Genomic DNA, 72,089 nt, shown 5'->3' with positions numbered 1-72,089 from the left:
CCATTGAAATGGAAACCATTGGAATATTTAAAATATATTCCCCCATGGTTAGCTTCATATTATGCCACTTTCCAGAGAAATGTATAGTTCCTCATTTTCAACCATCACTTGACACTCTGGTGCTGGATATAGGAAGAAATTCAATTCCTTAGCTATCGTATAATGAATAAAATTATGGATACTACCTGAATCAATAAACACTATTATATTTTTCTTCTTTATATATCCTTCTATATTGAGAGTTTGATTCCTTCTATGCATTACAAGATATGGTTGGATTCATTTCTTCTTTCGATGGGTTGGTTCGTGGTTTATATCCTCCTCTTTTGATGTTTCTTGTTCCTTTTCTTCCTCCTCTTCACAATCTATGTAGAATAATTTATTCTCAACACACTTATGATCTTTAGTGTGTTTTCTATCACAATTGTAATAAGTCTCTTTTGATATTTGTTGCTCAAATTGTTATGGTGTCAACCTTGTAGGTTGTGGAAGACTAGGAGCAACACAACTTCTATCTCTATAGTTGTAAGTGGTAGACTTCCTTGTTGCCATAATCTTTCTTTCAACTTTTCTTGCCACCCTGAATGCCTTCTCTAATGAATCAAGTTCCAAATGGCAAACCTCATGTTGGATGTTATCTTTTAAAGTCCCTATGAATACATATCTCCTATGCTCCTCTCGAATATCCATTACCCTAATATTCAATTTTTGGAAGTCTTCAATGTGCTCTACCATTGAACCCTTTTGTTTTAGATTTTAAAATTGGCTACAGAAGTTGCTTCTTCTTGTATCTTCATAATGTGCTATCATTTCCTTCATAAAAATTGACCAAGTGACAAGTTTTTTATGATAATAAAAACATCCATATCATACAAAATGATTGGGTTATAAATATAAAGATGCAATATGTACCTTTTGTGAGGGGTGCATATCCCGTAGATCAAAATATTGCTCCATTTGCAGTATCCATGTTACTAGATCCTTGCCATCAAACTTCTTCATTTTTATATTTGGAATGTGGTGGTTCTTAAACCCCACATTGGAGTCTCTGAAATCATAATTCATATTCATTTTTTCCTCATCATGATTTTCATGGATGACCTTGTCACCATTGGGAAGCCTTTCTTCTAACAACTTTTCTAAGCCTTCCTTCAACCCCTCTATCTTGACATTCATCATTGTTTCCATGTCTACTTTTATACTATCATTCAAACCTCCCATGTCCCTTTTTATACCATCTATATTGACATTCATCATGACTTCCAATTAATTTTTTGTTACTTTTTGCAAGAGAGAAATTTTTTGCACTTGGTTTTGTAAATTTGATATATCACGTTTCATTTCTTCCTCTTCTTCATGCATCATAGAAGTGCTTTCTAGTTTCTTACTAGGTGTGTCGTTTTGAGGCATTTTGGAATCAAAGAATTATATTTATACTTCAATATACCCCTTGAATCACTTCAAACTAATTTTTCTAACAAAAGTTATGCAATATTTTAAAAACAAAAAACACATTTTTCTTTCTTTTATAAGCTCAATATTTAAACGATAACTCTATAATTTAATATCTCCAAAGTCTTAAATTCCTTTCTATGGTATCCCTGTGAGTCTTATTTCCAATGCCACAAGTCATACCATAATTGGATTCTTCGAGATAATGTTATGTCAAATATCCCACAATGACCTGATTAGGGACTAGTTCGGTAGAGTGAACTTGTACGTAATGCCATGTGTCACTTTTTCAGTTGTTCACCCTGAAATTGATACAAGATAAAATACGTTTTGTTTTGTTTCTTCCACTTTTTACTAAATTCAAATCTGATGCTTGAAGAGAACACTATGATGATTTTCCCTCGATCACTTGTTTGAGACTAAATTCTAGATCATGAAAAAACCCTAATTTTTCAGACCATGTCTCAGAAAATATAGAAAACAAAGATCTACAATTATGATACGAATTCACCAATATTTCGGCTCCACGTGGTTGCAATTTTAGCCTCTGAATATTTGTAGAAAAAAAATTATAGTGAAAATTACACGATGACCTGTTTGAAGCAGCGAAACCTTAGAATCCAAACCTCCTAAACCAAATGTTATGAAGCCAACTCACAAAGAGAGATCAATGACTTAAAAAGTATCCTCTTTGAGGGGGAAACCTCCTTTACATTACATAAATGAACAATTCTTGGATGATACAAATGACAAGACTTCCTTTGTATATATAGGAGTATAAGGGGTCACAATATAATCAGAGCCTACATAACAATAATAATGGAAGGGCACAATAATAACAATAGTGGGCTTCTATGGGACTCAACAATAACAATATGGAGGTTACATGGGTGCAAAAATAACAATAATGGGGGTAAACTAGTATTATAGGGACCTAACATTAGAATATTTTCATTACATCACCATCTGCTACCTCATTCCATATAGATTTTATTTAAGGGAAACGGGTCCCATAATTCCAATTGGAGCCACTATTCCAAACAGAAAAGGGTCTAATTGGGACCTTGAATGGGTGGTTTTCCCCATGTTGATGAAGACATTTCAGATCATCAACATTTTTGGTGCTAGAAGGAGGGCCTACAAACTATGAATGGAAAGAATATCTCACTCTAAATCAAGAGACCATTCTAAGAGTCAATCCCCCTCAAAGTCATCTCCAACTTCTAGATCACATTATTAAGTCACCTAAATCTCGATTTGAATTTGTTGAGACATATTCTAAAGCTCTTAGCCTTGTTAAAAGATCAACTAGTGAACCATCTATAAACACATCTCTTTCATATCAGTTGACCAAAGCTCCCAAACTTCAGACTCTTATATAGAAATTGGAAGGAATTTCCATTTTTGGTGAACAACCTTCTTAACATGAGCCTTCTAAAGGGATCATTACATCCTTTTTATGATCTACAGGATTCCTTACAAATTCACAAAGTGAAAATCTTGGAGTTAAACCATTTGAATTCCCACTACCAACTCACAGGAAAAACAAGCATAATTCTAGTGGTGATTCATCGGCTAGTGAGAATGTTATATCTTCTCCACCACACACCCATATACTTCTTACCTATTGTGATATTCCTTCTCATACTCCTTTACCATCCTATTATTATCCTATGATGCTTTCATCCTTTCATAATTCGTCTTATCCATCAACTAGTATTATTGTTGTCAGTAATTCTGTTGGAGTGACTATATCAATTGTTAATACTCCTACTGTCCCTCCATCAAGTTCATATATTTCTGGATCAACTAGTCATATTATAAATCGCATAATGATTGACAGACCATGGAACAGTCTAGAAGCAATTGTAATGAACCCTCTATTGCATCCTCTCCTAAACATCTACTGAGATGGTTTCCTAAATATAATCCATATGATGGGCTTCCTACAGAAGAAAACTTACACAATTTTATGTTATCAATTAATCTTAATGGACTTTTGGAGGAGGACGTAGTTTGTATATTATTTCCTTATACATTTGAAGGATTAGTGAGCTCATTGTATTTCTCTTTACCTATTGGATCAATCACTAATTGGGATATACTCGAAGAATATTTCCTTAAAAAAAATTGGGATGACAAAACCATAGTGACATTAATTAATGAATTATCAAACCTCAAGGCTTCACCTAATGAGAAAGTGAAAGACTTTAATTCAAGGTTTAATAAACTTTTGAATAAAATCCCACTACATATAGACCTAGAATTGATGTTCATATTGAATGGTATATCAGTGCCCTACCTTCAAATATTTCTATGCTTGTTGACAAAGCTCAAAAGATAGTACTTAGTGACAATATCAAAGAAGTTCTCATTGTTGAAAAAGAGTAATATCTTTTGAGAAGAAATTTGTTGTTGAAGAGAGAAAATCAACTAAAAAAAGTACTTTTAAGGAAGAATATAAAAAGAATAATTCCAAGGATCCTTATGATCTTGAAGGTCTACAAAAAGTCCTAAAACCTATTTCTAATGAGATGGTTAAATTGAAAAAGTAGGTAGTTGAAACTTCAACAAAGAGATATCAAACACCTCCTCAGATATCCACTACATATTCAGATAAAGAAGAGGAAGAAGATGGTATAGTGTTAGCAAAAGAAACAGAAGAAGAAGAGGTAAGTGAAGTGAATGGCTTATGGGATTTTATCCTCACTACATCAAAAAATTATGAAGAAGAAGAAGGGGATCTTCCTGTTACTACTCAAAGTAAAGGACCCATAGATACAACATAGAAGAATAAAAAATCTCCAAATAGTTCATCAAATGACAAAGGTACGTCCAAAAATTCTTCTAATAAACCATTAGGGTCCACATCAAATACTCGTAAAAATCCTCCTTCTACTTCTTCTACATCAAAAAATATATTGGTTTCAGATTCTATCGAATATAATATAGCCGAGGATATGAAAAGGACCAAAGCAAGAATTTCGTTATATGAGGTCAATAAGTGAAAGAAACAACATAAGTTATTGCTTATCGAATTAAATGTTGTTCCCGCTTCTCCATTACCTTCAACTGTTGTGACTACCAAAGTCTCTATAGGAAAGAAAAACCCTCCTCGTGTATCTTCTGATAATCTTAATCCGTTTGATGCAATTTTTATAGGTGAAACATCTAATTCACATAAACCTCCTTTCTTTTTAATTTTTGAACTTTTCAACAGAAACGTTCATAATTTTCTGGAAGATTTGGGTGCTTCTTCCAATATCATGCCTTATTCGGTATGCTTGAAATTGAATGTTAAACCCCATAAATATGTTGTGTTAATAGGTCAACTTGATAGAACAAAAGTTAAGGTTCTAGGAGAAATGAATGAAGTACTAATTAGACTATCATTGAATTCAAAATTTTTTCATATTATAGATATTTCAGTCATAGATATTCCTAAATTCTATGGTCTTGTTCTAAGTAGGGATTGGTCTGAAAAGTTACATGGTTATTTTTTCTACAAATTGGTCTCATCTTTGTCTCCCTTATAATGGAAAACCTAATCAGATTAATGTGACTGATCTAAATGAAGAAAATGAACCAGTAGATTTCATGAATAATTTTTTGGGAAATTATTCTTCTGAATCTTTCTTCAACAATTTTCTTGCTCAAACTTCTCCTTTCCCTATTGATTCTGTTATATCACAAATTGAAAAATTTTCACAAACAAACTCATCTAGGTATGTAAATATTGTATATTTATCTGTAAATAATTATGCTAATTAGTAAAACCAAATGGAGAAAAAAATATGCTTTCCTACAGGTTGGAGTTTTAATGTACCAACAATGTGGCTTAATATGAAGTACTAGTTCAAAGATTACAACAGGCTATTAGTCTTGATGTGAAGTTTCTTAAAGTGTTCAGTGATTATGAAATTGTTGTTAAATAGGTAAGAAATAATATTGATTGTGTTTCAAATCACTTAAAGAATTATCAAATCCTGATCCAAGATTTAACCTCACATTTTTTGGAATTCAATATATCTCCTATCCTAGAATTCAAAATGCCAGTGCAGATTTATTAGCCAGTGTTGCCTCTAAGATCATCCCTTCGGAGGATTTTAGTCCAGATAGGTTTTCCATTAAATTTATTTTTAGACCTTCTACCCCGAAAACATTACTAATTGGAGAGTGTTTAATGATGATGTTGAGATTCTGAGTTTTCTTACTTCAGAAGGAAGATACACAAATCAAATTATCGATGAGGATGAACATGATAAAAATATTAATAGGTCCTCAGAAGCAAATTCATTACCAAAACATGTGGTGAATTTAAAATATTTGTATGAATTGAAGGATATATTTAAAACACCAACCAATTGCAAACTCCAAATCAGTTCCTTGAAATTTGAACTCATAAACTTAGGGTCTGAAGAGAAACCATAAAATATAAATCTAGGACTCAAACTATTTTCTAATGAAAGACTTTATTTTATTCATTTATTAAGGAAATACAAAGAGGTGTTTTCTTGGAGTTATGATGAGTTAAAAACCTATGATACTGCTATCATACAACATACAATACCCATGCTACCAAATGTTAAAGTAATGCAACAAAAGATCAAAAACAAAAACACTCACACAAAAGCAAAAACAAAAACAAAGAAAACAAAAAACAAACAACAACAAAAAAACAAAAAACAAAAAAAAACAAAACAAAGCAAAAAAACAAAAGAAAAAAACAAAAAGCAAAAAAAAAAACCTTAAGTCACAGATTAAAATTGAACTAAATAAGTTTCTCAAGGAAAAAATTATATTTCCTATTAGACATTCCAAATGGGTATAAAATATTGTTCATGATACAAAAAAGAATGGGGATATTAGAATTTGTATATATTTTCAAAATTTGAATAAAGCTTCTGAGAAATACAACTTCCCTTTTCCTCCTATGGAACAAATCTTATAGTTAGTGGCAGGCTCTGAATTGATGTCTTTCTTAGATATTTTTTCTGGTTATAACCAAGTTCTCGTCCATCCTATAGACAGGTTGAAGACCACTTTCAAAAGAAAATGGGGAACTTATGCATATCAAAAAATTTCCTTTGGTCCGATAAATGTAGGAGAAACATTTCAAAGAGCCATGGACATAGCTTTCAGAGGTTTGATTAATAAAATCGGTAGTTGTTTACTTAGATGATATTACAATTTATTCCAAACAAATAAAAAATCATCCTCATGACCTATAGTAGATATTTGAAAGGTGTAGGAAGTTTGGAATATCGCTTAATCTTAATAAATCATTCTTTTCCTTAACCGAAGGTAATATTTTAGGATTTATTGTTTCAAAATATGGAATTACTATAGATCCTAGAAGAGTTGAAGCCATTTCAAAAATTCCTTTGCCCCATAATAAAAATTCAATGCAATCATTCCTAGGGAAATTAATTTCGTTAAACGTTTTTTTCCTTACTTTTCACAAATTGTTATGTCTCTCCAGAATAGGATAAAAAAGAAAACAATTTGTAAATGGGGACAAGTTGAGAAAACATCATTTGAATCCATTAAACACACTATTATTGACGCTCCTTCATTATCTTCTCCTGATTATTCTAGAGAATTTATTTTGTATAGTTTTTCCTCAGATCACTCATATGCAACAGTGCTGACTCAAAATAATCAAGAACAAGCAAAAGCTTTTGTTTCCTTTTATAGTTCAACATTGCAGGGAGTAGAATTAAATTACTCAGAAGTTGAAAAGCAAGCATTTGCAGTTTTCAAATCAATAAAGAATTTTAGGCATTTTCTCTTAAAATAACATACAAAATTAGTTGCACCTTTCCTAGTTGTTAGACAACTACTGATTCAAATAGAATTAGGTGAAAAGAGAGCCAATTGGGTCACATCCTTACAAGAATATGACCTTGAAATCAAACCTACTAAAATTGTTAGAGGACAAGGCTTTTGCAAATTGGTAGAAGGTGCATCCGAAAATCCATCCGAAGTTGATTAAGGTGAAAATATTGAAATTTCATAGTTAAGTCTTGTTAATATTGAATCCCAATATGTAGATCTTATTTTCTATTTATAATAGCTACGCACCAATGGAACTTGATTCTAAAAAGAAAAGAGCATTAAGATTGAAAGAAAATCAATATCAAATTTTGAATGGAATTTTTTTTAAAAGGAATTATGATTCTGTTATGCTTAGATGTCTCGAAAAATATTAAGCTGAAAAGGTGTTGCAGGAATTGCATGATGGACTGGCTAGTGGCCATTATAGTGGAAATACCACTGCTCATAAAATTCTCCATGTTGGATATTATTGGCCAAAATTATTCAAGGATGCACGTGCATATGTTGGAAAATACAAAATCTGTTAGACCGCTTTAGGAAAAGAAAAGAAAGCAGTCTTACCTTTAAAACCAGTTAATATTGAAAAACCATTTGAGCAATGGGGTTTAGACATCATAGGTGATATTTTTCTGCACTTATCTAACAAGCATAAATATATTCTTATTTCTACTGATTATTTTACTAAGTGGGTTGAGGTAGCTCCTTTAAAGGTGGTCGACTCTAAGGTTGTGATTGAATTCATTGTTCAACATATTATTACTAGGTTTCGCCTTCCAATGCTCTGAGATTTGACAATGCATATTATTTCTCTATTGTTGGCTTATTGGGGCCTGACCCAGATTCAGAGTTTAATTAGCCAAACAAATCCCTATACTACTATCCCTTTCGGCAATAGTCTGTGGAGTGAAGACTGAGGTCTCACCCGACGCAGTATGGGGGGATGTTGGAATCAGGCTTCCACACCCTTGAGATGTCTGAGGTGTTGATTTAGTCCAACTATGACTACCTTCACGCAGGTTACTTTGTGCACTTCCCTGACCTGCAAGGCCTTCATGCCCTGTTATATTTTCCTTTATGCAACCCTAACTAGGGGCTGTGGGGCTTTCGCGCTGTTGGAGCAGCGATCTGCGCTATCTCCCCAAGTCACACCGTGGATCTTACTTCTCTTCTTATAATAGTTAGTTATCTTTGCATAAATAGATACCTTATATTATCTTCACTTAATCAGCATATTTATATAAGTTCGCACAGTAAATAAACAATAACTTTTGCAATTCATACCCAATATACTTCAATGCATAAAATAGGAAAAGATACACAGAAATATTGTAAAAATTTTCTTTATTTAATGCTTCCAATGGTTACAGACTCAACTCGACATGCGCACTCAGCTGCATGGGTCCGTGCACTCAGTTGTGGACTAATATGCCTCTACGCACTCAACTATAGAGCCTTCTCCTACTCTACAACCCAAAACTAGATTTTACACTTCAGATACTTTATTATGCTTCTATTCCATGATCCTCAATTGATGTAATTTTACACTTAGAGCCTCACTCTATTTATACAATCCCATGGTCCACGGACCATGGGTATATCTCTCAAACCAACACTACATTTACAAAAGTAAGGGCGGACAACCCTATGACTCTATTGAAACTTCGCGCTCTACACCCACAAATTGCGGAGTCTTTATAACGGACTTAGTAAAAACTTGGGCTTTAAGCCCCAAAACTTGCCTTGGGGGGGATCCCATGCCCAATAGGCCCCCAAAACAAACATCGTGACTCACCCTCGAGTCACTCTGTTGATGCGGAGATCTTCACGTAGAGACCTCCCAACTTTGTGCAGACTGCTGCAAGGTTGGTAGTGCACTGAGCGGCTACCTACTGAATCTCTTGTACTCATTATTCTAAGACTGGGGTGTCGGAACTACTCCCTTGCATTTGTTCCTCCGTCCCATGCATCTACTCCTGCGTACCATGCATCTGCTCCTGCGTCCCCTGCATCTGTGCGAGCTTACCTTCAATTGTTGCTATGATTACAAAGGCCTCATCAATCCAAGGCTGAACATGCACCTTCAAAATTTCTTCTTTATGTCATGCGGTGTTTACTTGCTCTTTAAGCGCTTTGGCCTGTTGCATTCGTGCGAGCCTTTGAGTGAGGGACATCATCTGCGTGGTCCCTTTGACATTGTTGTATTGTTGCTATAGCTCACGCACCTCTATTTCTAAGCACTGTTATGTTCGAGTCCTCCTGTAGATTTGTGAGGACCTCGAAAGATTCTTCCAACATTCTGGTGCAGTCCCTCACTGTAATGGGAATCTCCTCTAGCCCTGATGTAATGGCATTGGCGCGCTATTCCCTTACCTCTGGAGGATTTGAAGGTTACACCTTCAACTGCAACTCTGTGATCTGAAGGTTTAGCTCCATCTAAACCTTAGCCATTTATTCTCGCACCCCGTGCACCCTTGCTGCTAATCTCTAGATGCGCGCCTCTACTGGTGCTTCCATTAGGATGGCCATCTCAGGGACCATTTGGCAGGCTTCTTCAAGTACCTGCAACATTTGCCTATTTTGAGACATGACCTCATCGTGTTGCAAGCTCAACTACTCCATGTTGATCTTCTGCTCACTCAGCACCTGCAACGCGCAACTCTCCCTATCCCACAGTTCTACAGTAATCACATCCTGGAGAACATAGAGCATCTCCCGCGGGAGCACATCCATGTTGATCCCTATATCTTTCAATGTACTGACCATAGGCCTCTCAGCCTTCTTTGTTGTAACCAGTGCCCCTTCTGGCAGCACTATTGTGTTGGTCGTACGAGCACACAACATTTCGTCAGTTGTGGCTATCCCTACTGCGAGGCTAGTCGAGAGAGTACCAGCCTAAGGAGTGTGCACCTACAACTCCTTACTCTGTGCTCGAAGGGCCCCAACACAATCTGATTCTCTTGCACAAAGTTCTGGAGGGACTCTGTGGTGACGTCGTGCACCATCTCCCCTATATAATGCAGATCCCCCTCAATAAGGGTGATCAGGTTGATAGACAGCTTCGATGCTTTTACCTTCTTGTGTGACCCCATCCACCTGCTTGGGCGCTGGTGCTTTAATAGTGTCAATGCTGTATGTGGGTCCATGCCGCCCTCCTCTACCTCTATTTCCATCTCTTGCTCCTGCTCTAGCAAAGGTGACTTTTGGCCCTCACGTGCCTTCTTTGCTACCTTCTGTGCTACTGCTGCGACCTTTTGTTGTTTTGCTGTTGTCTGTGCAGTGTCCTGTGCCTCCTACACCTTTGCTGTTGTTGCTTCTTTCCTCCTATTTTTTTCCAACTGCGCCACACACAATTTTTCCTCCTCCTTTTTCTACGCAACAGAATTTTCGAGCGCAGAGATGTCTAGAGCATGCCACTCCGATGGCCATGTCTCAATTATGATGAAGATCACATTAGATGTGGCTATATAAGGTAGTTTGTTCCACTTCTTTGCAAGGTCCTTGCGTGCCCTGAGGTAGATGTGATGAAAGTCTTCTTTAAACTTTGCGAAACTTTGCAGGCTGTTGTAGATAGTGGGTGATAACCGCGGCTTGTGTTTAATCCCCATTCTGATGTTCATCTCCATGAACACCCAAAATATTTTACTATCATGTATCCGGTTCGCGTCCTTAGTGGCCCACATTGAAGCGTACTTCGCGGCCTCTGGGAGATCCCTTGCAATTGTGGGGAATTCGTTGTCCTCCAGCAATTCCCCAGCCACCAGCACTACGGACAGTAGAAGCCATGCATAGTGGAAAGTATTTCCTTTTTATTGTGCCTCACGAAAATTCTCCAAGAACTCCTTACACAAGAATTCGAACCAGTTAAACTGGACCCCTTATGTGCATTGTTTAGCAAGTGCCACCACTAGCGCAGGTACCTCATCCACGTGGCACTTTCGCATCACCTTTCCCTCCAGTATCTGATTTGCCACTCTAACTACTTTGTTGTTCATACTGGAGATCACGTAGCCCCTCTTTTTCTTCTCCAGCTTGTATTTATTTTTCATGGCCTCCGCGATGGCAAAATCACTGCTTTTCCCCTCTGAAATGTCTGTGGGGTCTTCGCCTTTACATGGGATTCGGGTAACTCGGTGGATTAGGTGGTCTGTGATGGGGATGGGCTCCTCTAGCCACAAACACCCACCATGCAGTAGACAAAGTAGCTACCTGATGATGAATATAGTCACTGGGATGCGATGGTAATGCGGCACCCAGAGCAGGTTCAACAACCCTGCCATTTCAACTCCGCTTAACCACTTGTGCGGCTCCAGCTCTATGACTCTCGTCATTGTGTGTTTCTTTGGCTTCATGAGGTGTGTGGTCACCAAGTGAGGGAATATCTCATGGTTAGTGAGATCCCAGTCTTCAAATTTTAAGCTTGTCACCCTTCCCAAGTGCGTTCCCTCAAAGATGATATCGTCTGGGAGGAGTGGAGTCTGTAGAGAGCTCTTTCTCTCATCGAGCTCCTTGGGCACCTTTGCCTTCCCCTTTTGCGAAGGGACATACGTGAGCAAATTAGTTAGAGGGACCGCACCCTCAGTTTCTTCCTGCATACCCTTGTCCTCATCCTCTTCAATTATGATGTCCTCAAGGTGTTCTTCCTCCTCATTGGTTTCTAGGTTAACCGCTTTCCCTTTTTCCTCCATAGTTAATCTGGTTCGCAGTGGGTTTTGGGGGGACACATGCATGGGAATCATTGGCTGCATGTCTTTCTTCGGTCTTGGTGTGCACGGTGATTTAGGGATTTCCTCAACAATCCGGCGCTCTCAGGGGAATCTTCTATGGTCATGGCCTGCGCGGCTTCTTCGGTGGTCATCTCTGCAATTTCCCTGGTTTCTTCAGATGCTTCCATATTTTTTGTCCAGAAATCTCTCAACCATTCAAATTCTCTCCATAGGACAAAAATGTCTCGGTTCGGAATACTTGGGGTGCACAACAACTTAATTCGCAAATGACCAAGTGTTGTTTGATGGGCAATGCTTTGTATTTTATAGCACCTTTTGAATTTGAATTCTATTGTTCCCTCGAAATTTGGTCCATTAATGCACCCTTGGCAGTGGATTTTCCCAAATCTTTCCCATAAAGCTCATCTTAAATGCCTACCACCCGCTCCATTTGGTCTCAATTCAAGCATCACATCATGAATAGTGACTACAACAGCCACTTTCCCGCCAACCCGAGCGGCAATGTAACCCCCCTTGCACAGTGGCGGACCTTGTGACACTTTACTTCTACATGCACCCCCGACATCGCACAGCTCTCAGGCAGAGTAGTTTATAGTCCCGTGCCTCCTTTCAATTGCCGAGAGCACTAATACTATACTTCGCATGGCTAGTCAGATGGCTGCACCACCTGTATAGGGTTCCAACTAGTCATCCGTCACTTTTCCTGGATAAAATCCGCCTTTTATTTTTACTGTCCACATCGCGCACTTTACCCTCTACATCACACCATCATGGGTGACCCTTCTATTAATATACGATCTAATCCAAGGCATTAAACTAATCAAATCTCGGTGGTAGTCCCCAAATTCGTCAACGTAATCGTGCGCACCCTGTTTTATCACCCTGGTTTTCATATCAAGAAAATCCTTCTTTATTTCTTTCTAAAGCTTCTTGACTTTCACTTCTATCAGAGTGCTTTTCTCCCTTAATCAAACCCTTTATTTCATGAGTTCTTGGTGCCTAAGATCACCATGTCATATTTCTTCCTCAGGTCCCAAGCGTTCTACTTCGGCTAGGTGCACAATCCCTTCTTCCAAGGCTCCGCGAATAGTCATATCTACCGGTGTTGTTATGCGCGAACTAGGCATATTGTGCTCTATTGGAACTATAGTGTTTGCTTCATAAGCCAACGTAGAAGGTATCTACCCTATTAGTTTCTTGCACATTTTCCTATAAGCCCACAGAACTACTAGTACGCAGAGGTCCAAATCACTCCACTGCGCATTATATACCCTATTCATTGCTTCACATACTTTGTTAAAGGCTTCTGCATGGGTAACCTTTTGAACACGCATTCTTTCCAGACTTTATCATCCCAATAGGAGGGACCATTCGTGCAATTTCCTCACCAACACCTGCTTATTGACCATGTCCCCTAACACGAAGTCCGCGTGCATCCACACAAGTTGTTTAACATATGCCTGTACCCACTAGGTAGATGCATGCGCAAATCATCTCATCCATCATTCTTGTTTTCCAGTCACATTTGAGGCTTCCCAAAATGCATGTGCATCATTCTCTTGCATTCTCGCCAGTCCTCAAAGCTTCCTTGGTGTGTACCCCACCACCTCGCGGGCATAGCATGTAGTACCCATTCCAAAGCCTCGAAACATTGTTTTTCTAGCACCTCTATTTCAAATCTATTCAGGAACGCATTTAACTCACTTAACCCATCATAAGTAGGTAGATCCCTTACTTCCATTGATACGCAGTGCAATGATCTTGTCATCATGTTGTAGTTTAGCGTGGTTACCTCATGTAACCAGTTCTGCCATCACTCTATCTCTTCATCTGAATCCGACGTACAGGAGCTTTCACGCTCCCATGGGGTTCATCCATCCGTAGTGGGATTTACCCAGTCTTGCTCACATGCACTAGCTCCATGTAGTGCGATCCTTCTGCAGGGTCCAAAGGTATGACTACGCGCAGAGACTTTTTCTCAAAAATCATCTTGTGCTTCTTCAGATTTATCACCCCATTCATGTCAGTGGCCCAATATATTCCTAATAGCGCAGGGTAGGGATTACTGTCATCAACAATCTCTATCACTTCAAAGTCTGCTAGCACGCTTGCCCCTTCAATATCCACGGTGATTCCCTGCAATCTCCCCATAGGTATGATCCTTTTCTAGTTCATCATTCATAGCTAGATAGGAGACCATTGTATCATAGGCCTTCGCATGCGCTGCCATGTCTACTTCACTAGAACATTTGCATCTGATCCTAAATTCAAAATCACTTGGTCCATCTCATATTCTCTAATTTACATGATCAATCTCATTTCTCTTCTCATCCTCATCGCATGCTTTCCAATCTTCTGGACTACATGGGGTTCTCTTGGTGCAGTCCCATCACATCTATTTACGAGTTCCTACAATCCCTTTACAACCTTACTGTCACGTAGTAGCTTCATGCATGTTTCTAGGAATTTCATGAGAATTGATGGGTCCATTTCTGGCTCTAGACTATCTTTGCTTCCTGAAGTGGAGGCATTAGCAAAGCTCTTCCTAGCTTCCATGAAGGTTTCCATAGCGCGCTCCAAATCAAACTCTGGTTCTTTCGTCGAAGCCTTGCGAACCAAAGTACTATCTCCAGGCTACTTGTCTCTATCATCCCCTATCATAATTCCACTTCGGAGCACAATGTTCACGTTAGGGTATTCCTCGCGTGACTCGGACCTCATCATTTGTAGGTTCTAATTCGGGGGAGGTCGAAGCACTCCCTTGTCATGCAGTCTCACTATCAGTGTGGTACAATCCTTTGTCTCATGATAAAACAAGGTACAATACAAGCATGATGGGCGCATTGGATTCGTACAATCATGGGTATAATGTATTGGCCCCTCGCAATTGTAACATATCAGCTATCCGTGACCTCTTCCAAGTCCTCCTCCACCTCAGCCTCATCTGTGCCCCTAAAATCCAGTTCACGCCACTCCTGCACTCTGGTAAAGGGGCCGCATTTCGGCCTAAACTTTGTAGGTATGAGTCCTATCCATCATTAGCTCATAACTTCTATAGGTGCTCTCATCATCAAGGAAAATTTTTTGAGGATGGAAAATTATCTTGAAGTTTAAAACATTGGCAAATCTCACTAATCCCTAATATACAAACTATAAAATGTTTATTGATGTATTTGTAAAAGTATTCAAATTTATAATGATTTTTTATATACTCTCTATATAATGTTGACTATTTTTAAGGTAAAATAATTTTATATTGGAAAATTTGGGTGAATCATTTTTATAAAAAATGGAAATCGACGAACCTTTTTTTTGGAAAAAGCATGGAAAATTAGCCCACCTCTGAATATTAGCCCCTAAAATTTTCCATGCTCATCATGTTCCACTAATCTACAGAAACTACAGAACAACTGTTGCAAATTTTGCATGTACTTCTACAACAAATGGCAGTTGTTTGTTGCATGCTTTCCTCCTATTTCACAAATCGTGCACCACAACGCAGGCGCCGTGCTAGGTACTTCTTAGGTCTATGGTCTTAATGGCATCGGTCCCCCTCCCGCGAGGTAATTTGTGAACACTAGGCAGTGGTCCTTGTCATGACCCTAACCCTTACATTTAACAAACCATACCTCATCATGCACTTTTGGGCGAGCTGTCTTGTCCTATTTCAGGCTCTGCATCTCAAGGCACAAGTTTTTCAACTGCGCGTGGATCTGGTGAATTCCTAGGTTAGAATCCTATATCAGGGTCTCATGCAGCCTCATTGCGATCTCCAAGGCCTCTGCCTGAGTTTTTAACCTTTTTCATGATAGCACGTTCCTCAAATGCGGCGTTAGCGATGCTACAAACCATTCACAGTGTTGTCCATCTGTCAAAGTCATATTAGCTTCATGAATCATGCACTTTAGTCTCTAATCTAATTCCCAGGGGGTGTCGCCTGGTAACATCATGATCTCCTTAAACCCAATGATCAACTGCGCCTCTGACTTTGGCCTGCTAAATTCTCTGCTCACAACAGTTTGGATGAATGTGATCCCCGCATTTGGATTGTCATTAGAATGCTTAATATACCAGGTCAGCGCACGATCCTGCAGAGCAGTAACCAAAGTTGCTTTCTTTATATTGTCATCCGTAACTACATGTGCTTCCCATACAGCTTTTATCATGAACCAAAACTGGTCCATCTCTTCATTTCCTACTCCCTTGAACACTGACAACTTTATCACGCTTGCCATGTTGACTCGCGGTGGTGGTGGAGGTGGTACGGGCCAAGATGGGGGTGAAAGCAGTGAAACTGGCAGTGGTGTGGGTGGGGGTGGTATGTGCCGAATCCTCAGCCTTATCAAATGGATCACACTTCTTGGTGAGACCTTCACGAGCTCTTCCTTGTCCCCTCGCGGAGGTGAAATCAAGGGGCTAATTTCTATTTCTGCACTACCTTCATTTCTATAAATTTTCCCACTTTGTGTAGCCTCGAACATTAATTTATTCGCATAATCTACTTTTCACATAGTAGAATTTTAATCCAAGTGTTCAAAGACTTAACGTACTTACCTCATGGTCCTTTGAGGAAGCATCGCTCTACCTTGTTATAGCTGACTGAGGTATCTATCATTAAGTCAATAATGCATCCTCCTATAATTCGATCAAGCCAGTGATAAAAAATGCACGCAATCTTATCCTCTGATGCTTCCAATCTGTGCACCAACTCTGGGGTCCACACAATAGGACTCTCAAGCTTGCACCTTCCTTGGCTATCTGCTAACTTCGCAATCCACTCATACAGCTTAGTAGGGAAAGATGCAAAGAATTTTTTGTGGATCTCTATGTATAGGTAGTAGTCTAACCATTCCTCTTTTGATAGTCGTGGATGTAGGCTCTCCAGCACCGCGAACTCATGAAGTCTCCTGTCCAACCAACCTTTAATTTCTTTCTTAGTTGGATTCCAATGATATGACATTAGACATCTCTATGCAGATTCTGGTCTCGGCAATGGAACCATTTGTTGGCTTGTTGGGGCCTAACCCAGGTTTAGAGTTTAATTACCCAAAAAAATCCCTGTACTATCGGCCCTTTGGGTGACAATCCGCAGAGTGTGAACTAAGGTCTCACCCGAAGCAGTATGGGGGTATGCTGGAACCAAGTTTCTGCACCCTTGAGATGTTTGAGGGGTTGATTTTGTCCAACTGTGACTACCTTCACGCAGGTTACTTCGCACACTTCCCTGACTTGTGGGGCCTTCGTGCCCTATTATATATGCCTCTACATAGCCCTAACCAAGGGTTGTGAGGCTTTCGCACTGCTGGAGTAGTGATCTGTGCTATCTCCCCAAGTCACACCGCGGATATTACTTCTCTTCTTATAACAGTTAGTTATCTTCACATAAATAGATACCTTATATTATATTCACTTAATTAGCATATTTATATAAGTTCACGCAATAAATAAATAGTAAACTTTTCAATTCATACACAATATACTTCAATGCATAAAACAGGAAAAGATACACAGAAATATGGTAAAACTTCTCTTTATTAATGCTTCCAACGGTTACAGACTCAACTTGCCCTGTGCACTCAGCTATAGGGCTCCACACACTCAACTGTTGACTAATAGGCCTCTGCACACTCAGCTGCAGATCCTTCTCCTACTCTATGACCCAAAACTAGATTTTACACTTCAGATACTTTGTTATGCTTCTATTCCATGATTCTCAATTGATATCTTTTTACACTTAGAGCCTCGCTCTATTTATACAATCCCATGGTCCATGTAGATCTCTCAAACTGACACTACATTTACAAAGTAAGGGCGGAAAACCCTATGACTCCATTACAACTTCGCACTCCGCGCCCACAAATTGCGGATTCATTATAATGGACTTAGTCAAAACTTTGGCTTTAAGCCCCAAAACTTGCCTTGGGGGGGATCCCACGCCCAACATCTAGCAATCTAATAACTGAATTTGGGTTAAAGATAAATTTCAAGATTAAATATTTTGCAAATTATTATCCTCAAGGGAATGGATTAGTGGAAGCTACAAACAAAAATCTCTTAAGAATTATAAAATGAACCATAGATGAAAATCAAAAGAACTAGCACAAGGCTTTAATTTTTTCTCTATTGGCAGATAGAATTACTCATAAAGCTTCTTTAGGGACTTCACCTTACTACTTAGTCTATTGAAAGGAAGTTGTATTGCCCCCTAATGTTTCTCTTCCTTTACTTTTCTTGGTTCTGTCTATTGAAGAACAACCATGTTCCTCTCTTAAACTAAGACTATCTCAATTATTGAAATTAGAAGAAGGGAGAGATAAGCAAAAAAACACTTATTCTAAGCATCAAAATATAGTTAAAACATGTTTCGATACAAGTTCAATTGGAAATAAAGCTTTCGAAATTGGTGATCTTGCACTGAAATGGGACAAAGCCCATGAAGAAAAAGATAAACACACAAAGTTTCAAAAATTTTGGCTAGGACCATTTCAGATTGTAGAAAAACTTGGCCCATCTTCTTTTATTCTACAAGACTTACAGGGTAGGAAAGAGTCCCTCCCCGCAAATGGGCTCATTCTTAAGAAATAATTTTCCTGAAGTTCATCCTACTCTTTGTAAGTATGTAAATAATCATATGTATAAACTGGTTTGTCTTTTAGTTCACTTTGTTGAATGTTACTCTCTTGCCTTCGTCATTGGGATTTTATATTAATATTCTCTAATCATTTCTTATTAAATTCATATAAAAGTTAAATTTTTAAGAAAATGATTATTATGCTATTTTCAGAATTTCATAAATATTCTAGTCTGATATAAATGATTGTGTCTCTATTATGTTGCGAACTATTCATAACCTAAATCTCTAAAAAGAATATTTCATGTCATGACTAGTTAGATTTGAGAACAATTAATTAAATAAGTAAAGACTATGAAAGTGTTTAGCATCTTATGACACTAATGGTTATCCACAACACTTAAGGAGAATATTTACTTCCCCATCCATTGATTAAATATTGTTAGTGCAATTCAAAAATATTAAACTTGAAAGATAAGGGGTCTCATTAAGAGCCAACTTACCATGATCATGGGGAACTAATGGTATTGACATTATCAAATATGGTCACCAAGCCAGGATAATGGCTTATAGCCAAAAGTTGTAAGACAAGAGGTCTCATCATGAGATGGCTTGTTCAATATCATTAATACTTGTGAATGGCATTGTCAAAATCTGGTTACCAAGCCAGGACAATGACTTTCAAGGAAAAGTAAAAAATTAAAATTCTGAACTAAATGTCTCTAAAATATTTTCTAGTGGATGGGATACTGGTATTTCTTGGTTAAATGGTAACCTTATTGAGGCTATGGATGCCTGTTGGCAGCAGTTGCACTACATGTGACAATGGAGTATATCTTAATGAAAAAATTCAAATGGTATTTATTTCATTATTATAACTGACATTATAAAATGTTTATCAAAGATAAATTGAGTCTTTCAAAACAAGAATTTTTGAAGTTTGCAAATAATGACTTTTAATTTATCTCAAGAATTTTTTTATGAGAAATCTAAACTCCAGCATTCTCGTCTTTTCATTTGTATTCCTTTATTTTGATATTTCATTAATTTGTTCAGAGATAACAGTTTCTCCCAGTGCATCGCCAATTGTTGTAACAAACAACAACCCCCCCATTTCTCTTAGTTTTTAATAAACAATGGGGACCCTTTCATTTTTCATATGTTTCTATAAGGGAATTTTACATTTGTTTAATAAAAAGGACAAATGCGGAATAATTTTGTAAGCATTATTGAAATCATTTTCACAAAATTTTAAGTTATCTCCTTATTGGAACAAATGTTATCGGAGCTATTTTATAAAATATTACAAAATTATTTAGCTCTGATATTTGAATGCTCGGTGTACCGAAAAGCTAATATTCTCATGTGATACACTAAAATCATTCGCTATCAGATATTTTTTATATTGTAAGTTTTATTTATGGAATTTTACAAAATTATTTTTCTCGAGATCCTGCTTCCCGATGCTTTCCTTTAATATTTAAAAACTTTTATATATCGGGACTTCCGATATCGTAAGTGGGATTCAATTAAAACTCTGAAAAATAATTCCACCAAAAAAATTTTAATAGAAAAATCTTTGTTTATGATAGTTTTGTCTATCGGGGAATTTTTATTTCAAAAACCTTGTTTGTCGGAGCTCTTACCTTCAACACATCATACTTTATATATTTTCATATCGGAGGATTGTGATATCATAAGTCCATTTTAAATTACTCTCTAATATTTCTATTCCAAAATCTGATATGGAAATATTCATGTGGCTTCCCATCATTTCACTTAATGGATTTAAATGTGATTTTACTGGTCTCGAAAGCATAAACGATTCACATTTAATTTTCTTTGATTTTCTCAATTCGTTCCAAAAAGGGATTTTTATTATATGTTTTTATTTTACACTAGTGTGAATTGTTACTAAATAGTGTCTCTTCTAAGTTCCTTCACCTATTCCTTATGGGTGAAATATGATTCTCGGCATTACGAAGAAATGAATAAAGGTGGAAAGACAAAGAAAGGCTCCACAATAGTAGCCTGCGGATCCATGTGTGGAAGACATGGAAAAGAAAAACCCAGGTGTCAGACTAGTTTCTGACATTGTATGCACCAAAGATGTTGGGATTTCCTCCTAGTAAGAAATTTATTAGTATTTTGAAGAAGAAGGACCAAAGGTCACTAAAAGGATAGTTACAACCGACGAAAAAATTCTTGTCTCAGAAAATACTCGAAAAGACACGACCAAGTCCTTTCTTTATAGAATTGCAGCAAGACCAAGACTAATGTCGTATACATATATGGTGTGCTAGGTGGTTGAAAATATGGATATTTTTAAAAGACGCATTCAGTCATTAAACGGAACAATGATTGGTTCTTTTTCTAGCCAAGATTTGCAAAGACTGTACCATTTGCCTAATCCCAAGTGTGTTTATAACAATCAGTATGTCGAAGCCTTTATAAAGGATCATGGACACCCATCAGAACAAATTTGATAGTGGCAAAAATACCCTAATAAACATAAATTTGAGGAAACCAGTAAGTACTCAATCAATTCCCTCGCTGCTTTGTTTTCCCAAGTTGTAGCTATGATGTGTATGTTGCACGCAATGCCTAATGTATCAAAATTCCTAGACACCTAGGTACCTTTAATGGATGATGTTAGCACTCTATAGTTTTCCTAGGATGAAGAAGAAACTACAGAGGTAACCACAAACAACTTTTAAAGATGGGATCTAACCCTTATAGCTTCAGAGACGGCTCTCTCTATATTATTTTTAATCTTACTTTTTATATTTTAGGCTAGGTATGAAAGGATAAGATAGATTTTTTAAAGTTTTGGTTGTAAAATGGAAGAGAAATCCATTGGGCATGGAGTCATAAGGTTTTTAGTAATCAATTAAAATAAACAGAGGAGCAAAAAATAGGGCGAGGTAGGCAAACTCTTGGATCTCGTAGAGTTGTTGTGGTGTGGATGAGATGAATAAGAATTAGGATCAATTAAATATATGGCATACACAGATGAATTCTATACTTTGTATTGGAAAGAAAACATTGATATTGCTTAAAAAGCCAGAGTAGAGTATTGAAAGTAAATTTGGCCCTTAATATTCTTGTAAACAAATTAGGATGGAAAAAATTCATGTGAAACTTAAAAGGAAAAACGATTTACAAAGAGGAAAACATCACCATTCGCTTGAAACAATAATCCTGAAAACAAATTGCCTCTATATTACTGAATTGATTACTTCAAAAATATATTTCACTACTTACAATCACAGAAAAATATTTTCTTCTTGCATAATTCAGCCCTTACTAAGTCTTTTTACAAAATATTTATAGACTTTGTCTCGAATTAATTCAGAATTTAAATAAAATTTATCACAAACTAATATGTACTGAAAACATGTAGATATTTCCAAAATAGAACTAAGTAATAGGAAATCTTGACTATTTCTAATTTTATGTTCAGACTTTCAGCTGAACCATCACTGACTATAGCTACTTTTGTGCTTCTTCTATTCACCTTCTCCCTAAATTGTAGGATTCCTATTTTATCCTTATTCAACAAGCTCCAACAACTTATCCAATCACTCTTAACTAGGAATTGAGAATTTTACCATGTTTCGAAATCTCTTACCTAATTTTGTGTATGTATGGAAATTTGGTTTGTTTAAAAATAGATGATGAATTTGATGTTGAATGAAGAGGTCATGATGTAGGCCTTCCATGAAAGCTTCTACACTTCCTCTTACTTTAGAAAACTTATATGCATCTGAAACAATATTAGATAATTGATCTTGATAGTTCTCTAATGGAGTCAATTTTCCATTAGAGGCTTTCAGAGCTGGAAGTACCTTTTCTTGCAATACAGTAAATTTTATGCTAAATCTTTTTACCTATAACTAAAAGTTATTTGCACTTATTCTCCAACTGTATCATGAGATTAATCTTTGTTAATACCCTTTTTACTTCCATCATTGTGCCTGTTTTGTCTTGAATCTGGAGTTCTTCAAGCTCTTCCTTAGTTTTAGAATCCAACATCTTAATAATTCTATTTGATTCTATTGGTTTGTGCTCTATTTCAATCTTTGTTTGTTCAATTGCTACCTTAACATTCTGCACTAACTCTTCGTACTCGAATATGATTTGAATGGATGACCATAATTTTGTGATGTTTGCATTTATGTTATACCATATACTCTTTATGGCCTCTGCCAACATCTGAGTTATTAGAGACTGATTCTCATACTTTTGAAGTTGTTGTAACAATTTGTAATTATTTTTCACCTATTCTAGGTATGCATTATCTGATTTTCTCTTGATTTCCTCCATCTTTGTGAATGTTTTTGTTAACTTCTCATTTTATTTATTTGTTATTGATAATAATACTAAATCTTGGAATAGCTCCTCAGAAGAATCTGAAGTTGATGCTTGTGTTGTTTGTTATACTTGCTATTATGTTGATGTACATGCTGCTTCCAATTGTTCATTTTCCTTCAACAATGTTTCCATGTCCTTTTCCATCTTTTGGATTTGAACGTTCTATTCAACTATTATTTTGAATAACTTTTCTTTTTCCATTTCCATATTGGTTACTTCTTTGGCCTAAGGGTGCTATGTAGTTGGAAGCTTATGTTGTTTCCTAAGGGTTTAAATGTCTTTCTTTTTGCTTTTAATTGTCTCCTCGGATACCTTGACATCACTAGGATCATATCCTAGTTTGATTATTAAATATTATAAAGTTTTAATTCTTGTGCCTTTGGCTAGAGAAGACATCCGTTCTATAGGCTTGCAACTTTGAGGCAGTGATGGTTGAACTGGTTAGTGTTGAATAAATCATCTCACTTTCTTGCTTATGCAAATCAATTTGGTGTAGTATGACCTGGATTATCCACAATATTATATTCATCATGTCGACGTTTCGAACCCCAAAGGGGGTCCATCATCAGGACCAAAAAATGGTATATTATGAATGATTGTTCTTTGAGAGCAGAATCCTCTTACCAATGTATATATAAACCTAATTAATCCTAAATAGTGAGATTTATTATTTCTACACTATTTCATATATTGCAAGTCGGCAGTTCTTCTTTCAATCTTTATCCTTGATATTTTGAGAAGACAAATCTCATTCCATGTATCCCCTCTGTATAGGGAAGTAATGTTACACTTTAAGTTTCTGTGGTTGTTATTTGGTGTAGTATGACCTAGATTATCTACAATATTATATTCATCATGTCGACGTTTCGAACCCCAAAGGGGGTCCATCATCAGGACCAAAAAATGGTAGATTATGAATGATTTTTCTTTGAGAGAAGAATCCTCCAACCAGTGTATATATTACATTGTTTAAGAAATTGCAGGTCAGCAGTTTTTAGTCTTTATCCTTGAGATTTCGAGAAGACAGATCTCATTTCATGTATCCCCTCTGTACAGGGAAGTAATGTTAGACTTTAAGCTTTTGTTGTTGTTATTTTGTGTAGTATGACCTGGATTATCCATAACATTATATTCATCATGTCAATGTTTTGAACCCCAAAGGGGGTCCATCATCAGGACCAAAAAATGGTATCAATTTGATCGATTCCAATAACCTTTTTGGTATCAATAGAAAATATTGAATCTTTGTAATATTCCGCACTTCTGGGGGCTGTAACTTTAGGTTCCAAAAAGGCCATTTGGAACTTCCCCTTTTCTATATCAAATGCAAACAACAACCTGTGTTGAGGAGTATCAGTTTTCTTCCAAAACTTTGAATAGGTTGAAACCTTCAACACTTCATTCTTCCTCTTGATTTACCTGTATCTTGCAAAAATATTATGTTGTGCTGGAATCTAAGATGCAGAAGAGATAGGTGACTTAGTTGTCTCCTCTACATATGGGAAGGAAGTGGTGGGAGTACCTGACAAAACCATTGTAGTATGCTCTTGTGAGCCTTTTTCTTTTGAGGATTCTTCTTGGATATTTATTATTTGAGCATCATATTTAGTGTCAGTCTTAGTATTAGTTTTTGGCTCCTTCTTTCTCCTCTTGAAGACACAGAAGCATGTAGCTTGTGGTTTTGAATATGTAGGGGACATAATTTCCCTTGACCTATTGATTTCTTTGTCTTTTGGAATAGGTGTTTGCAGAGATGATTGACTGACTATCTTCTGGAATAGGAATTAGCATATTGCTCCTCATTAGCATACTTCTCTATCTCTGGCCTAGGTGTATGTGCATATGGAGTGCTCTTCTACTCAACTATTAGCTTTGAAATTATCCCTAATTGATCATAAGACCATGTAAAGCTTAGTTCAAATTTCATCTTCTTTAATGTTTCCTCCAATTCCTTTGTTGTTGCTAAGGTATTTACAATATAAGTCCCAACATGTTACTTCAATTTAAACTTTTCTTTCTTTTTATTTACACAAAATGTAATTCATCCACGTTTAACATTTGTCTAGTGTATTCCAAAGTGAAAAATCATACTAGCACAAAAACTAGTAATTTATAGGGAGGAAGTTCACATCCATAGATCTGAATCTCTATGTAGTTCTGGCAAAGATACTAGTCTCCAACTTAAGCATGTTTTGTAAGATGCAAAAATTTTGTGATCTCTGGTGAAATCCTTGGTATAGCATCACTACTTAGTAAACACAAGGATGCATGTAAAAATTGATCCACAAAATCAGTGAATGCATAATCTTCTGAATTCCTCCTAACTAAAGAAGTCTAGTGAATGATCGATAATGGACTTCCCTGATCCTCCATCTTATATAACTGGAACTTGAACCTATCTGCTTGATATAATAACATCAAATATATTAAAACTGAGTGGTGTTTGAATACACCTTCAGCTTTAAACTTGAGAAATTGTTCATGTATAATATCTGATAAGTACTAACTGTAATTGAAAATAATTGAAGGCTTCTGACCAACTGAAAATATTGATAAGAACCCTAACACTACCTCATCTACCCACTAGTTTGTATGATAACGTAATAGGCAAGGAAAATAAAAGTAGAGTATGGGGGATTTGTTCTAGGAAATTCAGAATTTTCAGGCTGAAAACATTCAAAAATATGGGCTTGCTGGGGGAAGGTATGCTTTTTGTATATATCCATGAGTGCATCAGTAGAAAATGGATGTAAAGAGGTTTGAGTATTAATCCATAAGGCTTGAGAAATGGCTTGTATGGAAATTGAGAATAGGATCTCATTGTTCTGAGTGATCACTGCTTTCTGGATGGGAAGGCACCTGAGATGACACCAGGTAGCCAATTGTGGGACTGCTTTCTGGATGGGAAGGCACCTGAGATGACACCAGGTAGCCAATTGTGGGAAAATATGAGTCTAGAGAAAAGTGAATTGTTGTAGAAATGATTCCCAGATATTTAAATCATCACTCTGGTCTAAATGCTTTTGTTTTTCCCAATTATGAAGCTCATACAGATCAAACTCACATTGAGCTTTTGTTATCTTGTACTAGGTACAATCAAAGGGGATTTATCTAAATCAAGGACAAGAGGTATGATAGGACTCTCATCAAGAAATTTTCCCTTTCCTTTGTGTGAAGACATATTTAATTTCAATGGGAAATTAAAAAAAAATAGTGTTACCAGGTCACAATCTGATTGGTTACAAAGGGGGGGAAACTTTACAAAGGGCACTGACAAGCTTTGAAATATTGCAATCTAAAGCTACATGGATAAAATGACAAGAAAAATGGAATAATACAGCTTTATACGGAGATTTATAACGGGAATTGAGAAAAATCAACGGGATTGTCATCGTTTTGTATCATAACATTTATGAGTTTTTTGAACGTTGGCCAGAGAAAATTTAATAGGCAATGACTATATGACTATTGGCAGGATATTTGAATGCTAACGGTTACATTACGTGGAGGATGGGTGACGTGGACGATGGGTGATGTGGACAAAGCAGTGCATGATGGGTGTCAAGGATGGAGTGGGAGAAAATGGGCAGAAGGAGCGACGAAAGGTGGTTTTTCATGTGGAAGGATTGGTAGGCGATAAAGGGAAGGGACCCCCCAAAAAAAACATGGAGTCGCCATGTTACCTGAGGTGGTTTCATTGTAAACCATATTTCGGACCACCCCGCCTCATTAAGTCACAAAAGGTCGGGGGGGGGGGGGGGGGAACCCGAACATCGTCCCTCGCCATTGATCTGGGCAGGGAAAATCTCAACTGCTCAAAAATTAAAATGCTTTATGGAAAGTGACAAACAATCAAATCACTATTATTCCAAACTTTAAAAGAGAAAAATAATTTAATTTGAAAAATTAGTAGCACTTTTATTAGCACACCTTTTTCAGGTTTTATTATTTTATTTATTATTTTTCTTTTCCCCTTAAATTTTTTATTTCTTCTTTTCTATTTTCTTTTTATAGGCTAGACAATCTTAAAATGAAAAATAATTCACAATATCCCTGAGGGTTAAATGACTAGATAACCATATTTGGATTATTATATTTATATGACCTAAAAGATGGTGTGATAAAAGGTTTTATATTTGATTGGGCCACTATTTTGTCGGATAATTTAGCTAAACACATATTATATTTCTAGTGTGCTAGAAATATTTTAGAAAATAAGGTTCTTCCTTTCTACATGTCTACCTATATCATGGATGCCATGTGTTTTACAATGTATTTTCCTACCATGGGTTGGAAATGGACTATTCAAGTTCCAAATCTCATTCATATTTATCACGACATCTTGTGGGTGTCCAAATACTATGAGAATTTTTAACAGATTTGTCATAGAGTGATGCTTCCAATTTATCAAGTCAATTTTTAGCCTAAGCCACCTCAAATGTCTCAAGAGGCCATGGATGACCTTCAGAAGGTTTGGAATTGGATTGGAGAGGAATTGTTCACTTACATTAGAGTCTATGGTATCCTTTATCATCCTTATGTTTTGCCCCTTTTCATCCCATACAAGATTGTAAGCAGCGGGGTAGCTTATAAAATAGTGGGTTATGGTACTACGTCTAAAACATTGAAGGAATCAAATAAGAGGATTTGGCCTTCTTTCCCTATTATGTTTAGCATATTTTCATTGGAAAATTATCGCCATGCTGAGAAAGAAATTTTAGCCATTCAGGTCCTTAATTTTCCTATTGTGCCCAACAGACAATATGATCCTAATGTTGTGATGAATAATTTCACTGCCTCTCAAAACCTTCGATAGTTTGTCCATGAGGCAGACAAGTTAGATGATTTATTTGCACATTCCTCCTCGCATGCATCAATATTAAAATGAACAGAGGAACAATTGAATATAGAGGAGAAAACCCAGTTTGAATAGTACAAAGCTTCCATGATAGCTAATCTTCCTTTGAATTTGTTACAGTTAACTTTGGAGAATTCATCATTTTCTAATGATCACCCTAATAGACTATAGTTGTTCACAACCTGTGGTTCCTCCTCGGGATCATTGAGACGTTATTATAACTTCCTCTACATCCTAGTAAGGGGATTTTATTTTTAACCCTAAGTTAAATGAGGCATGGAAAGAGTTTATTCAAACTCTTAATTCAAATATTGATCAATGGAATACAACATCTCAAAGTACAACATCATTGCAGCAAGATTAAGTTTAGAACTCTCCAAAGAATTCTAAGAAGAATACAAAGTCAAGAGAGACTTCTGATAAGTCCTTTGTTCAAAAGGACATTGAGATCATTCCCGCTTTTCCTATTGTAGAAGTAACTCTAAATGTTGAATAAATGCATCCTTTAGATATTTTATATAGTCCTCAGGATAAAGATGCGGTAAAAAGGGGAAGGAAGAAAAGGAAATTAGAACAATCTCAGTCATTAGTACCCAAAAATATTTATTCTTTTGAAGTCCTATGGAAAGGCTCCACTGCAACACCAGCAGAAGAGTTAGGAAATCTAACTCAATTTACAGGTGCCTATGCTTTGGCAACCATTGAAAAAGCTATAGAAATTTAAGAACTGCTCAAGGAAAAAGAGGAAGGAATCATCTCGCTGGAAAAGACTCTTGATATTGAGAAAAAGAAAATTAATGAACAATGGAATAATCAAGTATTGGAGTTCTAGCAGAAATTTGATTCCCTGTAGATACAATATGACAAAGAGGTACAAATGAAAGATGATCAAATTAAGAAGATGTGGGATAAAATAGAAAAATTGCATGTCAATCCTCAATTTACATAATTCAAGAAAGAGGCCAAATAATTAATTTTTTTGCTTAAGCATCGACATAAATTATTTTGCAATAAGCTTATGATGATTCAAGGTTAATGTAAAACTACAAAATATCTGATTGATCAGTTGTATGACATGACAAATTATTCTGATGAAGTGAATGAAAAACTTTCTAGTTTTCTAAACTGGAAAGAAAGTGCTGAAGGTAGAGCTACAAATCTGCCTAAAATGGACGAAACTAAAAAATTCATAATTTTTAGAGAATGAGAAATCAGGATGAAGCAGGCTGAAGTTTTTGTACATGATGCTCAAGATATTTCTAGTTCCATTATAGAAGTGGTCAGTGCTAACTTATTGCAATCAAACCTCATCTCTAACTTCTTTGAAGATTCAATTCTAGATGACAAGACATTACTGAAGGCATGGCAGAAACAGAGTACGAGAATGATTGAATTGATTGAGAAAACATCTAAACTGGACCTTGAAGATCACTAGCAATTCTTGGTTCAAACACATAGTCAATGTTTAGCTCTCTAATGTCTTTCTAATGCTAGTACTTAGATGCTACCATCACTGAAGAGTTTTATGTTTACCATTCATATGAGGATCAAGCCCAGGCATCCTCCAGAGCTCACTATCTTGTTGGATATCTACAGATTGCAACAACTTACTATTGGATACTGTTTGTTTTAAGCTTAGATATTTGTTGCAACTATATCCTTATTAGTTCACTATTGTTGTTTCTGTTGAGAATTTGTTGGAATGGTTTATTTTTATCCTTTGTACTAATATTATAAATTACTTTTCTGAGATGGAGAAATGGTTCTGAATTTTTGAAAAGAAGGGACTTAAATTGCACTATTGTATTTAATTTTTTCTTAATATAAGTTGAGCCACTTTGATTTCCATAATGATTGTATCTAAATTTTATCGTGTACTATTATCCTATGTTTCTGTGTATTTTCTTTGAAAGGAATTGTTTTATGTTATTGTTCACATATGTGTGTGTTATTCAAACTTTCATGATAACTATTGATATGCTTGATTGAAATTAGATATATATTATGAGAAACGAGATATCTTATCATATGTCATGCTTTAATTAAATTAATTAAATTAACTATTTAATTAAATTAATTTGCTTTCACTGAATTAATATCATGATTTTAATGATCTACATTGTTATGTCAATTATGACATCTTTCTAGAACATATGTATTCACCTTACCTGGGTGTTATAATAGTCTATAATTGTTTGTTATTTAGATGTTAGAATATTTTCATTACATCGCCATCTCCTACCTCATTCCATATATGTTTTATTTAATGGAAATTGGTCCAATAATTCCATTCGAAACAACTATTCCGAACAAAAAAGTGTTTAATTGGGACCCTGACCAAGTGGTTTTCCCCAATGTGGATGAAGTCATTTTAGACCATCAATAGTAGGGAAAAATATCCATTACCTCAACCATCAATCTCGCCCATTTCTCCTTGGTGCGAAGAGTCAATCGTGTGGAGGCCTCGAGATTAAGTCACTCTGACATCATGCTATCCACATGGACTCTTCCCGAGATGCCATGTGTCACATGTTTTCAGGCCACTTGCCCCCAAAAGAGTCGAATCTCACTTCCATATGGCACACTACCATGGTACCATGTTAGTTTGGAACCCCCTTCATCTTATTTTCCAAGGAAAACCTCCATCTCAACCTCCATCTCTCGACCATTCTACATTGTGTGCACTTATGGGTTCCTTAAGGTGTGAGACCCCGAAGTCTAGAGAAATAGAATTTGTCTTCACCTGCTAGACTTACCTCCTATCTCATATTCCATTCCTCCCTTGACACTTAGTCATTTTTTCCACCCCTATTGAGATTTTTCATATATATGTGTGTGTGTGTGTGTTTGTGTGTGTGTGTGTGTGTGTGTGTGTGTGTGTGTGTGTGTGTGTGTGTGTGTGTGTGTGTGTGTGTGTGTGTGTGTATGTACGTATATACATGTATGTATGTATATACATACATACATGTATATACGTACATACACACACACACACACACACACACACACACACACACACACACACACATATTTATTTATTTATTTATATGTGTGTGTGTGTGTGTGAGAGCCTTGTTAGAAGTTCCTGAAACACCACCATGGTGCCTAACCCTCTTGAGATTATGAAGTAATTACATACATATATATAAGGCCTATCTCTCCTAAGCTTTTCAAAATTATATGCATGTGTATGTAACATATGGATGGGGAGACCCTTGGTGACCTTCCATAAGGGCCTACCTATAATGAGCTTCATAAGCACTCGACCTAACCCATATAGGTATATATTTAACACTATCTCTCCTAAGCTTCAATTGATTAACAGTGGCTCTTAGGCACATCCTCTTCTTAGGATTAATACATAGCCTAGTTCAAGAGACTCTCATCCAATATAGCAAGACATAAGACCTCTCAGGAAACCATGTCTAATCATCATATGCATGACAGGGTTATAGAGAACATAATGCCCCCCACTCTTGCATATTTTCCTCATTCATTAATTCCTACAATGAATAAGGGAATTCCTATGAACAAGCACATTATATAACCAACAACACAATCATTAAAGTGAAATCACATTCACAATGATACAAGAAAACCACTTATCATGCATTACAGATAAAGATGGAGATCATATGGTATTTAAACTTAGAAATAAGCACATATAGTAGCCATTTCTTCATTAGTCACACAAGAATTAAATCATTCCTCATTAATCACATAGGAAATCAACATTCCACATTAATATTCATATTAGGAATAAATATTTCTCAACATTATCATAAGCATTCAATAATGCAATAAAAATTTATAGAATAAGAATTCATATGACATTTATATAAGTTTCACATACACGGAGATTAAGATAAACACTTATCTTAAAGTAGGAACCCTGAAAACTGAGATTGGGACTTCAATTGTCCACCCAATCTTAGATTGGCTTGCACTACATTATTTCCTGCTTCCAATCACCACTGATCCAAATTTTAGAGCTTTAGGTAGAGTTCTCAAGGGATTTCTCACACATTTGACACCATTAGGATTCAATAGATCCACCTATTTCCACCCATCAACCAAATACTATGATACTCTAGTGCTTTCATCCTAGATTTGGAACACAGAGGACATTGGAACATTGCAAAAAGGCTTATCCATGTTGCCCTCAAGATCCTCTGGAAATTTCTTCTCTCCTTCCCTAGAATTCCTCTCCTTGCACTATTCTAAGAATTTTTTTCCTCCTTTCTCTACTTGCACTCTCCTCTCTTTGTCAATACTCACCCCTCTCTTTCTTTAGCCATCTTCATCATTTTGTTGTAGCCATAGGTGCTTGTGGGATGTTGTCTTACCAACACATCCCATCCTTTTAATCAATGTTTTATCCCTTTTCCATGTGGACTTGCCCAAGAAAGGTATGGCCTCTCATCCTATGTGCCTTCAACTTAATCACTTTTTAGTCATCCCATTTAAAGGCCCATCAGTCAATACATGACTAGTATTAATTAACCACGCTCTCCAATTTTAGAAGAAACCTCCTCCCGAAGCTTTGAAATTTGTTTCCCATCTATCAACCATTTTATGTGCTTAGAGTTTAATGATTTATTATAGCAATGATTACAATTATTCACAAGATGGTATTAACCAAAAATTCTTGTCACAAAACCCACCCCCTTGGAGGAACATCGTCCTTAATGTTCTAATTCTCTAACACAAATACAAAACATATTTAACCAACCATAAATCACTATGAGCTTTATAAGTACATATCAATCACAATCATATCTTACATAAACATCTACCTATCTAGAAACTCATAGGATAAAAAAAAAAACATTAAATCAACCATTTTTCAGTGGCTCTTTGTAATTCATGGTGCTTCCAATGCACCTAGTCTAGCTTTGACGACTTTCTTTTTCTAGAGTGTTACTTATCTCTATCTCTAGCGTTGATGTCCATTGTGCTCAATGTTCCTTCAATGATTAGTCTCAACTCATTTCCTTCTATGACACCCCCAATGTATCATTGGTCCCAGCCAGCATGCTCATGACTCTTTAAAACCACAAGTTTCCCTTTTTTTCCTGGTATCCCCTTCACTTTTTCCTAGTCCCTCGGGTGATTCAGTTCCTCTTCCTTAGCCTAGAATATTCCTCACAATCCAAGGAAATTATCTCCCTTAATACATTCATATTGGTCATGGCATTCAATGAACATCATTGGGTCTAGGATCACCACAATGCTCAAGTTCTTGAATTTTCTATCTCTAGTACATTATTGTGCACTCAAATTTGTTTAGTGTTGCTCCTATTTGACTTGTAGCCATATTCACACACTCACACTGAGCAACTTAATTATTTTCCTGTATCATGGGTGCACAAAATTTCATGAGACTCTTCATAAATAAATTGTACCAAAATTAAAACATACCCCATTATTATATTTATCAATGAGGTGATTGTGCAATTTTAATTTGCTTCATATCATTTCAAAACAAAGTTAGATCATAAATTTAAATCACTACAAATTAGTCCTTAAACTATAAATAAATTCATCAAGAATTAACTAGTGAAAATAGATACTCAACATATCTCTCAAGCATCAATCTCATTCATAAATACATGAACATGCATTCCTCATCAAATAAACAGATTAAATAACAATATCAATAAACATTTGCATTGGATTGAGATACATAGTGACACAAGTAAGAAATGTATATTACAATGTGGATGACTAGATATTGAGAGTGGGACTTTAACTCTCCACTCAACCATAGGAAAAATACATAAATATCATTTCTCAACTTGCTTACAAGTTCTTGACAGTTCCCAACTATTACAACACAATCTCCTTTTAATTCTAGAAATCAAACAACACATGCGTTTTAACTAGGGCACAAAGAGTCGTAATTCAATCTTGGAAAGAGATATGTATAAATAATAAGGAGTTCTATTAGTTGTATTACTCTATAGGAATAAGAGTGCACTTGTCAGAAACTTCTCAATGGTCCTCACACCTATGTTCTCATCCCCCATATACTACACTAGGTGTTATCATCCCACTAGCTCTCAGGTGCCTCAACCTTATAGTAGTTATCAACCAGCATACTCTCTAGTGGTTTTGTCAACCCAAAGAACACAACTGCAACCCTGATGATTCTCAACCAACATATCCCCCACTGGTTCTCTCAACCTATCTATCATTGGAGCATCCCTACCCCCATGAAATCTCTTCTACAATCAACTCCTCATAGTTCTTTCATCTTTGTATTTAACTTTCACAACTAAATCAGTTGTTAGACTATGAAAGCACCCAATGATCAACATACTCCATGTGATCTTTAGTCTTTGACTCACATGCACTGAATTGGTTTCATTTTATTGACGATAATATTAACTATCATCGAAGGCCTAGGAACGCCCATACCTATATGTCCCAATAACATCATGAGCTCATGCAGTCCCATACCTTCCTATCCCAATATCATCATAGGTCCAAATAGTCCCATACCTCCTATCCCATTAATTGTTAGTAGTTAGTATGCATGTTGATCCAATAATTAGCTTTCCATTATCATAATATAAAGATGGCATATGAAAGTCATAATCACATGACAATAAAATAAATAGCAGCAAGAATTTTCTCTTGCTCGATAATTTCCTCACATAACGAGGAATCTCAACCATTCCATCCATACATGCATTCAAATTTGTTACAGATAATTTTTTCACATGCAATGAAATGGCCTAAAAAATGAATCAATCAAAATCACAATGACACTTTTCTTTCATCCCCTGAAAATATTAGAACGTCCTATGTCCAAAAAGTCCAAGAATTATGGTTTAAACAACTCAAAACCATAATTGTTTGACCCATTTTACTTTCCTTTTGAGAAGCTTGCACAAAAACAGGTTGTACAACAGGGCAACTGCACTGACTAGTGCATGTTTCTTTTATTATGGGTGTGATTCTCTCTACAATTTAGTAAAAACTAAAAAAAAAAAACAAATATTCTCTTTCCAGAAGTTTATGAGGAGGTTTTAACTATTTAATATTGATTGATATTTCAAACTCCTACTCTTGATGTTTTATCTCTTATCCCTAGATATTATACTACCTCATATGTGGATATAAGTCCTAGATTGGTAAATCCCAAACCACCCTATTTACCCTATAAATTTATTGTCTCCCATGGAGTCTAGGCTAGCTTTTGGAGACTCTTAGTTATGCCCTCATGATCTTGCTTTGTGCCTAAGGATCAATTATTCATCCATGCACTTGAGTTGTGATTGAAGGCTTGCTTTGTGACAAGGGATGGACATGATAGCTGAGAGACATCTACAAGGTCAAGATCTCTAAAGGATTGTAATATCTCATACATTCATTAATATAAAAATGCTTTGTTTTCCTTGTGTCTCATTCATGCATATGTAATAAAATGCCTTCTTGACTCATTGTTTAGAGATGTTAGTACATGTTTTTGTATGTTGTGGACTTCTTGCTTGTTTTAATTGTCTTGTAGGTTCCATTTATAACATTTGGAGTTGGAGCTAAAGCTCACAAGCATGGAGAAGAGGAGAACTTGCATGGGAATCCAGGTAAGTCTTTCCTCCATTTTCTAATTTCTCTAAAGAAAGCATAAGTCTTTTTGTTTGTGTTGTTTCTATATTAAGCCACTAAATCTAGGGAGTTTACTTCTATCTACAGAAGAGATGTTTCCATCAAACAACTTGGTGACTCCACTAGGGAACGATGTTCCTTTAGTGGCTTCCTTTGTCTAATATTTTTATTCCTTTGAAAGTGACTCAATTTAAATTATTTAGGTAGTAATCAGTCTTATGAAAGTGTATTTCTAATCTTGGTATAGTTTTTGCTTCGTATTTTGAACAAAGTCAGCACCAACACACTTTTTGGTCTAAGACAAAGAAACCCAACACACTTGTATCTCTCTATGAGTGTGATGAATTGCACTGATTTCCATGCATAGCCTATGATGGTCCATGTGGGATGAAAAAATTTAATTCCTATGCCTTGTTCTGAGTTTTTTTAATCTAATGTCTCTCCTCGTTTTTCGAACTAGTCATTGTCTCTCTAAAGCCATCCTTGTGTTTACATTTGAGTGTGGTTGCCTTTTGATGAGATTTTGTTTGTTTTTTATTTATTCTTACCAATTAAGGTTTGTGAAAACTTAGTTTGATTGTTGATTTGATAAAATGAATTTTCATATTATAGTTCCAATCTATGTGAGTTCTTTTTTATTAATGATCTAGTTCTATTTCATTTTTCATTGTTGAAAATTAAAAAGGAAAGGAAAGGAAAATTTTCATTTCTTGCATTGCATTTAGGGCTTTGAATTGGATTGGAATAGTGAAATTGAAAGATCTAGTTAGGAATATCTTGTTTGTTGCATCTTTGTTTTCTTCTTCTCATAGATAGATCTTCATTCACAGAAAAATAATTGTTTTTATCATGCTAGTTGCATTATAGGAAGTTCATGTGAATTCGTTTCATGAGCCTTGAAATTGAATGTTTTTTTTTTTTTTTTTTCTGAATCAGACTAATCTATTATATTACAAAAAGTAAAAAATTACAGCATCAATGTTACAACAGAGTCGTAGCTCTGTGATTCCTGTCGAGAGATTGACAGTATGCTCAGGAATAAACATGTCCAAAATTACATGGGAACAAAATTGGAAGCATAACGACACAGGACAGTGCATAAGACCGACACTTAACACATATGGATAGCCGACACTGAAACACATAAGGACTGAGTCCTGACACATACAAGATAACAGTGAGAGCAAACAGAGAAAACTTTCCCTTCTCAGCGACTGGGAACGAACAGCAGGTCGAGTTATTCATCATCTGTGGTGTGCGGGTCGTCCTCCTCTTTGCCCCTGAAGTGCTTGGGGATGTCCGGGTCGGGAAGATTGTTCCTCTGCGCGGGTTCGCTGGGGCCTGCCTGAGAGTCTGGGGAGGAACTATCCTTGACGGGGCGCTGCAGGTCGATAGTGGGAACTTGCATGTCGATTGTGGGAACCAACCCTGGAATCCGAGGAGGGTTTGCCTGCAGAGCTTCCTCTTGACCTCCTGGATTGCTACAGTGCTCCACCGAAACCGAAACTATGAATGTTGAATTTGCCAAAGAGCAGGGAATTCGATACCTGACCATGGGATGCACAGAGTGGCCACAATCCATGATTTCTCTGTGCTCCGTTGCCCTGCCGCGGCCGACTGCACGTCCTCTGGAGCGACGGTGGTCTGATGAAACCTCAATTGAGGAAGAGGGGGAAATAGCATGCCTCTGAGACGAAGCACGACCTCTGGAGCTTCCGCGCCTGCTAATCATCCTTTGGCGCTCACGCTGCATCCCCAAATTGGCTAGAGAGCAGGAGTAACCCTTCGTAATCTCCCTCAGAACCAGTGAATACGTGAGTGAATAATCCGACTCAACCTCCGAACGCCCAGACCTTATGCAAGACTGCGGGAGCATGACAGAGGTGCCAGGCCTTTGTAGCGCCATTTTCCTGCTACCAAGAAGAGCAGTTAATACCGAAATGACCCGAATTAAATCCTGTAGATGGACTGCCGCCGCCGATCTTAAATATCCACTGGACCTGTATTGCATGGCTCGTCCGGGCTGACACATGCCCATGTGACGAGCCACTAACATGCTACGAGCTGGAGCCACCCGCATCCGGGACCTTGAAATTGAATGTTAATGGAGGATCAAATTTAAAATTTATTCAATTAACCTAAGGAGCATTTAGAACATTAATGACACACATAGTGGCCTAGGCTAGAAGATGTGTTCTGACATCGTTAAACATAGGAGTTATTGTTACTTGTCTGTGTTACACTCTACGGGTAGTCGGTATTCCACATACGTAATTATATTGGATCACTCTCCATGTACCCTCGGATATATCGAATCGTGCTCCACGTATGAAAAGTATATCAGAATACTTTCTATCATACAAGACGCATTAGACAACACCACTATCAACTGCAATTCCATGTACCTCTGGGTATATTTTGAAGTCTCCATTAGGTTGTTATCCTACCATAGGTAATGAATTCGGTTGCCTTGTTAACTGTTATACATTGAACACAACATTTGGGGAGATTGTCGGCACATACTGGAAACAATATACCACAATTCATAGTGACTTGGTAAACCATTTTTGCATGGCTACCCATTTTTGTTTTACTTGTCTTTTTAATTTATAAAATCAATTAATTCGCTCACTTTCTACTCCTTAGTATACCTTAATTTGAATATGATGGAAATAGTTCTGGAGTCTACCAGTCAAGGAAACCCTTCTGATGGAATCCTATATTTTTTCCCTCTTTTGGAATTATTGGTGCTCCTTATATGGCTATGTTGTCCCTTCCCAAATTTACCATAGGTTTACGAGTTTAGTTGTTTTCAACCACTTTGGTTCTAAATGTCCAAACTTCTTCACCATTGAGTCCTCCACCTGAACTATATCAACCTCAATTTGACCCTTTTTCTTCTTTTCCCAATCTCTCTTCCTCCCTTTCTTCTTCCTCGCCTGGTGAAAGTATTGGTGCTAATAACCTAGAGGCTAAGAAGAAGAACAAAAGGAAGAAGATGAAGAAGCCAAATAAGCAAGGCAAGAAACAAACAACCATTGTTGTTAATGTAGCTAGCCCTTCAAAGCCCCGTAAAGTCAAATTCCCTTGCATGATTTGTAAGGGTGAACACCTCCTTAGATATTGTCCTAGTATCCCCATGTATTAGAAGTCTGGTCTACAGGCTTGTATCATCCCTTGTCATCTGTCTCTATTGATCATACTAGTGATCAACCATTGACTAGTGCTAATAAGGTCCACGAAAAGAAGGGTAAAGTTAAGTTTCCCTGTAATTTATGTGAATTGAACCATACAATTCACCTTTTCCCTTGACTAGATGAAGCCTCCAAACTATTGGAAACCATTACTATTTCTCAACTGAAACTTCCAGTTGGTTACCAAAAACTTTCCACGAATCCTCCACTAGTTCATGACATAATTGACTTGAATCAATATTCATTCAATCCCACTCTTTATAAATGTGAATCCCACGAGTTTGTTCCCAACCAACCATTGGTTTAGAAAGTGGTTAACCTGACTCCACCTTTATTTGATCATACTTTTATCATAGAGAGTGGAGATCATATTGCTCAAGTTCTTCTCATTTACTCTGATTTTACTGAACAAGGGGGCATTTTTCCTATTGTCACAAAACCCCTCCAAGTAATGAGTTCATTGCCTTTGATTGAAATCAATTGAAATAACCTTGTCTCCCTTCTTACATGCCCTTCCAAATCAGGCTGAATTCTTGTCATAAGAACATAAATTGTATTGTTATTGACGAGGGTGCCTTTGTTAACATTCTATACTCAACTACTTAGAAATCTTTGGGTTCCCCTCATCTTGTGTCCTCTGCTCCAAATCTCTTAGATTTTAATAGAAGAACCAGTCAACCTTTATGGATCCTTAGTTTCCTATTACCTTGGAAGGAAAATTTGTATGTATTGATGTTATGGTAGTCATGGACCCCTTATATTTCAATTTTCTCTTGGGGTGAGACTATGTTTATGCTATGAACATTATCGTGTCCACACTCTTTCAAGTGATTTGATTCCTTAATAGTGACTATTGATCAACTTTCATTCTTTGGTCCTGAATTGACATCCAATCATCCAAATTCCCTAAATGTTCCAAATATGAAAATGGTATCTTCCTCGCCATAGGTTAATTATGTGGAAACATGTCCCATGCCCATACCTATCGATGAATAATATCTTCTTATTGGTTGCTCAACTTCTTTTGACCTGGACCTAGTAGGTGATATGGTGAATCATTTACTAGGGGCATTGGAACTTGAAATTTCCATTGGATCTCTTAGTATGTATCCCTTCTAGAGTGTTTCCCCCATCTTATGAGTGCATCTTGGAATCCATGGCCTCCTAGAGGTCATGATCAAGAAACCATAGCAAAATTCCTTTTCTTGTGTCAATCTCATTCAAAAATGAACAAGGTCCCAAGGGAGAGTTTATTTTCTTGTTTCAAGCTTGTTAACAAATGAAACAAGGTCACAGAGCAGAGTTCCTTTTCTTGTGTCAAACTCATTAAAAAATGAAATAAGGTCCCATAGTAGAGTTCTTTTTCTTGTGTCAATCTCGTTAAAAAATTGAAACAAGGTCCTGGAGCACAGTTCCTTTTCTTGTGTCAAGCTCGTTAAAAAATGAAACAAGTTATCATGAGCATAGTTATTTTACTCTGTCAAGTTCATTAAAAAATGAAGTAGATCCCCCTCCAATTCAATTCTTTGATTATATCTCATAAATGTCAAGTTGAATCTTTCACTTGATCTCGTAAATCAACCTTCATTCCATCTGCCTATTAGTAACCAATAGTATACTTAGGTGTATGAAATAAATCTTGGGGGGCATGTCCCTAGAATTAATTCATTATGTTGGGGGCGTGAAAACTTATCTCAAGCATACTTTTTCTCTATTTCAAGCTTGTGTAAAAATGAAACCACTCTCAAGCATAGTTTTCTTTTGTTTCAATCTTATGTAAAAATGAAACCTATTTCAAGTCCATTTCGGTTATTATTTTCAAGACTTGGTAAACTCATGAAAATCTTGACCTACTTTTGCTAGCTTTTCATGCTCATAAAACACACATGAAAATGTTGAGTTCTTTCTGTCTTTTCCTACTCATTAATCAAATTGAAAGTTGGTGATATGAGTACACTTTTATCACTTTTTTATACTCGTTAAAACTTATGAAAAAGGAACCCCCCTCCACACTTATCTCTCATGATTTCCAGTATGTTTTTTCAAGATGAGCCTTGGTCTTCTCATTCCATAGTCACCATCTATTTAGTCGATCATTCACTTTCACTTGGTGTTTTACCCTTTCTTAATGAACCGCTAAGATGAGTGGTATTATAAGCCTGCCTCTTAACCTCTACATGTTTTGAGCAATTCCATCATGACCAATACCAGTTGCTACCCTTTTATACCACTCGTTCCTCCAGGTGGATTCGTCTTTAAGCTCTTTTCAGACTCCCAAAATATGAAGAGAGTGTCAAGCACTTGTCTTTTTGAACTTGTTAAAGTAAATTAAAAGATGTCTTCCTAGTATAAGTTTAACCCTTTTTTGGACTGGATAGACTATTTATGAAAAATGAATACTTCAGTAAAACATGGTTAAAAGGTTCTCCTAGGTATTATTTTACACCCTTTTGGACCCAAGGAACAAATTTACGAAAAGGAACATCTTGGATTTTTATTTTTTGCCTCTTTTTCAAACTCTCTAAACATGAAAAAGAAATTGAGTTACACCTTTGTTCGACTCATAAAAATATTAAAAAATGTTGGAACCATCAAATGTGACAAGATTGAGTAACTTCTTCTTAGGGTTCATTAAATATACTCAAAGGGATCCATATAAAGGATGAACTTATAGATCAAGAATATGCTACCCGCTTCGATCTTATCAAAAATAAAGAGGTGATGACCAAAAATGGTTGGGAAATTGAGAAAAAAAGGTATCATACCTATTAATGGCACTGAGTCACTCTTGAAAATGACACTCTTTCACTTCATCTTTGTGACTGATTTAGGTTGGGGAATCAGCCTGCCTCTCTATTAATCAATGAAATCCTTCATGATGGGTCAATGATTTAATGCTGCCAACTCCATATCAGTGTCGTTGATATGCTCAAGAGAAATTCCACCCTCAGTTGACATCTACTACAATACCTTTAAGAATTATTTCATGTATGTCACTTCTAAACTAGCTTTACATCATTACATTTTGTCTCAATTCTTGATACTCGTTTTGTGTTGTTGATGGGGGGTACATAAAGTCCCTCCTATGATGGGTTGCTTCCTATAGACATCAACACCTTATCCATGAAGTTGACCTATAAACTCCCTTCAATTCTTTGGAGCTCACATACTTCAATGGTAAGTTTCCTCTCTTTTGGTGACAGGCTCTCATCATTGGCCTTCGACTAGAAGATTCTATGTGGTGTTCGACTTCAACTCATTCATTCACATCACATATACTATATTGTAGTACCTTGAGATCCATTATCAATATCAGTGGTTCCTCTCGTGTATGTTAATGATTTACATCATTGGTCGATAATCTGATTGTGTCTACTATGTTCAACTCCAACACATTTATTCAAATGGTTAGACTTGTACTGTCGAGTGACAAGGTATAAGACCTTAGATCTAGTTTCCTCCATCCAAGTTATGATTTTAGGATTCATACAAGATAAAAAAATTATGATGGGTATGATCACTTATGAATTCATCCAAGCATGGGTCCCCCATCTATCATTAGTGTATGTGAATTTGATTATTGTACATGTAAATTGGATTATATGTTGAGTATGGGTATGCTTACCTTAGAAATGATATCATGATGATAATGTATTGTAATAAATGATGATCTCAACCAATCTATTCTTGATTCGAACTTGTCGCATGGTAAATCACTTCAATCATCAACCATCGCTTCTAACTTTATACTTTAGGGGGAAATCTGTTATAGGTCATTTTGTCACACCCAATTAAATGGCCTAAAAACTGGATCAATCAACATCCAAATGAAACTTTCCTTTCATCCCCTACAAAGTCTAGAAATTCCTCTCTCCAAAAAGTCAAAGAATTATGGGTTAAACAACTCAAAGGCCTAATTTTTAGACCCATTTCACTTTCCCTTTGAGAAAATAACACTGTTGCAGGTTGTACAACTAGGAAACTACACTGACCAACACATATTTCCTTTGCTACAAGTGTGATGACCTCTAGAATTCAATATCAATTAAAAATAATTGTGAATCTTCTCTTTCCAAAAGCGACTTCCAAGGTGATTTAACTATTTACTATTGATTGAGATCTCAAACTCCTACTCTTGAGATCCTATCTCTTATCCCTATAGCTTATCCTCCCTCATATGTGGATCTGAGTCTTATATTGGTAAATCCCAAACCACCCTATTTACCCTATAAATTTATTGCCTCCCATGAAGTCTGGGTGGGCTTTTGGAGACTCTTAGTTATGCCCTCATGTTGTTTCTTTGTGCCTAGGGATCCATTATCCACCCATGCACTTGATTTTTGATTGAAGGCTTTCTTTGTGATTATGGAAGGACGTGATAGTTGGGAGACATGTATAAGGTCAAGATCTCTAAAGGGTTGTAATCTCTTCTACATTCACTAATAAAAAGATGCTTTATTTTCCTATACCTATGTGTTATTGATGCCTATGTATTACAATGCATTCTTGACTCATTGTTTAGATATGTTAGTACATTATATTTGTATGTTGTAGTCTTCTTTCTTGTTTTAATTGTTTTGCAAGTTCCATTTATATCATTTGGAGCTATAGCTAAAGTTCACAAGCAGGGATAAGAGGAGAACTTGCATTGGACTCTAGGTAGGTCTTTCCTCCGTGTTCTAATTTCTCTAACGAAGGCATACGTTTTTTTTTCTTGTTTCTAAAACAAGCCACTAGATCTAGGGATGTCACATTTGTCTACAAAAGAGAATTTTACATCAATCAAAATTCATAAACATGATTAGTCATTCTTCCATGAGACTGATCCCTAAAAAGAACCTGTCAATTTCAGTGGAATTTTTACACATTCATTTAACCATTACCATGTTCATAAATATAAAACATACATAATCTCATATATCAATGACAGTAGAATCTAGAGCTCTGTGCATTTATGCAAAGCATACATAGAATTTCAGCAACAATTGTTGAAGAGGCCAAAGGAAATATTTTATCTAAATTTCTCCCTTCTATCTTTTTCAGCTTTCTTTTAGTACCAATGCTTCTAGTTGTTATTTTCTATTGTTACTATTTGCACAATCAAATTCCATCCTTTATCATTTTTCTCTCATGCTCATTGCAATCCTTAGGAGTATCAGTACTTATAGGAATCTCAGAAATGGCCCTTATTTCTCAATGCTTGAAGGTGTCCACATTACCCAAACCATTTATTAACCTTACTGGTTTACTTTAACATGGAAATTTCAATCTCCAATTCCCTTCCATGAGATTGGTCACAATATCTTTAAGGATAATTTTTTTATCCTCCCACTTTGATGCCTCTCAACTAAAGGTTTATCGTAGCAAACCACCTCTTTGTCCCTTCACTACATCATAATACAAAAAATGCAATTATATCTACAAATTTGTTTGTCATAAAATATTTAGGGCTTAGGAAACTTTCCTTTGTGCCATTCTTACGATGGTCATATTGCAATGCATTTTTTCATACGAACCAAACTAGTTTTCCTAAATGTTTTATCCTCCTTCCTGCCCTCTATTTTGTACATTGGCTTCATCTAAGTCTTATATTTCCCTATTGGGTTTCACTCAGTGCTTCTTAGGGTTCCATTGCTCCTCTTTTTGTACCTAGTACTGACCACAACTCAAATAATAAGGAAGACAAGAATAAAAGAAAATGAAGGATCATAAAAGCTCATAACAATGATACAAAACCACAAATAAGGTATCATGGCCATGCACAAATTGACAATGAAAACACCAAATCAATCTTAAATCCAATTGTGAAACAAAGTATAGATGAAACATTAAACAAACCAAAATAACTCAATCCCCATGAATTATGGTATTCATTGTGTCCTTCACCCATATATGAATGGATATATATAAAAAAAAAATCCAAGGTTTTGCACAATCTTAAAATTTCAACACCCCTAAAAATAGTTCATGGGGGGAACCTTTTTAACACACACATATATATGATATATCTTAAGGGGATTCTCCCTCCTATCCTCCATCATTATATGTTATTGGTTCATGTGCCTAAGGCTCACATGAACTGCTCTCCTTATTTTGTTGTTGATTAAGACAATCCCTTCTCAAGTGTTCCTCTCCATAATTCCAATATGATATTGGCTTCATTTCCTTCTTACCCTTACGAGGCTTCTTTCTGAACCTGTCATCATGACCTTCCTCTTTCGAGGATAAGGCTTGTTGTAACTACTCTTGCATGTATGACATGCATTTTTTAGCATCGAGCTCAATTTTTCTAGTCCTTGTTGCTTCCTATCAAGGCTTTTAATCTCTTCCTTGCAACTCTTCATCTTGACCTTCAAGTTCCTAAAGGTCCTTTCTCTTTCAAGGGAGTTTCCCTTCCTAATTTCATGATGGGGTCAATTGTCCATGCCCTTTTCTTCTTGCTGACACTGAGTCTTCTTATATGTTGTCACACACACACACACATATATGTTAGTTTAAAATAAAATAAAAAATTTCATCTATTACCTCACCATGCTAGTGCCAAGCATGTTAAGCTGTAGTTGAATTCACATCTCAAATTGTTATCAATAACATGTCTCAAAACCTAGAGCATAAATAGGTATATTCTATACCTCAACATAATTTCAAAAGTCAAAATTTTACATACATGTGTATATCATAATTTTTAAATACCAAAGTATAATTATTACAAGTTTTATGAATAAATGTTATTCAATTTTAAATAAGCCTCTTTACCAAGACCTGCATCATTAATTAAATTCAACCTCCTTTCCAAGGCCAAAAACAACAATTAAATAAAGCCTCTTTACCAAGGCTAGAAACTGTGACATATGAACTCTTAAAAGGTTAGTTAGAAGATAATCTACCACTTCAACATCTATCATTTTTACTTTTCATAGTTATGAAATCATCATGTACATTTATGCAATATAGTCTGCATACAACACACAACCATCACACTCGATGCTACAACTAACACCCACTTGAAATCATTATAAAACACATGCTCTATATTAGAGTCACAAAATATCATGCCTCCTATCCACCGAATCTCTTTTCCACATAACATATAGACCATGGGATTCTCACATCCTAATCAACATGTACATAAACACCTAACATTCAACATAATCAAGAAATCATATGTGGATACAAGCAATGCAGGGATTCCCCAAAATCCCTCATATCATATGAACATTCATATTCACATTTCATTCCAAGTATGTAAAGGAACACCATTTAACCAATTGTGCTAGTACAATATAAACAATCATACACATAGCAATGCAAGTAGTCTTGTAACTACTAAAAAATGACAAACATCCCAAGTCATAGCAATAGGTTTTCCAAACCTTCAAGATGCAAGATAGAAACCACATTCAATTTCCATGTATCTTGTCAAAACAACATGAAACATCATTACAATTAGCATGCAATCCACAATAAAATGCTATAAGTAGCATACAATCATTTTCACATTTATATTTTATACATTGTACTAGAGCCCCACTCATCTCCATAGATCTAGTGTTGAACCTCCTATTCTGACATGGTTCTGTAATAGATCATATTGCATTACACTACAATGTCAGAGACCCCAAACGTTATCTTCAAAGATCCAGGTTTTTTAAATTTTTTATGATACCACTCTGTAACAACCCCCCATCTATCTTAGCCCATACTTAGGGTAGAATAAGACATTAATATCATAGACCCGACCTCCATAGCCTTATCATGGAAATGAAGTCCTAAAATTACGCCATTTTTCAAACTCCTCAAATATTAAAGTAAACATCGTCATTTTGTCTAACTCATCGAGAAATTTCCAAAAATATAATGTTTTCCTCAATATAGCTCTTAGATAAAAAGGTATGACCATTTAAAGGTTCAACCAATAACCTGTTGCCACATCGCTGAGCTCTGCCATGTGGCACCCATGTGGCACTCCACCTCATGCCATGTCATCCTCGCATGAGTCAATGTCATAGCACTGCCCCATTGGAATACTATTGATATATATTATATCATTATTTTTTTTTCATCCATATCAATGGTTATAGAATGGAAAAAGTGGAGGAATCAGCTCATAGTACCATTTTTACCAGAGGGGCATAGTTGGGAAAAACATGTTTGAAACTTTCTAGGAGAATTTTGAGGCATAAAAAAATATCTTTTGTGGGTAATTTTTTTTTGCTTTAGCATAGTCTCTTTTTTGTATTCTACACACATAGACCTTTCCAAAAGCACAAGAATCACATCAATCAGAGTCTGTATGCGAAATTTGCGCCACTCAAAAGTTGACCTTCTAGTTTTCACCACCATAATTTGAGAGGATGCCATGTCAGCCCCAATTATTCATGAAAAGTGACTAGCCACATGATTATGATGAATAAGACTCTATATTCTATATGGTAAATCTAGTTAACAGCTAAGGTAGTCAAACCTAATCATTGGTAGGCTATCAGGACGTTTTATAACTGGGCCATTAGGAGGAAAAGGGGTTCCATTATTTTGAGTGCATTTGTTCTAGAGCTGAGAAAAATAACCAAGAGGGATAGGATATAGAGCACACAAAGAGGATTAGTTCATTGAAGTATCCCATGAGCCACGGGCCATACTTCTTTGTACTCACATCCATTTTATTTTAGAAAAAGAGAGCAGAATGGCCTCACCTCCAGCTTGGTTTTTCTCCCAAAAGGGTTTCCTACCTCATATCATATGTAAAATGTGTCTGTGAGATTTTATTTTTCCATTCCCTATTTTTTGCATAATTTTAATTTGCTTGCATACACTATTAATAATAATCTATACATCTATAAATCTAAAGAGATATAAAATTGTAATAATGTAGATTTAGATTTTTAAGTATAATTTATTAGATCTATTATGACGAAATGTCCATTGGAATATCCATAAAAAATTTATGGATCAACTATCATGGCATATTCCATGTCATCCCAATGTAGCACCCACCGGTCCCCCTTTGTGGCTTTCAATTTGTCAAACTCTCGTTTTAATGCCATCTCGACCATGAGTCATTTGCCATTTATTTCCATGCTTAACACCTTGAGGCCATGAATCCTCAAGGCCTGAGATGGAGAAATATTTATGTCGAATTCCATACTTATTCCTATCTCATCCTATACACAGTCTAACCGATTTTTTTTGTATGTTGTAGCCCCAAGTCCAAAGACCAAAAAATGTAAATTTTACCATCATTTTCTAGATAGGTCTTATGTCAACCTCAGTCATCAACCTCGACCCTGTTTCTCTACCACTCTATGGAAATGCCCCTAGATGACATCAGACCGAGAAGAGGAATTTTGTGTCATCTATCAGGAATAATCCCCATCACATAGGTCATCAGTCTTTCCCATTTATCCTTGATGCACAATACCAACCTTGTCAAGGCCCTGGGATGACATCATCCTAAGATGATGTCACTTTGACTTCACGCTATCCACATGGCCTACTCTAGGAGCACCATGTGTCACCTATTTTCAAGTCACTTTCCCACTGAAAGGGTTGAATCCAACTGCCATGTCACATGTTGTCATGGAACCATGTTAGCCTGAATTCACATAATACATCCACCTAGCTTGGGTCCCATGATTCTTGGCACTCTACAGAAATTTCCAATTTTTCATTTGTGATAAATTTAGCATCTTCCCAATCTTTCAACCCTTGAGGCCCAAGACAAAACCCCTTCACATTATTTTCCGAGGAAAAACCTCCATCTCTCATTTGTGCTATGTTGTGCACACTTTTGGGTTCCCTGAGGTCCCAAGACATATAATCCATAATCACTTGTCAAACTTACCTTATATCTAGGCCTTTGTTCCTCCCTCAACACTTAGTCATTTTCGTTGCCCCTCCTAAGCGTGGTTGTATGTGTGTGTGTGTGTGTGTGTGCATATAACATATGGATAGGGACACCCTAAGGGATGTCGTCCACAACCTTCCATATGGGCTTACCTCTCGTAATATTAATAAGAACTCGCCTGCACCCATATATATATATATATATATATATATCTCATGAGCTTCAATTGATTAACAATGGATCTTAGGAACGTCCTCTTCTTAGGATTAATATAGAGCCCAATTCAAGAGGCTCTTGACCAATATAACATAACATAAAACTACTCAGGAAACCATGGCTAATCATCATATGTGTTGTACCTCAAGAGATAGTTCCTGGTTTGTAGGTTTTAACCCTGTACATAAATTACCTGCATACGAATTCTAAAACATAGAAAATAAACAATGCGAGATCATAACACATAAAACACATATACATAGAAATTTTCCCCTGGATCCCAAAACCGGGACTACCAGCTTGATTTTCATTATGTTCCTTTCAATGTTATAATACATATTTATACATGCCGAAGCATCCAATACTATGGACCGAAAACCATCACATCCAATACCATGGACCGAAAACCATCGCGTCCAAAAACATGTGCGAAAATCATGCACAAACCATAGGTGGGTCTGCCTAACCTAACATTATGAGTTCCCTTCAAACCCCCTGTTAACTATGTGGAAAGAATATAACACAACCCAACATTCTCCCACTTGTTTTTTTCTTTCCATAGGGGGCCACAAGAGAGCTTAGTCATTTTTCTATGCTTGAAATTCTCATTGTATCTCTACACCAAGAGAACTTCTCAGAGCTTAAAAATTTTGTCAATGCATCTGAAATATTCTTCAAAGTGTCCACCTTTACCAACAACACCTTTTTGTCTTCTATCATATCCCTCACAAAGTGATACTGAACATCAATGTGCTTTGTCTTTGAATGATATGTGGGGTTCTTTGCCAAGAAAATTGCACTTTGGCTATCACAGTCTATCCTTATGGCTCCCTATACTAACCCCATACTTGAACACAATCTCTGCAACCAAATTGCTTCCTTTCTTGCATGAGTGGCTGCCATGTATTTTGCCTCTGTAGTTGATAGTGCCACTACAGATTGTTTCTTACTCATCCAACTGACTGCACCTCCAAATAGGTTAAACACATACCCACTTGTAGATCTTCTTTGATCCAGATCTCCAACCCAGTCTGGATCAACAAAGCCACGAATATCCAACACTCTTTCCAATTCTAGTCTTCCTTGGTAGCACAAACCATAATCACTAGTGCCACGCAAATACCTGAAAACCCACTTCATTGTTGTCCAATGCTCCTTTCCTGGTTTTGGCATAACCTACTCAATACTCCCACTGCATGTGTAATGTCTGGTCTAGTACAGACCATTGCATACATCAGGCTACCTACTGCACTTGCATATGGAACACGGGACATGTCCTCTTCCTCTTCTTTTGTCTTGGGACATTGTTCAACAGATAACCTCACACCTACAGGAATAGGAACCTTCACCGGTTTACTATCCTGCATATTAAACCTCTGCAGTATTGTCTTGACATACTTCCTTTGGTTTAACCAGAGCTTCCTCTTTGCCCGATCTCTTTTAATTTCCATGCCCAAAATATAGTTTGCAGCACCAAGATCTTTCATGTCGAATTTGGAGGACAATTGGGTATTCAAATCCTAGATAACTTCTTTGTCATTTCCAACCAACAACATATCATCCACATACAAGACCAGATAAATAACACAGTCACCAATTAATTTAAAATACACACAATGATCTGTTTTGCTTCTGGTGAAGACAAGTCCCCGTATAAATGTATCAAATTTATGATACCACATCCTTGGTGACTGTTTTAACCCATATAGAGACTTCTTCAACTTATATACCAGTTCTTTTTTACCCTTCACCGCAAAGCCTTCAGGTTGCTTCATGTAGATCTCTTCCAAATCCCCATGAAGAAATGTTGTCTTCACATCCATATGTTCTACCTCAAAATCAAAAGCGGCAACAACAGATAAAAGTAATCTAATACAAGTTACCTTGGCAATAGGAGAAAAAATATCACCAAAATCAATTCTCGACACCTAGGAATAACCTTTTTCTACCAACCGAGCTTTGTATTTCTCCACTTTTCCTTCTGCATTTGTCTACTTTTTGAACACCCATTTGTTGCCAATGGGTTTCCTTCCAACCGGCAACTCCACCAGATCCCAAGCCTCATTTTTCTGCAAAGATGCCATTTCATCAACCATGGCCTCTTTCCAGAGTTTTCCATCCTCTGAATCCATTGCTTCCTTCATAGTTCTAGGATCATCATCAGTAATAGACAAAGCAAAATTTGAATAGAAAGCAGATGGACTATACCTTTCTGGCTGCCTTCTTTCTCGAACTGATCTTCTCACAGCTGGAGTTTGTGGCTCTTCATATTCGTATTCCTCCTCTACTGTAGAGTTTGATTCTTCCTCCTTTAGCTCAAACTCTATATTCTCAGGTTCCTTTCATTGGACTTCATGTTTAATAACATCTTTCACCTCTTTGAACACCACATCTCGACTGTACACAACCTTCCGTGTGACTGAGTTATAAAGCTTCTAACCCTTTAAACCATCCTTATACCCAATAAATATGCACTTTTCAGATTTACTATCCAACTTGGTTCGTTTCTCCTTTGGAACATGTGCATATGCATCACATCAAATACCCTCAGATGTGAAAGAGAGGGTTTCTTACCAGTCCATACCTCTTATGGAGTCTTATCCTCCAACACTGATGAAGGTGACTTATTGACCAGGTAACATGCAATATCCACCACCTCTGCCAAGAATTCTTGTCCTAACCCGGCACCACTGAGCATGCTTCTCTCCCTTTCCATCAACGTCTTGTTCATTCTTTCCACAACTCCATTTTGCTGAGGTGTATATGGAGTAGTTTTCTGCCGTGATATACCACACTTCTTACAGAATTCTTCAAATTCCTTGCTACAAAACTCTCCACCATTATCTGTCCTCATCACCTTTTGTTGGGTGTGGAGCCTGATTATCTTCTATAATCAAAGGTATCGCCACATTGGACCCCAGTTCGAAATGGGGGCGGCAACGCCGCCCATAAAATATTCGTGATCTGACGGTAGAACTTATGTTTAGTCTAGGTTTTTGCCCTAGAAGGCAACCTCTCTCTTTGTATGAGGGCATTGTATTTGAGGCTGTGTGATAGATGTGTATTCTGTGAGCGGGAAATAGAGAGGTGAGACTGTGAGAGAAAACAGAGGATATTACAGTGAATCTACTATAGGTTGTGTCTCTTCATTTTTCTGGATAATAGAAAGGAAGGACTGGCTGTTCAGGGTGGACGTAGCCCAAACTGGGTGAACCATGTATATCTGTGTCTCTCTTGTTTTATGCATTTTTCTGTGTTTATATTTCTGCAATATTTTATGTGTTCCATTGCTCCATAATATATAATTTCTAACAACTGGTATCAGAGACGAAGGTCTATTTGGCTGATAAACTCGCAGGAAAGAAGGGTTCCTGGTTCGAGCGGGAGCAATGGCGGAAGATGGTAAGTTTAGGGTCGAGAAATTTAATAGCCAAAACTTCTCGCTGTGGAAGATGCAGATGGAAGATTATCTGTATCAGAAAGATCTATACCTACCATTGGGCGGAAAATCAAAGATGCCGACGGGTATGACAGACGAAGAATGGAACCTTCTCGATAGAAAGGCACTCGGAACAATATGGTTGTGCCTTGCTGCGTTAGTCACCTTCAACATTTCGAAGGAAACCACGACAGAGGGTTTGATTCAGGCGTTGTCGAAACTATATGAAAAACCCTCGGCCTCAAACAAGGTATTTCTTATGAAACGGTTATTTAATATGAAGATGTTGGAAGGTGGATCTGTTGCAGACCATTTAAATGATTTTAATACAGTTACAAGTCAGTTAAGTTCTATAGGGGTAAACTTTGATGATGAAGTTAGAGCTCTGTTATTCTTGTGCTCATTACCAGAAAGTTGGAATGGTTTGGTAATGGCCATTAGTAACTATGTTTCTGGATCTAGTACTTTAAAGTTTGATGATGTTTTCGGTGCTATCCTTAGCGAGGAAATGCGACGGAAAAGCTCCGGTGAGACATCAAGAAATGCTTTGAGTGCAGAGTCTAGAGGAAGAAAAATGAAAAGAGGAAAGAGCTCAGGATATCGCAGTAAATCAAGGAAAGGCAGATCCAAGTCCAGATCATCGATAGTGTGCTGGAAATGTGGAAAGAAAGGACACCTAAAGAAAGACTGTAGATCTCGGACGGGAAAAGAAGGAGATGCACAACAAGAAAACAATCATGAAGAAAATGTGACAGGTGAGGTGTTACAAGATGCTTTGATTCTTTCTTTCGAAAATATTATTGATTCCTGGGTGGTAGATTCAAGGGCTTCATTCCATGCCACACCTGATAAGAAATACTTTCATGACTATGTTCAAGGAGATTTTGGACAAGTTCGTCTGGGTGATGATAAACCCTGTAAAATCTTTGGAATGGGTAAGGTTCTTGTAAAACAACAGAATGGAAACGAATGGCTATTAAAGGAGGTAAGGCATGCTCCAGATCTAAGGAGAAATCTGATTTCAACAGGGCAGTTAGGCAGTGAAGGTTGTGTGACAACTTTCACAAATAAAGCTTGGAAGGTCACCAAAGGAGCCCTGGTAATAGCAAAAGGTGAAAATGTTGGTACATTGTATTTATGCAATGGTATTTCTAACTCTGTTAATGCTTTAACTTCCAAAGGAGCAGATGCAACATTATGGCATCATAGGCTTGGACACATGAGTGAAAAGGGGATGAAGATTCTTCACTCAAGGAATTTGTTGCCGGGTTTGAATAATGTTGATTTGGACTTCTGTGAGAATTGCATTTATGGAAAACAGAAGAGAGTCAGATTTCTCAGAGTTGGGAAAGAAAAGAAGAATGAAAAATTAGAGCTTGTGCATATAGATGTATGGGGACCTGCTCAGGTATCATCTCTCGATGGCTCTCGTTATTATGTAACTTTTATTGATGATGCAACTAGAAAAACTTGGATTTATTGTATTAAGAATAAATCTGATGTATTTGATACTTTCAAGAAATGGAAAGCTTTGGTTGAGATTCAGACAGGAAAGAAATTGAAGTGTCTTAGATCAGACAATGGAGGTGAATATTGCAGCAAAGAGTTTGATAGGTACTGTTCAGAGCATGGAATTCGCAGAGAGAAGACAGTTCCAAGAACACCACAAGAAAATGGTGTGTCAGAAAGGATGAACAAAACAATCATGGAGCGTGCAAGGTGCATGAGATTGCATGCAGGATTGCCTTTACAGTTTTGGGCAGATGTTGTAGATACTGTTGTTTATCTAATAAACATAGGGCCTTCAAGTTCCTTGGATGGTGGTGTTCCAGAGAAAGCATGGACAGGTAAAAAGGTAAACTACTCTATTTTAAAGCCTTTTGGTTGTGAGGCCTTTATCCATATTGATAAAGAAAATAGAACAAAGCTTGAGGCAAAGTCAAAGAAATGTACCTTTATTGGATATGGCGTTAATGATTTTGGTTATCGCTTATATGATTACGAAAATCACAAAATCATTAGGAGCAGAGATGTAATATTCAATGAAAAGGTCTTGTATAAGAATCAGTTGCAGGAAAAGGAACAGGAAAAGGAAAACAAGGAATACGCAGTTCTTGATGAAACCACTAAAAAAGTGAAGGTGCCTGAAAATAATAATAATCAACAACCACAACAACAACAACCACCACAACAACAACATGCACCCCAAACACCTGAAAGTGGTGTTAGAAGATCTACCAGGATAAGTAGACCCCCTGAATGATACTCTCCTTCATTATATTATTTATTGTTGACTGATTCCGGTGAACCCGAATGTTATGAAGAAGCAATGCAGGTTGAAAGAAGGAAGAAGTGGGAGGTAGCCATGGAAGAAGAGATGGACTCCTTAATGCATAACCAGACTTGGGATTTAGTCAGGTTGCCTGCAGAAAAAACTACATTGAAGAATAAATGGTTTTACAGGCTGAAGGAAGAAGATGGAGGAAACCAGAGGTATAAAGCTAGACTTGTGGTGAAGGGGTTTGCATAGAAGAAAGGTATTGATTTTGATGAAATATTTTCTCCCGTTGTTAAAATGACTTCAATCAAAACTAATTTAAGTCTTGTAGCAGATGAAGATTTGCATCTTGAGCAATTAGATGTAAAGACAACCTTTCTCCATGGGGATTTGGAGGAAGAGATATATATGCAGCAACCACAAGAATATGAGGTGAAAGGGAAGGAGAAACTAGTGTGCAGGTTGAAGAAGAGCTTGTATGGCTTAAAACAGGTTCCAAGGCAGTGGTATTTAAAATTTGACAAGTTTATGTCTGAACAAGGTTATACTAGATGTCACTCTGATCATTGTGTTTATTTGAAAAAGCAAAATGATGGCAGCTATATTATATTGTTATTGTATGTAGATGACATGCTTGTTGCAGGATCTAACAAGCAGGAAATAAATGTGCTCAAAAGAAAATTGGCAAATTCATTTGCAATGAAGGATTTGGGAGCTGCAAAACAAATCCTTGGTATGAGAATAACTAGAGACAGGAAAAATCATAAATTAACATTGTCTTAGAATGAGTACATACAACAACAGGTGTTGAAAAGATTTAACATGCACAATGCAAAACTAGTTAGTACACCTTTTGCTAGCCATTTCAAACTTAGCAAGGAAATGTGCCCAAAGACCCAAGAAGACATGGATTATATGTCTAAAGTTCCATATGCATCAGCAGTTGGAAGCTTAATGTATGCAATGGTCTGCGCAAGGCCTGATATTGCACATGCAGTGGGAGTTTTAAGCAGGTACATGAGCAATCCAAGAAAGGAACATTTGATGGCAGTGAAATGGATTCTCAGATATTTGAAAGGTACCACAAATCAAGCATTATGCTTTGGTGGTTCAAACATCTCCTTACAAGGATATGTTGATGCAGATATGGCAGGTGACAGAGATAACAGGAGGAGCACTACAGGATATGTATTTACTGTTGGAGGAACAGCTGTCAGTTGGGTTTCAAAAATCCAAAGTGTTGTTGCACTTTCAACAACAGAAGCAGAGTATGTTGCTGCTACAGAGGCTAGTAAAGAAATGATTTGGTTACAAAGGTTTATGGGTGAATTGGGTAAGGAGCATGATATGGGCACATTATACAGTGATAGCCAAAGTTCCATTTATCTTGCAAAGAACTCAGCATTTCATTCGAGGACTAAACACATACAGCTCAAGTACCATTTCATACGATTAGTGTTGGAAGATGGAGAGTTGAAGCTGGAAAAAATACACACTAGCCAGAATCCTGCAGATATGCTAACAAAAGTTGTAACTAGCGAGAAACTAAGAATATGCTTAGTTTCAATTGGTCTTCAAGGATGACGATGAAGATGAGAAACAGCCAGGTCCAAAGAGGAGTCATTGTCCAGCAAATGGAGCAGCGGTGGAGTTGCTACAATTAGTCTCCAAGTGGGAGATTGTTGGGTGTGGAACCTGATTATCTTCTATATTCAAAGGTATCGCCACATTGGACCCCAATTCGAAATGGGGGCGGCAATGTCACCCATAAAATATTCGCTGCAGGGGGGGTCCGAGGGGGGGGGGATGGGGGCGGCTGCGACCTTTGGGAGCCCCCCCCCTGGTGGGGGGGTTTCGGGGGCAGCGCCCCCGAAGCTAAAAACAGCTGTAAAATTTCCTTGTAAAAGTATAGTAATTTCTAGTCAATCTGGGCTGTTCATTAGGCGGATGATCTGACAGTAGAACTTATGTTTAGTTTAGGGTTTTTGCCCTAGAAGGCAACCCCTCTCTTTGTATGAGGGCATTGTATTTGAGGCTATGTGATAGATGTGTATTCTGTGAGCGGGAAATAGAGAGGTGAGACTATGAGAGAAAACAGAGGATATTACAGTGGATCTACTGTAGGTTGTGTCTCTTCATTTCGCTGGATAATAGAATGGAAGGACTGGCTGTTTGGGGTGGACGTAGCCCAAACTGGGTGAACCACGTATATCTGTGTCTCTCTTGTTTTATGCATTTTTCTGTGTTTATATTTCTGCAATATTTTATGTGTTCCATTGCTCCATAATATATAATTTCTAACACCTTTATCTTCTTCTCTGTCTGATTTTCCACGAGAGCCTTAAGTCCTTTAAACCTGTCAAAGACTTCAAATTTCTTCTTAAGGAAATATATCCATGTATTCCTTGAGAAGTCATCTATAAATGATACATAGTACATAGACTTACCCAGTGATGGAACCTTCACAGGTCGAAACACATCACTATGCATAAGCTCTAATATCTGTTTCGCCCTCTTACTACCAGAGGGGAAACTCACCCGATTATGCTTCCCATATACACAATTTTCACAAAAATCAAAATCAAGAGAGCTATTACTCATACCTTCTACCATACCTTTACCTTGAAGTATTCGAAGGCCCTTCTCTCCAATATGTCCAAGCCTATGATGCCACAACATGGTCTTCTCTCCAGAGACCACTAGATTTTCTACTCCACTTTCAGGAACTAGAGAATTATTGCACCCATCAATAACAGTGCTACCTTGCATCTTGTACAGAGTTCCAACCCGAACTCCTTGCACCAATACTAGTGCTCCTCGAACCATCTTGTAGGTATCCTTCTTGAACACTTTTTTTACACCTGCATCATCCAACTTGCTAACAGAAATCAACTTGCTTGCTAATGCAGGAATATGTAGAACACCTGGAAGCATTCTAACCCTTCCACCTTGCAATTTCAACTTTACTTTTCTGTGGCCAACAATTCTAGCCTTCCTGTCATCCCCTAAGAAGACATCACCACCATCATATTTCTCATACTCACAGAACCACTCTCTATGGGGAATGAAGTGAAAGGATGCACCTGAGTCAATCAACCATGCCTCCTGATCTACATGTGCACTTGAAGAAGCCAAGTACACATCCCCACCTTCATCTGAGGTGGTTTTCGCCTATGCAGAAGGAGCCTCATCAGATCCCTTTCCTTTATCAGGACCTTTAGATTTATAGTCCCTTTTGTAGTGCCCTTCCTTTCCGCATTTCTAGCACGCCACCTTTACAAGTTTTCTTGGAGATTTAGATCTCCCTCTAGATTTAGATCTCCCACTCAATGACTTGTTTTTGTTTCTGTTATGGGACCGTCCTCATACAAACAAGGCATCACCATTCTGACTCTCCATATTTTTCCGTCTCATCTCCTTCGTCAACAAGGATGAGACTATATCATCAAAATGCAAGGCAGTTGCATTGCTACCTATTGCAATAACCAGACTATCCCATGAATCTGGTAGAGAACACAACAAACTGATGCACTTATCTTCATCTGAAATTTTAATATCAATAGATGCTAATTGACTTACCATAGTATTAAATGCATTCAGATGCTCTGTCACCAAGTCTCCATCTTTCACCCTCAGGTTATACAGTTTTTTATGCAGGAACAATTTATTCACTAAAGACTTAGATTGGTACAAAGTCCCTAACTTGTCCCACAAAGCCTTCGTCGTAGCTTCCCCTGATACATTCAGCAATACTGAATCTGAGACACACAATCGTATTGTGCTCTTTGCGTTCCGATCCAACTTCTTCCATTCTTCATCGGACACTCCCGTTGGTTTAGTACCCAAAACTACCATGATCCACTGATCTTTATCCACCAATAGATCCTCCATCTTGAGTTTCCACAACTCAAAAATCTGACCATTAAATTTCTCGATCTCTATCTTTCCACTGCTCGCCATCTTCTTTCACCACCAGAACCGATCTCGCATATCTCCCACTGAACAGGGCCTACCACAGGCCTGAGTAAAACCCCTCATCAACAAAGGCATCCCCTTGAAGCCAAATCTGCTCTGATACCAAATGTAGGTTTTAAACCTGTACAGAAATTACCTGCATATGAATTCTAAAACAGAGAAAATAAACAACGCGAGATCATAACACATAAAACACATATACACAGATATTTTCCCCTGGATCCCAAAACCGGGACTACCAGCTTGATTTTTCATTATGTTCCTTTCAATGTTATAATACATATTTATACATGCCGAAGCATCCAATACCATGGACCGAAAACCATTGCGTCCAATACCATGGACCGAAAACCATCGCGTCCAATACCATGGATCGAAAACCATCGTGTCCAAAAAACATGTGCAAAAATCATACACAAAACCATAGGTGGGTCCACCCAACCTAACATAGGGTCCAAAACCAAAATTTTCGAAGGCGCTGCCCTGGACCCCATAAAGTGGGATTACGGATGCCCTTCAAACCCCCTGTTAACTACGTGGCAAGAATATAACACAACCCAACATGGTTGTGGGGGAACCAGTGCCTGAGACATTTTGAGATTAATTAAAACCCAAGCCTTCCATAGAAAAATGGCCAGAGAGGCTATCAGAGTCGCAGGGTGGAGGTGTAAAGCAGAAATGGAGGAGACAAAATTTTGGCATAGGCAATTAAGAACTTGTGCTTTAACTCTATAGAAAGAATGATGTAAGATTTAGAAAATATGAATGAGGTTCTTGGATGTGGACTTCCAATAAAGGGCTTCAGGATTAATTCTACTGAGTAAAAATTATGTAAATTCATTAAAAACTAAACCAAAGCACTGGCTACATCTTACACTATCCAAGAGAGGAAAATACATAAATTGAATGTTGAAACTCAAGAGAAAAACAATCACTTCAACTTCCCAATGCTAGAATCAAACTGTAATTTCATCTTGAAATTTCAGAGAATGTTTTGTTTACATTGCTAGTCATGGATGATTGTGGCCTTCCGAACCCTTTCACCATCTAACTCTTGAGCTTTAATTTCTACCTCCTAACATAAGTGTCAAATCAATTTTGAAACTAACTTCTTAAAATAGTTAATAAACTGTTTTAAAATAGTTATACAATTTTTCAAAATATTTTACAAAAATACAATAGAATAAATTTCATGATATTTGAAGCCAAAAGAAAATAAAGGGGAAGTTCTTATAATGTATACACTTGTATAATTAGGGAGCCATTTTTTAAATTTAAAAATTTATTAACATTATCATGTGATTGACTTTGCGAGAGAGGAAATTTAAATGGGCCCCAATGTTTGTCCTTAGCACCATCGCTAAGCCAAACCGTAAACAAATTATGGGGGCACTTGGGAAGTTTCCAAAAATAGGAAAATAGTGATTTCCTAATGATTAATAGTCACCGATCACTAGATGAATGGTTATGTCCAAACCACTTTACGGGAGCACTCCTTACTTTAACCTATGTGCGTTTCATGTCACTAGGACCCCGTTAGATCAACGAATGATCATGCGAATCGTTATTTATTGACACAATACCTCCCAGAACTACTAATGCCTTGTCTTCCAAGCCCTACTCCAATAGTTCATTTTCTTCTTATCTTATTGCATTATACTCTGAGATTCATTTTCAGTTGTACACTTGTACATGAGGATTTGACGTGTGCATTTTAACAAAAATTGACTCTCCAAGAAATATCACATTGCAATCGTTTCTAAAAATGATTCAATTCCATCTGTTGTAACAAGGGTCTCCTATTTAAAATAGCTATTCACTAGGATATGCATCTAGACCTCATCCAATGCCAGCAAAGAGCTTAATTTGGAGATTCACGTCCCTCAAATTGGATTTTATCTCTATACTATGCTTCCCAATGATTATTCGGGGAAAGTTCATAGCTGATCTTGAATTTGAATTTGGAAGCTTGAAAAATGTTAATAAATTCAATAGCCAACCACAATGTTCTCTCAGAGTTTTCATAAGAAAATTAACAACATCAGTGTTGGGGGGTGTAGCGTAGTATATGTTTTCGAGTTCATTGAGGAGGTAAACAAACGAGTCATCCCACCAGAGGGATTCATCTAGATATTTGGGACCAACCTCTTCGTCTATTGTTGCTACCACACTCACCATATATTATACATGTTTTAATTAACATTGATTCACGCGCACCTTCTTCTCGCCTTTCATCCTTCCATCACCTCCCCTCCAACAAGGCAAGTTTAAAGTTCAACATTGCTTCTCACATATGCAATAATTGTTTTAAGCGTTAGATTTTCCAGAGAGAATGTGGTTCAGTTCTCAGATTCCCAATCATATGGGGTTGCTATGTTCATTGTTGGTCTTATGTTATTTGTACCAGATTCTCCAAGAGAGTATTCTTGTTTAGAAATCAATTGGGACATAATTTGTCCTTATTCCTTCATTGTTAACTCTCCATTGACATCGAAAACGAAATGATATAAGGCCCAATTATGATAAGTGTTGACACCTAATCATCAGGATTGGGTGAATAACTGAAATTGATGTAAATAAATAATAGTGAATATGAATAGTCACTGGGAGATGAAATGAATAGTCTCTCCCTCATGTATATAATAAACACCAACCTAAATGAAATCAACGAATTGTTTTGAGGAGTTACTACCTGGTCTAACATGGTATTAGAGCCAGCTCCCGAAATTAGTTTTTGTGTAACTCCTAATGTCAATTTCCTACATATATTCTACCTGGTTGCTTGAAGCCTGCTCCAGGTAGTGTCATATATGTTCCTTTTGATGTTGTATGCATTTTTAGAAGTCTGCGCCACACTGAACGCTGGTGTGTGAATGCTGTCATATGCGTTTTTTCAAATGAACGTTGCTGCTCTTCATTTTCATTTTCGATGTAGAAGCTCTTGTTGCTCCTGTGCATACATCCCAAGTTAGCAGCAATGACCAGACTAGGATCCGAAGTTTGGTTTCCCCCTCTACCTTACGTAGGAAGAGTGCAGACATTCGTCTTGTTGGGCGCCACTCAGAAGTTTATGAGCCTTGTGATGATTCATTTGCACTTGTAGATGCCCTGCTCGAACCCGATCTTGAGGAAGTTCAACCAAGCTTGTGTTTAGAACTCGGATGTGGGACTGGATATGTGATAACATCATTGGCACTTATGCTTGGGGAAGGTGCTGGGATCCAATACTTTGCTACTGACATTAGCTCTGTAGCTATTGAAGTTACAAAGAAGACTTTAGAAGCTCATGGTGTGCATGCAAAAGTAATTTTGACTGATCTTGCATCTGGTCTGGACAAACGTCTAGCTGGAACAGTGATGTCCTTGTAGTCAATGGGCCAGCGTATGGCAGGAGCTACTGTGTAGACACACAAGGTCTCTGAAGACTCCTCGTCAATAGCGCAGGAATGGAAGGCAGAGGTGATCACGGTCTTGTGCAGCGGAAGCGTGGTGGAAGCCATCCCATTTTGGCGCTGTGAGAGTTCCTCCATTTTTTGACATGCTGGCACTACAGTGTTTTTGGTATATATAAAGCCACTGTTTTGATATATATAATGCTGATATATATTTAAAGGTTTTCTCCAAAAAAAAAGCAGTGTTTCATATACATAAATGCGCAGGAGGTATCTGAATAGTGTATGCAATCGTGGTTTGTGGCTTTTGGATAGTTTTAATACACTGTTTTTAATACATCATTTTAATACATGTGCACTACCTCTCCACCAGTATCCATATTGTTTTCCCACACTGCCTCACTAGTTGTGTGTGTTTTTTGGAGAATGTTGAATGTTGTTTCAATAACCATATGGGTTGAGCTCTTGCGAAAAAATCGATTAATGTTTTGGTTGGGATATAAAAGATTATTTATATTTTGATGATTGTGTGCACAAGAACCTGACCATTGATTTTATTACATCAAAAGCACATTTTTCCAATAGAAGTATTTTTTTTAAACAATACACAATTTTTTTTTGCCAGCAGAAGTTTTTTTACAGTATGCATTCAATCATATCTATTGTGGGAATAGTTCTTACTGGCAATGAGAACTATCCTGAGTGGTCACGCATGATAAAACACACCCTCATTTTTAATGAGTTGAGGAAAGAAGTGTGTGTTGGAGATGGAGACAAAGAGCCAAAACAGCCTACCTCAGATAAAGAGCTCGCCATTTGGGAAAATAAGAACAGCAAAGCCTACGCATTAATTGCAACATCTGTAAGTGAAGAGGTGAGTCGCCATATTTTTTCATTTTCAACTACTTTCGAAGCCTTACAAAAATTAAAAAAACTCTATGACTCACATTCTGCACTTGAAGTTGTTTAACTCATGATTAAACTCTTCACTCTTGAATTGCAAAATAATGATCCTCTTGCTCTTGCATCCGAAGTAAAATATATAATGCATGACATCAAAGCCACTAAGGTTAAATTGGGTATTCCTCTTATCGCCTTTCTCCAGGCACTTTATCCTACTTACTCCAATTATCTTGACTCATTGTAAGCAAATGGAAATCTTAAATATATTACCTTTGACTCTCTTGTAAAAAAAATTGCCGAAAGAGAGAAAGATTTTGGAAAGAAGACAACCCCTAAATCTTCTGAAGAGGTTATGTGCCTTGCTCATAAAGAAAAGAATCCTGCTCAATATTCTTCCAGAGGAAGAGGTGGTCAAAGAGGAAGAGGCAGATATTTCAGAGGCAGGGGGGTAGACACTCTCAAGGAGAAAAGGTAGACTTTCATTGCATACGCCGCAAAAGAAATGGATCACATGGTGCCTCTACATGCAAGTTTCCATGGGACAAAATGGAGCAGCAAAGAAACCAACAGAAAGGTAAAACTAACGACACAGAAAAAGGTAAAGCACCTAAATCCATTCATTATGTTGTGGCACAATGTAATATCGAAGTAAATGAAGACTTATTTAATGCTTCACTTGCTTCTTGGAAAAATTATTGGTTGCTTGATTCAAGATCAACTTGCCACATGACTCATAGAAAAGATTTTTTTGAATAATTTACTGACAATGTTGATGGAGCAGTATACTTTGCAGACCAATCAAAAATCAAGCCCTCAGGGTTTGGCACAATCAGTCTTAAATTGCTTGGTCTTCCAGACTTTCCTCTGCATCATGTTCTATATCTCCCATAGTTGAAGAGAAACTTGTTGTCCTTGGTCCACATCCACTAACAAGGTCACTCCATTCATATGTTTGATGGCAAGCTTGAGGTGAGAAAATCATATGACCACTCACTTGTCATGAGGGGATAGAGGAAGAAAGGCTTCTCAAATTGCAAGGTACCTCTACTCATGCACAACATTTCTCATACAATTATCATTATGAAGAAGGTACACTTCCATCAAGTTTATTATGGCATGATAGATTTGGACATTTGAACTATGACAACCTCCACTTGTTGAAGAAAAATGGTGTTGCTAGTTTGCCTACAATTCCTAGGAAATTTAAGCAATGTGATGCTTGCATTCTAGGAAAGCATAGCAAACAGTGTTTTCATGATTCACATTCAAGAGCACATAGAAAAATTGAACTCATTCATTTAGATTTATGTGGCCCAATGTCTGTTCCTTCTACAAATGGAAATAAATATATGATGACATTTATTGATGACTACACCAGAATGTGTTGGGTTTATTTATTGAAGAACAAATTTGATGCTTTTCAAACATTCAAGAACTTTCATAAATTGATTGAAAATGATGCAAAATATCATATTGGGTCTATTCACACTCATAATGGAAAAGAATACACATCAAATGAATTTGAAAACTATCTTTTCCAACATGGGATCAAACATCAAACGGCTATGCCTTATAATCCCCAACAGAATGGTGTAGCTGAAAGAATGAATAGGACAATCTTAAATATGGTATGCTCCATACTCTTCTTCGAAAATGTAAAAATAATGTTTTGGGCCGGTGCTATTCTACATGTTGCATATATAAAGAATTGTCTAGTCAATTTAACATCTTAAATTGCTCTACATAAATTATCAATCCGGGTATCGTAAACTGATGAAGTGTGGTGTACCATATGTGCTTAGTTAACCTTTCTCTTACTTCGTTGTTTTATAGTTTATGTTGTTTTTGGGGTTTTGTTCTTGTTGCTTTTCTAAAGTGTTTAATGCAACTAGTTCAATCGAAATAAAATGCAATAATCAAATAATGAGAGAATGACTATGAGACCCAGTATCCTTGCTGCTTCAGCAAAAAGACAAGATGATTCTATCACGTCATTAGTTCATTAAAAGGCTATGTGCATCACTAATCTATAATCAACTTGAAAGCAATTTATGTACAGCTAATATACATGGTGAAATAAAATGAAAAAATAAAATGACAACTATACAAGGCAGGGGCCCCCTACCACCTATGAAATCAAATGCTTAAAGGAAAATAGAGACATCAAATAAAGGACTAATGACATCGGCCCAGTATCTCTGCTGCTGATTTTAAAATGAAAAATGAAATGTGAAATCTAAGTGACACTACATAAAGGAGACAAATCACACTACTTTAACCTTTTCTTAACCTTTTTTCCTTTCAGCTAGATTTATCATGTGAGAACAGTTATGAACAAGTCAGAAATGTGAGTCTTAAAGCAAACTAAACCAAGCTGTACTAAGTGATATTTTGGCTCCAATAAAGTTATTTGATTATGGAAAAAGAACCATCAATAGATGAACAACTTGATATCTAAGAGCAGAAAGTAAAGTGCAAGTTAAAGAAATGATACTAATGAAAATCAAACTGCAGAAAAATAAAGGTCAGCAACATAGACAAGATGATCACACATGCCACTAGTCATGAAATCAAAGCAAAATTAAACACACTTGCATGAATTAAAATTACATGAATGAAAAATCTAATCTACCTTACATTCTACAAAGCAATATTTACAAAATGAAATCTACTCTACCTTACATCCTAATATGCTCCATGACATCTACTTCACATCTCCTTCCATGTTGAGAACATCAAAGCTTTATTCAATTTCTTCAAAAGTACAAAGTACAAAAGCTTTCAAAAGCCATCAAGGAAGAACTACAAACTTGAGAATTAGAAACTAAAAGACTAAAAAGACCAACAAATGAAGGAGAGAGATCTCCTATTTATACAAAAAGATGAGAGCCATCTCATTAATGAGAATCCATGAATCTCTCCCTCTACCTCTAGAGTCCTAATCAAAATAGGAACTGATAAGACACATGTCTTTTTAGAGTTACAATACAATTAGGAGATGTGACACATATCCTCATGATCCCATGATTCTTTCCAACCAAATTCGAATTTGGCCTTAGAGTGCCACATAAGGGTCTTCTAGAAGTCTCCTTTCAACCTACACATGTCAACAACCTCAACCCATTTGTTAGGTATAAGCATATGCACATTATTTTCTAATGTTTAACCACAAATTCACTTAAAAGGCTTAGAAATAATAAAGATTGGAAAAACATAAAGGTGGCCCAATGATAATGAAAGTGGGATGAATGTAGTGACATAGTAGTGAAATGGAGGTGATATAATGGACATAATAGTGAAAGTATAATGCAAATGAATGACATTTTCAAGACTCAACATACCCCCCAACTGAAGCTATTGCATGTCCTCATGCAATATATATTACATTAACTCTTTTTATCCTTGAGCTTTGGCTTAACTTTGCATGATATCATTTGATAACTTCATATTTCTGCAAAGTGTTTTACTTGAATTGCAACATGGTTGGTTCTTGTGTTACAACCATTTTTATTTTTTATTTTTGTTGTTGCCTTCTACTTTGATCTTTGAACTTTGCATAATGATATTTTGATTATTGTTGCAAAGTATATCTTTATTGGATTGCATGATGGTTGGTTCTTGTGTGACAACCATGATTTTGTTTGTATCCAATTTATCCTTTAAGCACTTTTTCAAAAGCCATTGTATGCTCATAATAGCAATGTAATAATTAATATATGTTGGAAGTATGTGAGCTCTTGAATATGATATGGACATGGCAAGATATGAATATGAATGTATCCCCCCCCCAACTGATGGTATTGGAAATTTTATGAAATGAGGAAGAGAAATGTTTTTCCAACAATTATCATTCTAGCTTTTTATGGAATTTTATGGTCAAAAGTTAGAAAATGACGTACCTTCACTTACCCTTTAGAATGGATGAGTTGTATGTGTGGTGGCTAAAAAATTCTGATCATATTCTTCTTCAAGTGGCTGAAGAAGAGGAGTCATGGATAGAGAGATAAGATGGCTTTTTATTGCTTCTACTAAAACTTGTTGAATCTGCTCCAAAATGCTGAAAATAATAGTCTTCATGTCTTCAAAACTCATTGGCACAATTCCTACTATGTGAAAGGATGTTCTGATGTCGAACATAGTAGGAAATTGTTGGCTTAGTGGCCATTAATGGATGCCACTAGTCAACACAAGAACTCTCACCATTGATGACAATGAGAGTCAAGATGCCCAAACACATCTTGCAAGGTACGAATGAATTTGTTGATGTCGAGTCACCTAGAAAATCTAACGAACAAGGGACATTAATGTATTCCCATTGTTTGTCAGCATGAGGACTTGCCATTAAGGCATGCAAGCCTCAAGGTGTTTTTACAAAGAACTTAGACTCAAAGGACTATGGACTCAATAATTTGCATTGAAGCAGGGCTTATTTGCGGAATGAAAATGACAAGGAATGGAAGATGAAAATGGAAAATGGCAATGGAGAACAGAAATGACAATGGAAATAAGCATGTGAATGAGCCTCTTGCTTTTATTTGTGGGTTATGAATGGACAAAAAGAGATGGAAAGTGTATGTGAATGTAAGTGGAAAGTATGGAGTGGAATAAGGTGAATGGTTTATTATGAAGTATGGATGTGATGGATGGATGTGATGGAGACAATAGTATTTGAAAATTTTTCAAGTGTTTGGATCTGATTTTGCATCAACATATTTCCTCTTTGTTGTTGATCATCCTCTTATGAAACAAATTGGTCTCTTAGAGACACCATTCTCTTGTAGTCATTTGTCCTTCCTCCTGAAACCTGCAAAAAAAAACTAATACTTCTTCTGCAATGGAATGTAAGATTATCAAAGGAGAGAGGTGATCAATCTCTCTAGTTATGATATTTACACACAAAACTAAGAATTTGTATTAATGAAACAAGTTCTCAAAGGAAAAATCAAAAGAATTTATACCTGCTTTGGAATTAGTGCCTCAAGTTGATGTTGCTTCTTTTCAGTAATTTATTTCATTATTTGCCATTTAAAACTCTAATGATATATTTCTCATTGTATAGATCTTGTTGAGATCTTTCCAATGGTACTTAAATCATCAAAATCTGATTTTGTATGAGAAAGATAAGCGGATTTGAACAATGAGGTTTTTCTGGCTGCGGAATTGGGGAACAGCTGTGGAATTGGACTTTAGCTGCAGAATGTGCACAGTTCTGTGGCTAAAAATCTTGAATAAAAAGTTAGCCATTCATCTTTCATTATCAGTCCAAAATTAATCAATACCTTCAGAAAAGTGAGAAAATAACTTGTTTATTTCATTGATTCAAAATTATTATTTTTTCTTGACATGCAGCGACTTAGTGTGGCGACTCAGTGTGGCGACTTTGTGACAACACACAATTTGACTTCCCTTTGACCGGGGTTTTTTTCATCAAATTTGGTCGAATGAATAGGACACCATCCATGTACCAACATTCCCCCAGCTACCCATGTGACTTGTTTTGCTTGATGACACCTGCAACCTATGGTTTAACAAAACAACTGCGGAATCCGGGATTGGCTGCGGAAACCCTGTGTGAGCTGCGGAAACCCTGTGTGCGCTGCGAAAAGTGGCTAAAACAGTCGATCATCAATTTTGAATTTTTTTTTCATTATCTGCATGGAGCAAAACAATTTTTAAAAATGGAAATAGATCAGAGTAATTCCTATGCATGCTGTAACAGAAACACCCAAATCAATCTCAAAAGAATTGGGAAGTTTAACATGCATGTGCATATTACAGGCGCGATTCAAAATTTTTAGCAGCAACGGGTGCACTCAGGGGAATGCCTCTTACAGCTCATTCTTCCAAATAAGCAAATGGTTTGAAAAGTCCACCATAGGATTCAGACCACTTCTTAAGACTAGAGTATATATGCCTTGCACCAACAGAATCTCCCCAAAAAAACTATCCCGCCTCTATATGCAGGGAAACCCATTCCTAGGACAGATGAAACATCAAGGTCTGATGCTTTAATCACAATCCCTTCATCCAGGATCCGGCATGTTCCTTTCTTTACACGACTTTCAGGTTTGCTGAGATTCTATTGATACCTTGCTGAAGAAAACCAGCATTTACCTCCTTCAGAACGACTGGAATATTAATGAGAACAAGAGATGTAGCTATACCTGAACCCATTAATCCTCCACCAAATATAACAAAGTTATTTAAAAAGGTAATAAATGGTTTGATTTTCCAATTCTTCCCTTTACTTTGGCCGTATATCTCATCACAATAAACACCACTGCCGTAGAATTTTTTTTGGACACGTCTTGTTGTGAGTCGTGAAACTGAGCACAGTGACGCGTTGCATGAGACTATCAGTCATTAAAGACGTGTAATTAAGCTTGAATACCAGCACATAATTGATTCCTAATTAGGTTTCTCTTCTTCAGGCACGCGGAATTAAATCAGTATTCAAACTACCAGTTAATTAACTCAATTTCTTCACACGGCAGCAAAAAAGAGGCTCCAAAGAACCGAAGATTTCTCCCAGACCGCCACAAATTTCTTCAAACGGTTTCTGGGTTATCTAATTAACCCACCTGGAAAAAAAACCCATGTTTTAGTTTTTCTAAATTCGTCTCTGTTTGGTCAAATCGAACGTTTGAAGTTTGACGTTTTTTCTGTGTTTACGTTTTTCCTGAGTTAACTGTTCTCTGTTGATGTTTTTATTGCTGCATTCGTTGTTCTTGTTTGATCTACTGTTTTGCAGGTGTATTACACGGGTTCAAAACATCCAAATCATCCAAATCATTCAACCCCCTGCATCTCTGTACTTCACAATCCGTACTGTTTGCACATATGTTTTCTGCAAATCCGATAATCTCTTCATTTGTGAAGGGGACGCTATGAGATTCCGAAGCTCTCAACTCCTCCCGACTCTGCCCTTCAGAACTTAAAGCGCCATACGTAGCTTTCTCTTCGTCAATTGAATCTCTCTTTGCATCCTCATCATATGATTTCAATTTCTGATTCTGAACCTTGTTTTCATTCGATGCAACTACTTCTGATGCCTCTTCGCCACTCCTCATGACAATGAAAATATCCTCAGTATGGTTAGGGGGCTCAATTTGCATAGTCTGTATTTCAATTCTATCAGAAATAACGGATCCCTCTTCTTGCACATTTGAATCATGCGCAGAGGCCATGGCTAGGTTGACACCATCTGGCAACCCTTCATCCTTATGATATAAACTCACTTCTATATGCATTTTTTAGGACAGTGGTTTTTAACTGCAGAAAATGAAGTGCTTATCTATTCCATTGTTGCAATGGTTATGAGCACATTTTAGGGAAACCTCTTCTCTTATTTGCTGAAGATGAATTATTTGATTAATCTGACGCTAAATATCATCTTCCTCACTGTCGGCTTCCTACAATAATCTCATGACCAGGACTACAAGGGATGTGTTAAACACTATATCAATACCATAAGTAAGACAGTACGCCATTGTTTGATGGTGGTAGTTTCACACTGTTGATCCTTATCAGAGATTTATGTGGGAGACAAGAAATTCCAATCCAACCACAGGAAAGACACACCAATAAAGAACACACTATTTGAAGAGTCACGAAGCCACAGCGAAAACTAGGAATGGAGATAGCCATAGATTTTTTTTTTTCCTGAAATTGTGAATTTTTATATTGCTTAGTCATCCCTACATTTTCATTTTATTGCACTAACATCTTGACTGTAAATTTGAAAAACAGAGTGGTGGCTGCGGAAACTGAGTGACAGTTGCGGAAACCAGTGTCAGCTGCGGAAACTTGGCACAGCAACCACTCAGCTAAATAGAGATAGTTAGGCAATCTTAATGGAAATGATCATGAGGAAATAACTTTTATTGATGAAATGGATGGCATGGAGTGAAAATGGAAATGAAATGAAGTTTATTTTTTCTCTTTTTTTTTTTTTTTCTTGAATCAATTGAAGTGATGAAGTTTATTTTGTCTCCGATTTTTTTCTTAACAATTCTTTTTCTGATCCTCCAGATCACACAAAGTGCAGGAGGAGAGCATACTCAAGAATTATTATTTTTATTTTTTACTTAACAATCCTTTTTCTGATCCTCTAGATCACACAAAGTGCAAGAGGAGAGCATACTCAAGAATTATTAACATTTTTTTTTTCAGATGTAAGAAATAAGGTCTCCTAATTACACTTCCCCGGCAACGGCGCCAAAATGTCTAGTCAATTTAACGTCTTAAATTGCTCTACATAAATTATCAATCCGGGTATCGTAAACTGATGAAGTGTGGTGCACCATATGTGCTTAGTTAACCTTTCTCTTACTTCGTTGTTTTATAGTTTATGTTGGCTTTGGGGTTTTGTTCTTGTTGCTTTTCTAAAGTGTTTAATGCAACTAGTTCAATCGAAATAAAATGCAATAATCAAATAATGAGAGAATGACTATGAGACCCAGTATCCTTGCTGCTTCAGCAAAAGGACAAGATGATTCTATCACGTCATTAGTTCATTAAAAGGCTATGTGCATCACTAATCTATAATCAACTTGAAAGTAATTTATGTACAGCTAATATACGTGGTAAAATAAAATGCAAAAATAAAATGAAAACTATACAAGGCAGGGGCCCCCTGCCACCTATGAAATCAAATGCTTAAAGGAAAATAAAGACATCAAATAAAGGACTAATGACATCGGCCCAGTATCTCTGCTGTTGATTTTAAAATGAAAAATGAAATGTGAAATCTAAGTGACACTACATAAAGGAGACAAATCATACTACTTTAACCTTTTCTTAACCTTTTTGCCTTTCAGCTAGATTTATCATGTGAGAACAGTTATGAACAAGTCAGCAATGTGAGTCTTAAAGCAAACTAAACCAAGCTGTACTAAGTGATATTTTGGCTCCAATTTTGTTATTTGATTATGGAAAACGAACCATCAATAGATGAACAACTTGATATCTAAGAGCAGAAAGTAAAGTGCAAGTTAAAGAAATGATACTAATGAAAATCAAACTGCAGAAAAATAAAGGTCAGCAACATAGACAAGATGATCACACATGCCACTAGTCATGAAATCAAAGAAAAATTAAACACACTTGCATGAATTAAAATTGCATGAATGAAAAATCTAATCTACCTTACATTCTACAAAGCAATATTTACAAAATGAAATCTACTCTACCTTACATCCTAATATGCTCCATGACATCTACTTCACATCTCCTTCCATGTTGAGAACATCAAAGCTTTATTCAATTTCTTCAAAAGTACAAAGTACAAAAGCTTTCAAAAGCCATCAAGGAAGAACTACAAACTTGAGAACTAGAAACTAAAAGACTAAAAAGACCAACAAATGAAGGAGAGAGATCTCCTATTTATACAAAAAGATGAGAGCCATGTCATTAATG

The 72,089-nt window shown here is 36.7% G+C and overlaps 1 protein-coding gene across 1 annotated transcript; it reads left to right on the top strand.

Moving 5' to 3' along the window:
- The first annotated feature begins 53,093 nt into the window (after positions 1-53,093).
- Positions 53,094-61,746, top strand: LOC149219556 (uncharacterized). Its single transcript, XM_089386858.1, has 2 exons — positions 53,094-53,109; positions 61,313-61,746. The coding sequence occupies exons 1-2, from the start codon at positions 53,094-53,096 to the stop codon at positions 61,744-61,746; spliced, it is 450 nt and encodes a 149-aa protein (XP_089242984.1).
- Positions 61,747-72,089: the final 10,343 nt, after the last annotated feature.

Source organism: Pinus tabuliformis, chromosome Q (assembly GCF_031772625.1).
Source record: "Pinus tabuliformis cultivar Carrire ecotype Pingquan chromosome Q, CPIR1, whole genome shotgun sequence".
Lineage (NCBI taxonomy): Eukaryota > Viridiplantae > Streptophyta > Pinopsida > Pinales > Pinaceae > Pinus > Pinus tabuliformis.
The sequence above is the reverse complement of the archived record's forward strand: the minus strand, read 5'-3'. Positions and strand labels throughout refer to the sequence as shown.